This window comes from Triticum aestivum, chromosome 7B, assembly GCF_018294505.1.
Source record: "Triticum aestivum cultivar Chinese Spring chromosome 7B, IWGSC CS RefSeq v2.1, whole genome shotgun sequence".
NCBI lineage: Eukaryota > Viridiplantae > Streptophyta > Magnoliopsida > Poales > Poaceae > Triticum > Triticum aestivum.
This window is the reverse complement of record NC_057813.1, coordinates 737,772,245-737,844,333: the sequence shown is the minus strand read 5'-3', so window position 1 is coordinate 737,844,333 and position 72,089 is coordinate 737,772,245. Positions and strand designations below refer to the sequence as shown.

The window sequence follows — 72,089 nt, the reverse complement described above, 5'->3', positions numbered from 1 at the left end:
GCTCAAGCTTAATCTCTAGAAAAATATAGTGGTACCTGCGCACGCATGCATAACTCATCAATTACATTACTATAAGCTCGCTTGAGTAATAAGAGAAACTGAATATGCACACGACAGTAACACTCACGGGCCGTTGTAAGGAAAGAGTATGGTATCTCTGTTTTGATTTTTGATCAACGATTGTAGCAAGTTGTCCTCGGCCTCTTTGACGTTCTTTTCAACCAGAAATACATCTATGATATTTGTGTTAATGAACCCAATATCATAAATTTCTTGTTTTTTGCACTCGACGATCTTCAATCTGCATAATATATATATTGAGGATAATTAATTATAAATACATGCAATGAAAGAGCCGAGCTATATATAGAGACTTAATGACAGAAATAGTACTTACATGCAGTAGCAGAAGACCATTAATTTATCGAGGGCCTTTTGATTGAAGAACTTGAAGAACTCCTCAAATGGAACAGTCAATAGATCATTTGCAACGAGATCGTGCTCCTCTTTAATATGCAGATACAAAGCATTCTTACCCTCAGACTCTCTGCAGGTTTCCATGTACCAATTATGGAATCTTCGCATCATTGTTGTCACAGATTTTTCATCTTTGACGAGAGGCTTCCCGTACTCGTATCTGTGTCCGTCCACCTCCAAGAAATCAGGAAGTGCATCGTCAGGCAGGTAATCGTCAAGATTGCCATAACCGGCCACCGTCCCCGGAGCATTAGACACATCGAGCGGGGGGCACGATTGCTGTGCTTGTTCGCCGAGCTGGGCAATTTTTTCCCCCTTTGATCGTTCTTTTGACCTTTTAGCACTGACAGTAGTTCCTGGCCGCTGGGCTTGGAGATATGTTTGTTCAGTAAAGCGCTCATAGTTGGTTCTCGGCGGAGACTTTGGTGGTTTCCTTAGGGCGTCGAGAGTGCGCTTTGCTTTCACTGGATCTACCTTCTCCTCCGGAGGTGGATGTCTCTTTGCTTTCACCCCTTCAAAGTACTCCTTCACGTGGGTCCGCACAATCGTATCGTTTTCCTCCTCGGACCTCTCGTACAGTAACTTCTTTAGAGGCTTGAGAGATGATGGACCGTATTTGTATTTCCTCCCGCCTCTGGTTGTGCTGCTAGACGCCGGTGCAGACGGAGCGGCTGCGGCGTCTGTATTCTTTCGTGCTTGCTTACGAGGCGGAGGAGAAGGAGTACGACGCGCCGGAGCAGCCGGGGCGGCGGCGGGTCTCTTCCGCCCTTGCTGGCGAGGCGGAGAAGGAGGATGCTACTGGCTGCTCGGGAGCGCCGGCGCAGGCGGAGAAGGAGGCGGAGTGCCGCCACGCGTGCCCTGATCATCACTCGTCGGAGGAGGAGGCGGTGGAGGAGGCGGAGTGACCTGACTCGTGAGAGCAAGAGGAGGAGGTGGAGGCGTCCAGTTCAAAAGGTTGATGAGCTCCTTCTTCCATAGGCATGGAGTCTTCAGAGCAGAACCCAGCCTAGTCTCCCCTTCACCGGTAGGGTGGTGAAGCACGAGGTCCTCAAATCCCTCCGTTATTTCATCCACCATCACCTTAGCATATCCTTTTGGAATCGACTGGCAGTGATAAGTTGTGCCGGGTCCACTAGGATAAACTTGGCCAACAACCGCCTTGACCTTGAAAGTCATCCATCGCGCCATCATGTGGCAATTTTGAGACTCCGTGATACCATCCACGGGATAGCTGGCAGGAGCCGTCAAGACATGCTCCGGCTGAAGCATCTCGGTGGAAGCCACGCTGCTTCTCAGCTGAGATGGCGGGGTAGCTTCGGGGGAAGCTTCGGCAGGTCGTTTGTTGCGATCTGCTGCTTCTCGTTCCTCTTCTCGATCCTCTAGCCCCATTACCCTTTCGTGCAGCGCCTGCAGTTGGTCCTGCTCCAGTTTCTTCCTCCTCTTGTGGGTTTTGTAACCCCCTGCGTCCGGAAAACCAACCTTCCATGGAATGGAGCCTGGCGTGCCTCGTGTCCGTCCAGGGTGCTCAGGATTCCCAAGGGCCATTGTGAGCTCGTCCTTCTCCCTGTTTGGAAGGAACGTCCCTCGCTGCGCTGCATCGATATAGTGTCGAAGGTTCTTGACTGGTAATTCCAGTTGCTCATCCGTCCACTGGCAAAACCCTGTTACAGGGTCCAAGGTTCCGCCAGACCCGAAGAACCAAGTTCGGCAACGGTCTGGCCATCTCATTGTCTCTGTTCGATCCCTTTTTCAAGCAGATCATTCTCAGCCTTGGACCACTTAGGCCGGGCTTGCAGGTAGCCACCTGACCCCGTGCGATGGTGAAGCGTCTTCTTCGCAGCATTTTTCTTGTTTGTCTCCGACATCTTCTTACTCTTTTCCGATGTCTTGTGGGCCACAAATGCGGGCCAGTGATCTTTGATCTTCTCATATTTGCCGATGAATTCTGGTGTCTTTTTATCTTTGACAAACTGGTTCAGCTCTTTCCTCCACCTCCTCATTAGGGTTGCCATCTTCTTAAGAGCACAAGACTTGATTAATTCCTCTTTAACTGGCTTCTCCGGATCCTCCTCTGGCGGTAGGGTGAAATTTGCCTTCAGCTGAGTCCAAAGATCTTCTTTCTGCATATCATTGACATAAGACACCGGAGCGTCTTCCTCCTTAGGCTTATACCATTGCTGGATGCTGATCGGGATCTTGTCCCTAACAAGAACCCCGCACTGAGAAGAAAATGCCTTCCTTGTCCGGATGGGTTCAATCGGTTCGCCGTCGGGCGCGATTTCTATGATCTCAAACTTTTCATCCGAGCTCAACTTTTTCTTCGGGCCTCGTCTCCTTACCGAAGTTGTGCTCGATCCGGAGGGCTAGAAATTATAAGGAAGAAAGACGAGAGTAATAAATATGTGTACATATACCAAAACAATGGAAGCATCAATTAACTAGTCAGCACGGGCTTAACTAATATATATATATATACCTGGTCGGGCTCGGTTCGGTCACCGGAGCAGTCAGCACGGTCTCCTTCTTGTTCCTCCATTGTGTCACCGGAGCCATCATGAACATAGTCCTGTTCTTGTACCGGCATTAATGGGCCGAAGCCATCATGAACATAGCCCTCTCTTCACCCCGTTCTTCCAGCTGACCAACAATGGTGTCGAGGAGAAATGACGCAACTTCATCCCTTCCATTTGAGATTATGTCCCTCAATATCGCTTCTGCTTCTTCGTCTCGGCAGTGCTCCATAGTTTCTACAAATATTTACAACATGTCAATTATTATTCAAACATGGTACAGATGGATATATATATATATATATATATATATATATATATATATATATATATATATATATTAGTGGCAAACGTAGAACTAGCTAGCTAATCACAATAAGGAATCATGTTAGTGGCCTCGACGCTGCTTCTCTAGGGTTTGGGGTCGCCTCGACACAACGCTTCAAGGGTTTGGGGTGGCCTCGACGACAACGCTCTTTTAACTTGATAAATTTGGGTGGCCTCGAGAGAGTTAATTTGTCGGGTAGGGGCGCGGCGGGAGGGGGTAGGAGAACAACATCATTTTCTCTCTAGGGTTTGGGTGTCCTCGAGAGTTATGGGGAGGGGGTATCGAGAAAGGAAAATAATTAAGGAAAAGGAAGAAAAGAGAAAGAAGGAAGAAGGAAGAAGAAGAAGAAAAAGAAGAAAAAAAAGAGGAGAAGAAGAAAGGAATAGAGGAGAAGAAGAAAAAATAGAATTTTTTTCTTCTATTTTTTCTTCTTTCTCCTCTATTCCTTTCTTCTTCTCCTCTTCTTTTTCTTCTTTTTTCCTCTTCTTATTTATTTCTCCTCTTCTTCCTCTCCTCTTTTTCTCCTTTCTTCCTCTTCTTATTTTCCTTTTTCCTCTCATTCTTTTAGTATTGCTTGTTTTAAAAAAATGTTCAAATAGAAAATTTCGAAAAAAACAAAGGTTTTGCCTAATGCATTGTTCATATGAATATACAAACATTTGCATATTCTACAATAATTAATATCACCAAAAAAATCTATGAACAGAAAAAAACCTAACTTTTCTAAAAATCTATATTTTGCGTATATGAAAACATTAATACACATATGAACAAAAAATACATATATGAACAAAAACATGCTCTGAACACTTTTTGAACATCTACATACACATAGCCATATACATACACATATACATTATATATATATGAACAAAAAAACTAAACTAATAAAAATGAAAAAAAACAGAGCCGCATATATGTATATAGCCACATACATACATATATATATATACATTGAACAAAAAATTAAACTAATAAAAATGAAAAAAAACAGAGCCGGTGCGGCGCGGTGGCGGCGCACGGGGGCGGGCGACGGCGACGGGGCAGGGGCTCGGGCGCGGCGCGCGGGGGGGGGGAGGGGACGGCGACGGGGCAGCCTGGCGGCGACGACGGCGGGCGCGAGCTCGGGGAGGCCGGCGCGGGCTCGGGGAGGCCGGCGACGACGGCGGGCGCGGGCTCGGGGTGGCCGGCGACGACGACGGGCGCGGGCTCGGGGAGGCCGGCGACGGCGATGGCGACGGCGGGGGCGGCGGGCGGCGTCGGGGCAGCCTGGCGGCGACGATGTGCTCGGCGTCATCGGGGGGCAACCGGTGGCGATGAACCCTGCAAAACTGCGAAGTGCTACTTATATACAAGGAGCATTGGTCCCAGTTCGTGACTCGAACCGGGACTAATGCCCCCTTTAGTCCCGGTTGGTGCCACCAACCGGGACCAAAGGCCGCAGCCCAAAGGGCGGGAAGCTGCGGCCTTTAGTCCCGGTTGGTGGCACCAACCGGGACCAATGCCCCCCCCTTTAGTCCCGGTTGGTGCCACCAACTGGGACCAAAGGCCCTTGTGCTGCCCGCGTCGGGGCCAAGTTTAGTCCCACCTCGCTAGTTGAGAGGGGCGCGCAGTGGTTTATAAGCCCAACTGCCGCACCCCTCTCGAGCTCCTCTCCATTGCAGGCTTACGGGCCTAGTTGCTACTGCTTTGCCTGATGGGCCTTCTGGGCCTACTGCGGGCCTGAATCCTGGCCTAAAGTAGGGATTCAAGTCGTATTCAGGCTGTGTGGGCCCAGTAGGTGGCATTTTTTTTGTTTTTTTGTTTTCTTTACTTATTGTTGCTATTTTTATTTTTTTCTAGTTTTTTTGTTTTGTTTTCTGCATTATTTATTTTCTTTTGTTTTTTGCTTTATTTTTTGATTCTTTTTGCTTTTAGTTTTAGGAAAATTATAAACTTTCTGTTAGTGCCATTACTTTTCAAATTTGAAAACACTTTTTTTTTCTTTTCTTTCTTGCTGTATTTATTTTATTTTGTTTCTACTTACAATAAAATACTTATTGTTGTTTTTTTTGTTTTTTTTCTGCATTATTATTTTTTTGTTTTTTGCTTTATTTTTTAATTCTTTCTGCTTTTAGTTTTAGGAAAAATATAAACTTTCTGTTAGTGCCATTACTTTTCAAATTTGAAAACACTTTCTTGTTTTTTTTGCTTTTTTGTTTCTACTTACAACAAAATACTTATTGTTGCTATTTTTAATTATTACGAGGGCCGAACCATAAGACATTAAAGCATTTTAAATGAACTCTGAAAAAGTTGAAAGTTGGCATGGTATCATAAATTGACCCACACATAGCATGTGCATGTACAAAACGGACAATGGTATCGTACTCGTCAGTTACAAAGTTGGCATGGTATCATCATAATAGTTGCGGGAGAAAGTCTTCACTTTTTCTTCGCTTGTGTCATTTGCTTATTGCGCCGTAACCATGGATAATCTTTATTGTTTATCAGGATGCTGGGGTCAGCCTTGACTTTAAAGGGAGGAATTTCATGAAACTTTTCATAATCTTCAGACATGTCTGTCTTGTCCTCCACTCCCACGATGTCCCTTTTTCCTGAAAGAACTATGTGGCGCTTTGGCTCATCGTATGATGTATTCGCTTCCTTATCTTTTCTCTTTCTCGGTCTGGTAGACATGTCCTTCACATAGATAACCTGTGCCACATCATTGGCTAAGACGAACGGTTCGTCAGTGTACCCAAGATTTTTCAGATCCACTGTTGTCATTCCGTACTATGGATCTACATGTACCCCGCCTCCTGACAGATTGACCCATTTGCACTTAAACAAAGGGACCTTAAAATCATGTTCGTAGTCAAGTTCCCATATGTCCACTATGTAACCATAATATGTGGCCTTTCCCCTCTTGGCTGTTGCATCAAAGCGGACACCGCTGTTTTGGTTGGTGCTCTTTTGATCTTGGTCAATCGTGTAAAATGTATTCCCATTTATATCGTATCCTTTCCAAATCGTAACAGTCAAAGATGGTCCCCTGGATAACAAGTACAGCTCATCACAAACAGTGTTGTCACCTCTGATACGTGCTTCCAACCAACTACTGAAAGTCCTGATGTGTTCACATGTAATCCAGTCGTCGCACTGCTCCGGGTGTTTGGAGCGCAGACTGTTCTTGTGTTCATCAACATACGGGGTCACCAAGGTAGAGTTGTGTAGAACTGTGTAGTGTGCTTGAGACCAAGAATATCCGTCCCAAAATATAGATTTCTTCTTCCACATGGGTGTGTGTCCCCCGGCGTCACTCGGAACAGCTAGTCCGCCGGGACCCTTTTCAAAGATTACGTGTAAATCATTGACCATAGCAAGTACGTGATCACCGGTACGCATGGCGGGCTTCTTCCGGTGATCTGCCTCGCCTTTGAAATGCTTGCCTTTCTTTCGACATTGATGGTTGGTCGGAAGAAATCGACGATGGCCCAGGTACACATTCTTCCTGCAGCTTGCCAGGTATATACTATCGGTGTCAAGTAAACAGTGTGTGCATGCGTGGTATCCCTTGTTTGTCTATCCTGAAAGGTTACTGAGAGCGGGCCAATCGTTGATGGTCACGAACAGCAACGCCTTTAGGTTAAATTCCTCCTATTTGTGCTCATCCCACGTACGTACACCGTTTCCATTCCACAGCTGTAAAAGTTCTTCAACTAATGGCCTTAGGTACACATCAATGTCATTGCCGGGTTGCTTAGGGCCTTGGATGAGAACTGGCATCATAATGAACTTCTGCTTCATGCACATCCAAGGAGGAAGGTTATACATACATAGAGTCACGGGCCAGGTGTTGTGATTGCTGCTCTGCTCCCCAAAAGGATTAATGCCATCCGCACTTAAAGCAAACCATATGTTCCTTGGCTCACTTGCAAACTCATCTCAGTACTTTCTCTCGATTTTTCTCCACTGCGACCCGTTAGCGGGTGCTCTCAACTTCCCGTCTTTCTTACGGTCCTTATTGTGCCATCGCATCAACTTGGCATGCTCTCCGTTTCTGAACAGACGTTTCAACCGTGGTATTATAGGAGCATACCACATCACCTTCGCAGGAACCCTCTTCCTGGGGGCTCGCCGTCAACATCACCAGGGTCATCTCGTCTGATCTTATACCGTAATGCACCGCATACCGGGCATGCGTTCAGATCCTTGTACGCACCGCGGAAGAGGATGCAGTCATTAGGGCATGCATGTATCTTCTGCACCTCCAATCCTAGAGGGCATACGACCTTCTTTGTTGCGTATGTACTATCGGGCAATTCGTTATCCTTTGGAAGCTTCTTCTTCAATATTTTCAATAGCTTCTCAAATCCTTTGTCAGGCACATCATTCTCTGCCTTCCACTGCAGCAATTCCAGCATGGTACCGAGCTTTGTGTTGCCATATTCGCAATTGGGGTACAATCCTTTTTTGTGGTCCTCTAACATGCGATCGAATTTTAACTCCTCCTTTTGACTTTCGCATTGCGTCCTTGCATCGACAATGACCCGACGGAGATCATCATCATCGGGCACATCGTCTGGTTCCTCTTGATCTTCAGCAGCTTCGCCCGTTGCAGCATCATCGTGCACATCGTCTGGTTCCTCTTGATGTTCAGTAGCATCACCGTATTCAGGGGGCACATAGTTGTCATCGTACTCTTCTTCTTCGCCGTCTTCCATCATAACCCCTATTTCTCCGTGCCTCGTCCAAAGATTATAGTGTGGCATGAAACCCTTGTAAAGCAGGTGGGTGTGGAGGATTTTCCGGTCAGAGTAAGACTTTATATTCCCACATATAGGGCATGGACAACACATAAAACCATTCTGCTTGTTTGCCTCAGCCACTTCGAGAAAATCATGCACGCCCTTAATGTACTCGGAGGTGTGTCCTGAACCGTACATCCATTGACGGTTCATCTGCGTGCATTATATATAATTAAGTGTGTCAAAAATCATTACAGAACATCATGAATAGATAATTAAGTGACCAAATTAATAGAAGTTCATCATCACATTAAAACCAAAGTACATACATAGTTCTCATCTAACAACATAAAGCTCTGCAGAGCATCTAAATTAATTAAACCATACACTGAAACTATGTAAAACATTTCAATGCGAAAACAAATGCGATCATAATCGCAACCAATGTAACAACTGATCCAACGGCATAATGATACCAAGCCTCAGTTTGAATGACATATTTTCTAATCTTTCTAATCTTCAAGCGCATTGCATCCATCTTGATCTTGTGATCATCGACGACATCCGCAACATGCAACTCCAATATCATCTTCTCCTCCTCAATTTTTCTAATTTTTTCCTTCAACAAATTGTTTTCTTCTTCAACTAAATTTAACCTCTCGACAATAGGGTCGGTTGGATTTTCCGGTTCAACAACCTCCTAGATAAATAAAATCTATGTCACGTTGGTCGGTATAATTGTCATAAACAATAAATGAACCAATAGTTATGAAAAGATAATATATACCACATCTGAATCATAGACAGGACGAGGGCCGACGGGGGCGGATACCAAAACCATCGCACTATATAAGATGCAATAATTAAAGTAAGAAAATTATACAAGTATCTATATAAACATACAAGTAAGAGTTTTTTTTCCTTTCAGAAAGAAGATAAGAACAAGAGGCTCACCACGGTGGTGCCGGCGACGAGATCGGCGCGGGCGATCGACGGCGGTGAAGACGGGGACGGGACGTGACAGGCCGCTAAACCTAGACAAATATTGAGAAAAATGGAGCTTGGAGGTGGAGCTTGGAGAGGAGAAAGCTTAAGTAGTGTGGCTCGGGCATTCCATCGAACACCTCGTGTGCATAGGAGGTGAGCTAGAGCACCACAAAGCTTTCTCCTCGCCGGCCACGAAAAACAGAGCAGTGAGAGTGCTCTGCTCGCGGGGTATATATAGGCAATTAATTGGTCCCGGTTCGTGGCTTGAACCGGGACTAAAGGGAAGCCTTTGGTCCCGGTTCAGGCCACCAACCGGGACAAATGGTGGTGGGCCAGGAGCAAGGCACATTGGTCCCGGTTCGTCCCACCAACCGGGACCAAAAGGTCCAGATGAACCGGGACCAATGGCCCACGTGGCCCGGCCGGCCCCCGGGGCTAACGAACCGGGTCCAATGCCCCCATTGGTCCCGGTTCTGGATTGAACCGGGACTAATGGGCTGACCCGGCCTGGACCATTGCCCCCTTTTCTACTAGTGCACCAATGATGCTAGACGCACCGCCGGAACAAGGGCTAGGCGGGGAGACCTTTATTCCATCTTCAGGGAGCCGCCGCCGTCTCGCCTTCCTGAGTAGGACACAAACCCTAACAAGATTGAAAAAAACGACTAAAAACGGAGCCCTCTCGCCGGCCCTTGCCAGGATCCACTGCGTCTCCGTGGCCCTACGGCCACCGGAGATGAGGCGGACCTGCGCCGGTGCCGGCGAGAGGCACGAACCCTAACTTTCTTTCTTGGAGGAGGAGGCGGAGCTGTAACGTGCCTTACTTGCCATCATGATTCAGCCGAGGAGAAGCACCACATGTATTGTTTTTTATTCCTCGTGCCTTGTGTACACTTCGTCCTTCCGATCGATCTCAGACGAAGCTGATCATGTGCATGTCGGCTTGCTTTGATGGGTCCGCGGTGGAGACTATATCGAAAGCTACAACGAAAACTGATCCTCGGATCAGGTTAGTCGCCCGCCGCCATAGAAAAATTTCCCCCGCTCGCGGATAAATCCTTGAACAGAATAGAGTACGAACTGGGAACAATAATTCGTAAAAAAACCTGATACAACATAGATCTAATTGAAAGTATAGCACCTGATTCAAGCCACCGATGAAACTCTTGCCCCTCAAACCATGTCGATCACCTAACAGGCTCTCAATAAAAGCACGGTGTTAAATTCGCCATATCTCGTAGTAGGGGTCCTAAACTAGGCGTCTTGGAGCGATGGTAACATGGACACATATTTTACCCAGGTTCGGGCCCTCTTGATGGAGGTAAAACCCTACGTCCTGCTTTTGATTGTATTGATATGGGTGTAATATAGGGTACATGTATCTACAATGAGATTGTTCTCATGAATATAAGTTGATCTATTGACTAGCCTGGCCTCGGTTTATATAATGCATTAGAGGCCTAGAGTTTAGGAGAGTCCTCGTCTTGGGCGCCAAGTCTTGTGGAATATTCCTTCTATGCCGCGTGGGCTGTCTGAACTGGCCCAATAGTGAACGGCCATGGGGGTCCTCGGCCCGATCCAGCTGGTTGGGATGCTACGTGGTGAGTACCCCCTAGTCATGGACACCCTCAATCGTCGATGATCAAGCAGGGGCAACAAGGACAAGGTGGGGGTCACTGATGGATCACTAACCAACCTATACTACACAGTTTACGATAAGCATGTAAGTTACAATAGTAGTTATAAAAGCAGACTATGCATCCGATAGGATAAATCAAGTACAATAGTAAAATCTAATGCAAGGATGAGACAATGAAATGGGCGATATCAAAATGATCAAGGGGAGGTTGGCTTGCCTGGAAGCTTCGCTGAAAGGGAAGAAGAGTCGTCGGTGACATAGTCGATCACAGTGGCATCAACATCGGTCTTAGGGTCTACCAGAGAGAAGAGGGAAAGAAACAGTAATTATAATGCAAACGGATGCTACACAGATGCATGACGGGGTAACACGCATGGCTAGGGGTGTTCTGACGCGATGCTACACGATACCGGCGAAGGGGGATAACATCCGGGAAAGTTTTTCCGGGGTTAGGCATTTTCATATAGACAAACCAGAGGGGAAAGGTTTGATGTTCGCTATGCTAGGGACGTGTGGCGGACAAACGAACCAAATTAATTTCTAAGATTTCATGTATAAAACTTTTCATCCGAGGTACTGATTATTTTCTAAGATTTTTCAAAGATTTAAACATTTTCTGAATTTTATATCTAGTCATACACTGTTTAATCTAGTCTGACAGTTTAATTAACTAAACTAGGTGATTAGGATAATTAAGATTAATTAATTTAATTGAACCAAATTAATTAAGTTGACTAATTAATCAATTATATTTTTGTAGTATAATATTTATTTATTTTAATCTTTTTTAATAGACAGGAGAGGGGCCGAGCTACCAGTGGCCCAGGAGGCCACCAGAGCGGGCGAAATGGGTGCGAGCTCCGGGAGGGGTGCACCCAGGCGCCCAACACACGGGGGGGGGGGGGGGGGGGGGGGGGGGACGAGGCCGACCGATCGGGGTGTGGCCGGCGGGCATCGGCGGGGCAAGCTGGGCGGCGGCCCATAGGCAGGAGCGAGGGCCGTAGAGAGGTGAAGCGCGCGCGACGGGCGGTGTAGCTGCGGGGAGCGCGGGACAGCGGGCCAGGAGGCTCCTGCAAGCTGGGGTAGGGGCCGTGCGGGGTACGATGGCCGGTGACCGCAGGTGGCTGCGGCGGCGGCTGGTGAACAATGGCAGGCAACGGGTAGAGCAGGGGCGCGCGAGTGGGGCGGCTGCAGGCAAGCAGCGGTGATGCGCAGCAGGGCAGCGGGCGCCGACGCGAGTGGGCGAGCGGCGGACATCGCAGCAGAAAACAGTGAGGGCGCAGTGCGCGAGTGCACGTGCAGGTGGCTCAGGGTGCGGCGGTCGCGTGTGCTAGCGGTAGCAGTGCCGGCGGAGCAGCAGGTGGCGGCGATAGCCGCAGCAGAACAGCAACAGGCAAGAGCGCGACCACGAGCGCGGTCATAGCGCAAGACGCGCGCTGGGGGTGGCCGACGAACGGGGCCATGGCGGACGGCCAGCACGGCGGGCGAGGGAGGTAGAGCGGAGAAGGGGAGTTACTCACCCACATTGCTAGGAAGAAGGGTGGGAAGGCCTGGGGAGGCCAGCGGGGAGGGAACGAGGAGGCGCGGTGCTTGGCAATCCGACGACGGGCGGCGGGCGGTCCGATGAGGTGGCGAAGGGGCGCTGGCTTGGTGGCGTCAAACGGCGGCGGGGAGCGGGACGATGGCGCGTCGCGGTCGGTTGCGGCACGCCCGATATGGATCGGGGGAGGGGGGGGGGGCAGAGGGACGAGGGAGACGTGGGGGGGGCGAATGGTGTAGGTGGGCTAGGGTTCATTCGGTGGTGGGTGGATAAGGGGGGCGGCTGGCTGGCCCAGGTGGGCCGACTAACTAGCTGGTTGGCCCGGGGAGTCGGGGTGGGGGGTCCTTTCTCTCTTTTGCATTTAATTTTCTATTTAAATTTTTTGTATTGTTTTCTATTAAACTGTAAATTTAAACGAGTTTTTTTAGATATGAGACTTGTCTCATAAATCAAGCACATAATTTTTAGGAGTCACAAAAAGTTCGAGGCAAGAAGGAGTTGTCTCACCATTTTTAGAAATTGGAAAAACCAATTTAAAAAGTTGTTGGACCACTAAATAAATTTCCAAGGGCACCTGGGAATCCAAAAGAGGTTGGTTCCAACATGAAAAATAACCAGAGATTATTTGCCACACTTTGAACATTTTACATTTTATGTTTGAAAACTTTTATTGTTTGCTCCGATTTTAAATTTGAATTTAATGGGGTTTGAATCAACGCGAGTTTATCAATAGTAACCGTGGTGGCGTGGCCTCATTAATAGAGGGTTACTGTAGCTTAATTATTCGGGTGTCACACTACCTAGGCCCTACCTTCGTGTTGTAGCTGCGCGCTACGGCGCTCGAGCGATGCCATCAATGTCTGAACAGGTAGCCGAATATGGTCGGGGGCGGCGGCGGCGGCCGCCTAGACCTTTGCCTTGTGAGACACTTAGCAACCACAAGATATAACGACATGCCAACAATAAACCAAGGAGGAGTCCAAAGAAGGGTGCAAACTAGTGGCGGTTACAGTGCGCACGCGGCAAAACTGGGCATAGCATATGGCAGGAAATGCGGCCCATCAGGTAAAGACGGTACTGCACCCACTCTACTTAGCAACACTGGGCTGTTTTCTCCAAGCTAGTTGCAAAACTGGGCACCTGCTACGAGCATCAAAGGCCAATTTGCCTATAAATGAACATATTGTCACTTCTTAACACATTGAGAGATCACTGGCCATGTAGTATTATCCATGTCCTGCTTAACAAATTCAATCAACACTACTGGTTCACTTCTTAACACCATTAGGAGATCACTGGAAAGTTGTGACATGGAGAGAGGCTCTCACCAGGGGTTTCTAGGCAGCATCACGACAATCTGGACGGTCTCGCCATAGCTGCTATGGTGCAGGTTCACGATGATTGTGGTCAGCCTCCACCTGATCACCATCAAGCTCCCTTCCACACTTTAATACAAGTGTTGTGACTGCAAGGAAAACAAAAATATTAGATGAATGCGCAAGTAGTAAAAAAGACAATGCATCAGGGGGTGCAGGAAACACTATAGGAGCTCCTAATACACTTTTTTTATCCAAAAATACACTCTATGGCCTCCTTTGATTTGTAGGAATTTTATAGGAATGCTATAGGATAGGATTTGCAAAGGAAAAATTCCTTTGAAACCCTTTGGTTTGTAGGAATGGATACCTATTCCTTTGCAGGATAGGAACTAATCCTTCACATTTTGAAGGAAAAAATATTAGCTTAGACTCTATAGAAAAATTCCTACCCTATGTATCAAATGACATCTCTTTATATATAGGAATTGAGATGCATGTCATTTCACTTCATATGATTTTCCTATTCCTATAACATTCCTATCCCATGAAGCAAAGGAGGCCTATATATGTGGCACAGATCATAAACCAACCCATCAAAATCATATTTGCAAATTGCTTTGCTTTGGACACTGACAACACAACATTACAGCCAAAGAGCAGTGCACATCTAACTCATGCGAACGGATCACTGGGAAATAAAATTATATGAATCGAAAGACCAATAGATCAATAGTAGAAATCTAGAACGGCTTAACTACATTATATCCATGCTTTTCTCCGATAGGGAACCTGTCCCTGATGCTACCCTCTATGGCAGGCTCGCTGGAGCCTTGCATTACATGACCCTCACCGGTCCTGAGCTTGCTTACTCCGTTCAGCAAGCTTGCCTCTACATGCATGATCCTAGTTTTCCCTATCTCAACCACATCAAGTGCATCCTCCGATACCTCAAAGGTACTCTCGACCATGGTCTCCTCATCATCAACTCTTCTCCTCATACCCTTACAGCATACTTTGATGCGGACTGGGCAGGTTGCCCCGATACTCGACGGTCTACTTACGAATACTGTGCATTTTTGGGTGATAAGCTAGGCGCCTTGGAGCTGGTCAGCACAAGAGTCAGCGCAGGAGCGTCTCACGCTCCTGGCCACGACCAACACGATCCCGACGCTCATTCATCGCTACGGCTGCTATATGTACCCCCTTGTATCTCTCGGGGATGTATCTGGTGCACCGGGGCAATTGGTGCTACCGGTGCACCGATCGCCCGTTCCACATTCAAAAATGTTCAAAAAAATCCAAAAATTTTAGTGCATTGACACAACATCAATGTACATTGTCACAAAAATTCAAATCAAAATTCGAAACATTGCTTGAGATACAAAATTGACAAATTTGACACTAAATAGTACTCCCTTCGTTCCTAAATGTAAGTCTTTGTAGAGGTTCCACTATAAACCGCATACGGATTTATATAGACGCATTTTAAGTTTAGATTCATTCATTTTGCTCCGTATGTAGTCCATCTAGTGAAATCTCTACAAAGACTTATATATAGGAACGGAGGGAGTACATAACACGAGTTGGGCTTCGATTTTGGCCCATTAGCACATTGACGTCAATTTTGTCATTTTTGTATCTTGAGCATTGTTTTGAATTTTGATTTGAATTTTTATGACAACATGAATTGATGTTGTGTCGATGCATTAATTTTTTCCTGATTTTTTCCAACATTTTTGAATGTAAAGCAGGATCCGGTGCACCGGTAGCACCAATTGCCCCGGTGCACCAGATACGTTCCCTATATCTCTATGTAAGGCAATGAAATAGACCACAACGAGATGTTATGCAATGTTGTACAACATACATGCAACGTTAGCTTACTGAGCATGCATGTAAAGCTCTGCAATGAATACTAGATGTGCAGCCCAATGGTTCATGCCTAATGACGTTCAGTACATGGCCGTTCGATAGAGGTGGGGGAGTGGACGGTGGATGGAGGGGTGGGGTAATGCACCAACGGCACAGGCGGCAACATTAGCATCGATGATTACCAAACCAAACCGGCCCTGGTGCACTCTTTGTAACAAGATCAGTATTAATCCACGTGATCAATGCCTACAAGCTGGACCGATGAAGGCCCATAAGAAGGCCCATTTAAGATCATGACCTCCTCCCATCCGTTTCTAGAGTCATTAAAAGGCGATTAGCGTTGACGGCCGCCTTCTCTTGAACTCTTGGTCCGATCGGAGTCGGAGTAGATTCAGATTAAATTAGGCGACGACGGCGTCGCGAGCGGCAACCACCCAATTCTCCTGCGGTCCTGCTAACTAGCCAAGGTTCATTGATCACCGGTAGTGAGTTGCAGATTAGTCTAGAGACCATGTCCTTCGTCGGGGTATCCGTCATCGCCAACGGTGAGCTCCTCGGCGCTGACACCTCGCCTGCAAGCTGCCCCAGCGCCAGCGGGTACCACTTGCTTGTCGTCCAAGGCCACTCGCGCATGCGCGAGAAATCCAAACATATCTCACTGTTTCACCGTCGGAGGCCACCGCTGGCGAATCGTTTATAACCCCGCGCTCTATGACCTGGGCGAAGACGGGGTCGTAGTACTTTGTCTCTTCCTCGACGAGAAACTAGACACCACTGCAGAGCCCGTGAAGGCGCAGGTCGAGTTTAGCTTCGTTGACGAGACCGACAAGCAAGAGCCGGCACGTATCCGCGCTAGCAAAATACTAGAGCTACGAGGCCAGTGCAATGATGCGTTTAAGTACATTGACAGAGCAGTCTTGGACAAACATCTCAACAACGACAGTTTCACCATCCGGTGCGACATCGTGGTCCTAAATCCAACATGCGACACCGTGTTCATCACGGTTCCGCCGTCCGACATGCAACAGAACTTCACAGACTTTCTCCTGGCAGGGGAGGGCACCGACGTGGTCTTCCATGTGGGCTGCGAGACATTCGCCGCCCATCGGTGTATTCTCGCGGCCCGGTCTACGGTCTTCAGGGCAGCCCTCTTTGGCCCCATGAAGGAAGGCACGTCCACGGCCGCCACCGTGCATATAGACGATGGACGCTACGGTATTCAAGGGCATGCTTGGGTTCATCTACAGCGAGTCATTTCCAGCGATGGACACAAATGAAAATGAGGGCGCCCTGTTGCAGCACTTGCTCATCGCGGCAGACAGGTACAACCTCCCAAGACTCAGGGCGATGTGTGAGAAGAAGCTTTGTGAGCACATCGACGTGAGCACGGTGACCACCATACTAGGGCTTGCCGACGTGTTGCAAGTTCCTCCGGTGTCCGGACAACCTTAGGGCAGTGGTGGCCATGGACGGCTTTGATGATTTGTGCAGGAGCTGCCCCACTCTTATGAAGGGCATGATCCTTGGCGTGCTACCAACAAAGTAGGACTTCACCATATTAGTGTTAGCTCTTCATATATTCCGTCCATTTTTTTCACCTCCCTTATTTACTCCCTTTGTCATTGCAGAAGGAAAAGGAAAAGGGAATGAAGGCTCTTCGACTTTGATCTAGAAGACTATTGGACACAGTAGCCTACGTGTTTTGCAGGGGTGGACGCCTTCGATCACTCATGGATGGCGTCGTCTGCTTTGCAATCAATTGCTTTCTTTAGTTTCATACCTTCGTTGATGGCTACGTTGTAGCATGTGTGCGGATGTTTCGAAGTTTCCTGCAAGAGGGGATCTTCGTATCCTCCAGGATGTTGCTATTTCTTTACGTGCTGCATTTCAGAACTTTGTGCAAACATATAGTGGTTTCCTTAATTAAATTGGGAGAGTAAGCCCCTTTATTTAAGAAAAAGTAGAAGAAAAGTTGTTTTCACTTCGTTTTTACCTCTTCCCGTGTTTGTTAGTTCATTGCATGCGCAATGTAGTTCCAAAGGTATGAGTTCCTTATCCTTACGTAAGTTCCCTGAGCAATGCTACATCAACGTAAGGTTTACAGGAGTTCACAGGGCTAGGGCGATGTGGGCTGTTGTGATTGGCAATTAGGGAACACAGACCCACCCAGATTAGTTAGGGGGGAAAGGTAAATTCGTTGGTTCTTTAAACCACATATGTGCATCCAACATTTCTGCAAGTTCACTCGATAATACCGTCATACAATTTTCTTTCAACGGATTGCTTGAGATGATTAGCTAACGATCGACTGCTGTGAAGTACTAGTTGTGATTTGTTCATGACTCTATTAGTAGTTGTTGTTACATGTGCGATGCTGATGTGCATGTTTTCATATTCATCTAGTATGCTAGATTGTTGCATGCTACTTAGTCACGAGTTATTTAGTGAAATTAATCATGAATTTCCCTAATATTCCAACCAAACTTAGCAATTGATCCTGCCGAAAGATCACGGCAGTCACGGTAATGGACGGTTTCATCTTTTGTGCTAGAGATGGCATGATCCTTGTCCTACTGACCCCGAGGTAGTTTATCTTCATGCATCCATGGGTAGCTAAAATCCAATTAATTATTATACATTTCGCGAAAATATAGATGGTATCAAACATGCAATTTTTTCTTTTATCTTTTTCTAACACGAAAAAGAAGAACTTTTTTAATGGATATATGTGAGTATGATTCTAGAATGAGTGACTGTCTAGCTTGGCAAACTTTGCGGTCATGTGCAAACTATAATTGACAGAGAAAATTAATTCTAACATAGATTCTCTTGTATTAGTTTTATGTGCTCATTGTAAAAAAAAGTGTGATTATTTGCCGAGGACTAAAATTACGGTCAATGGACCTTGTCATGGCACACTACTGGAATCCACATCTTTGCCGTCCGCCATGGTGGACGACAAAGGAAGGGATCACGGACGGCAAACTTCTTTGCAGTCTGCTGGCGGACGGCAAACCGTCTGTCTGAACACGTGCCAGCAAAGGCCTTCTTTGCCGTCCGCTTCCTGGAAACGGACGGCAAAGGGTTGTGCCGTCCGCCGATGGCCAGCAGGCGGCAACGATTGTGGACGGCAGTGAGGTGGGCTGAAAGCCGTTAGGGGTTAACGGCGTGCTTTGCCGTCAGCCTGCGGACCACAAAGAGGCTACGGTCTTTGCCGTCCGCTGACAGACGGCAAAGTGCTCAAACATGCCAGTCCCATGAATCACCGGTATCTGCCATGTGGCATATTTGCCGTCAGCTAGCTGACGGCAAATAGCCTGTACATCCCTGTTTTTAATTTAATTCATTCAATTTAACAACAATTCACAGATACACACAGATATACATATACACACAACAAGCATATCCAACACACAAATTTCATCATATATACATACATAACCAACACATATATAGTTCCATGCATCCTTACATATTACAAAAGTTTCATATTGTTTATCCATCCATCCATATATAACAAGTTCCAACCATGCAAGTTCATTGATACAAAATTAAAGCACAAATGGAAAAGAAGGAGTCCATCCATGCAAGCTTCCGTGAATTAAATCAAATCTGCAAAATGATAAACAAGATGTTAGAAGAAGAAGAAGAAAATGAAGAAGAAGAAGAAGACTATAAGAAGTAAGCATACTTAAGTAAAATGGAGCTAACCTAGAAGAAAATGAAGAAGAAGAAGAAGAAGACTAGAAGAATACTAGATGAATAAGAAGAAGAAGACTATATGCTTATTATGTAAACTTGGTCATTTTGTGCTAATATAAGTAATTTTGGAGTTAACCTATAGGAAACTAAGTATATTAGAGCTAACTTAGAGCTAACTTATGTCATTTTGGAGAAGAAGAAGAAGAAGAAGAAGAAGAAGAAGAAGAAGAAGAACAACAACAACAACAACAACAACAAGAAGATTATAAGCTTATTACGTAAACTTGGTCATTTTGTGTTAACATAAGTAATTTTGGAGTTAACCTATAGGAAACTAAGTATATTAGAGCTAACTTAAAGCTAGCTTATGTCATTTTGGAGAAGAAGAAGAAGAAGAAGAAGAAGAAGAAGAAGAAGAACAAGAAGCAGAAGAAGACTATAAGCTTATTATGTAAACTTGGTCATTTTGTGCTAACATAATTAATTTTGGAGTTAACGTATAGGAAACTAAGTATATTAGAGCTAACTTAAAGCTAACTTATGTCATTTTGAAGAAGAAGAAGAAGAAGAACAAGAAGAAGAAGAAGAAGAAGACTATAAGCTTATTATGTAAAGTTGGTCATTTTGTGCTAACATAAGTAATTTTGGAGTTAACCTATAGGAAACTAAGTATATTAGAGCTAACTTATGTCATTTCGGAGGAAACAAAGCTAAGTATATATAGATCAATTTCGAGATCTGACATATCTGACACAGTTCAGTTCTCATTGTTCTTCTCCTTCTCCTTCCTCAGCCTGATTCGCCAAGAGCGGCGAGGCGGTGGAGGTAGTGGGATGTAGTCTTCTACCACAATTGGCGTGGTCATGTCGCCCAGCTGTGGGATCGCCGGCGCCACCACCAGCGCGAGGTCATTGTCAGGCACCACCACCATCGCGAGGCCATCTTCAGGCAGGACAGGCACGACTATCGCTAGGTCATCCTCAGCCACCACCAACTCCTGCCCATTGCACTACTACAAAAAGGGCTGCTAGTGGCGCACCTGTTTTCGCTACTAATGGTGCACTACAGGTGCGCCAATAGCACCACACCATTAGATTTTTTTTCTAATGGCGCACCTGTGGTGCGCCATTAGTATCTGGTATATATATGGCGCACCGATGGTGCGCCATTAGTATAGACCATGGTGTGCAATTAGTATCTGGTATACTAATGGCGCACCACATAGAAGTGCGCCATTAGTAACAAATTTTTTTCAAAAAAAAAATTCAGAATTTTTTAATTATTTTTTTCAATTTTTTCCAATTTTTTTTCGTTTTTTTCGTAATCTCAGGTCACTATGGCTTAATCTCAGGTCAATATGCTTCTTCTTCTTCTTCTTCTTCTTCTTCTTCTTCTTCTTCTTCTTCTTCTTCTTCTTCTTCTTCTGAATCTTCTTCTTCTTCTTCTTCTTCTTCTTATTAATCTCAATGTAAGACCCTAGTCAGTGCCAAAAATGTTCATGTTATCTTGTACTATGCCCTGAAGATGCCCATGGGCATGGTCATCTGATATAGCCATTTTGTGAAGTTTTTTTTAGTTTGTGGTATTCCTAGTTTATTAATTTTCACATGAGCTATTATATATAAAAGGCACCCATGTAATAGGATTTCAATTTTTGAGTATTTTTTCATTTTCTATAATTTCCTAAGATTGTTGTCAAAATTGCATGGATGACTAACTATACAAAGTGGTAGAAAATTTGACCTTTTTCTTTGTGGCTACTTCCTACATTCCTAATGTGCAAGCCTAAAAGTATTTTTCGGGATTTATAAGACCAAACTAGAGCAGACTTGTAGTTCCAATTTGAATTACTTGATTTAAATCTCTAGAAATTCAATAAACGATTGAAATGTTACAAGAATACTCTGAAATTAATGAGAATTTGGTAGTTGGAGTCCCATGTGGTCTATTTTATGTGAAAATTGAGAGGGCACAATTTAACATCTTAGGCACTTTTTATAAAGATAGCTAAAAGAAGTGATAATCACTGCGACGGACATATATTCATACATATCATAATTCATTCCAAGTGCATGCAAACAACTCGAAATTCATTTCAATTTTAGGATTTATAAAACCTTTCAAATGAAATTTATACTAACCATAATTCTAATAACACGAAATTTCAGCCCTATTCCCGAATCTGAAACTACTCTTCTTTGTCAACCTGCGCGCAACACATGACAATCAGCTCCTTGAACCTAAGGCCATCCCAAAACGCATATCGCCTGTTGATATTTCTGCGCAGTGGCGGTTGTGGTCATCGAGTTGTTGGATGCGAGTGGTGCGGTCCTAGGTTAGGATCTGCATCCATAATGGATTGTTCGGTATGAAGTCCATATGCGCCTCTCCTCCAGTGTCAGCTACCCGAAACCTGCCGACGGCTCGCACAAAGGCGGCCGAGCCGATGATGGGGACAAGCTCCACTAGAAGGCCCCTAACTCACCACCCATCCTGCCGGCAGGCGCGAGTCAAGCGGCTTCAAGATGCCGCAGCGGGCGAGAACCCTGGTGAGGGAGTCTTGGATTAGGGGGTGTCCGGATGGCCGGACTGTGACCTTTGGCCGGACTCCCGGACTATGAAGATACAAGATTGAAGACTCCGTCCCGTGTCCGGATGGAACTTTCCTTGGCGTGGAAGGCAAGCTTGGCGATACGATATAAAGATCTCCTCCCATTGTAACTGACTCTGTGTAACCCTAGCCCTCTCCGGTGTCTATATAAACCGGAGAGGTTTAGTCTATAGGACGAACAACAATCATACCATAGGCTAGATTCTAGGGTTTAGCCTCTCTGATCTCGTGGTAGATCCACTCTTGTACTACCCATATCATCAACATTAATCAAGCAGGAGTAGGGTTTTACCTCCATCGAGAGTGCCCGGACCTGGGTAAAAACATCGTGTCCCTTGTCTCCTGTTACCATCCGCCTAGACGCACAGTTCGGAACCCCCTACCCGAGATCCGCCGGTTTTGACACCGACATTGGTGCTTTCATTGAGAGTTCCTCTGTGTCGTCATCCTTAGGCCCGACGGCTTCTTCGATCATCTACCACGACGCGGTCCAGGGTGAGACCTTTCTCCCTGGACAGATCTTCGTATTCGGCGCCTTCGCACTGCGGGCCAACTCGTTTGGCCATTTGGAGCAGATCGAAAGCTACGCCCCTGGCCATCAGGTCAGGTTTGAAAGCTTAAATTACATGGCGGGGACTTGATCTTCGATGGATTCGAGCCACAGCCGAGCGTGCCGCTCTATCCCGATGGGCATGATCTAACTTTGCCGCCGGACAGCGCCCAGAGTGCCGCTCAGATGTCCGCTCCGATTATTAGCTCGGAGCCGACTGTGCTAGTCAGGGATGGATGGTTGGACGCCACCCCGGGAGCCGCAATCTCTACGGCAATAGAGCCGAATACCAGCCTAGTCCTTTGCAGGGCCCGTGACTCCAAGGTGCCGGACTCCGCTCCGGAATCTGTATATTCCGCACCCCTTCCTATCGAACCCGATTGGGCTCCGATCATGGAGTTCACCGCCGCGGACGTCTTTCAGCACTCGCTCTTTGGCGATATCCTGGATTTACTAAAGTCTCTCTCTTTGTCAGGAGAGCCCTGGCCGGACTATGGTCAGTAGGGTTGGGATGTGGACGACAAAGAAATTCGAAACCCACCCACCACCCATTTTGTAGCCACTGTCGACGATCTAACCGACATGCTCGACTTCGACTCCGAAGACATCGACGGTATGGACGCCGATGAAGGAGACGACCAAGAACCAGCACCTATAGGGAACAGGAAAGTCACCTCGTCATATGACATATACATGGTGGACACCCGCAAAGGAGGGGATGGCGATGAAAAAACGGAGGACGACCCCTCCAAGAAGCAACCCAAGCGCCGACGTCAGCGGCGCCGCTCTAAATCCCGCCAAAGCAAAAACGGCGATTACGGCACCGGAGATAACAACACGTCGGACAGTGCCGAAGACAACCCCCTCCAGCAGGATTCAGTGCAGGAGGACGAAGGAGCCAGCCCTCATGAGAGAGCGGCCGACAGAGAGGTCGAGGACGACAATTATATGCCTCCCTCCGAAGACGAGGCAAGCCTCGATGACAACGAATTCATCGTGGCAGAAGATCCCGTCAAACAAGAGCATTTCAAACGCAGGCTTATGGCCACGGCAAGCAGCCTTAAGAAAAAACAGCAGCAGCTTAGAGCTGACCAAGACTTGCTAGCCGACAGATGGACCGAAGTCCTGGCGGCCGAAGAGTATAAACTCGAACGCCCCTCCAAGAGCTACCCAAAGCGCAGACTGCTACCCCAACTTGAGGAGGAAGCAACTAACCTACATCACCAGTGTACGATGCGCCCGATCGGCCACCCCGTGGCCGCGGCAGAGAGGCCTTCAGGCCCTCGACCCAAGCCGCACCCTGGCACCGCTCAAAACATACCAAAGTACGGGGAGGCGCAACGGACCTACGAGACATATTGGAGAATAAGGCAAGGGAAACAAGATCGATCTACGGATCGCATGGGCACCCCGCTTCACGTGACTCTAGCCGTCACGCCGGACATGATAAATACGGCCAGGCCGAATACAACAGACCAAGCTCATCCGAGCTGCGTCGTGATATAGCCCAATACAGGGGCGCCGCACACCCACTATGCTTCACAGACGAAGTAATGGATCATCAAATCCCCGTGGGCTTTAAACCCGTAAACATCGAATAACGACGGCACAACAGATCCTGCGTTATGGATCGAGGATTTTCTCCTACATATCCACATGGCCCGTGGTGATGATCTACACGCCATCAAATACCACCCACTCAAGCTTAAAGGACCAGCTCGACATTGGCTTAACAGCCTGCCAGCAGAGTCAATTAGTTGCTGGGAGGAACTGGAATCCGCATTCCTTGACAACTTCGAGGGCACTTATGTGCGACCACCAGACGCCGATGACCTAAGCCACATAATCCAGCAGCCACAGGAATCAGCCAGACAATTCTAGACACGGTTCCTAACCAAGAAAAATCAAATAGTCGACTGTCCGGACGCCGAGGCCCTTGCAGCCTTCAGGCACAACATCCGAGATGAATGGCTTGCGCGGCACCTAGGACAGGAAAAGCCGAAATCTATGGCAGCCCTCATGACACTCATGACCCGATTTTATGCGGGAGAAGACAGCTGGCTAGCTCGTAGGAATAACATAACCAAGAGCCCTGGCAATTCGGATACCAAGGACAACAATGGCAGGTCACGTCGCAACAAGCACAAGCGCCGCATTAACGGCGACAATACTAAAGATACAACAGTCAATGCCGGATTCAGAGGCTCTGAACCCGGTCAGCGGAAGAAGCCATTCAAAAGAAACCCTCCGGGCCCATCCAGCTTAGACCGGATACTCGATCGCTCGTGCCAGATACACGGCACCCCCGAACAGCCAGCCAACTACACCAACAGGGATTGTTGGGTGTTCAAGCAGGCAGGCAAGTTAAGTGCCGAAACCAGAGACAAGGGGCTGCAGAGCGATGATGAGGAGGAGCCCCGGCCGCCGAACAACAGAGGATAGAAGGGATTCCCCCGCAAGTGCGGACGGTGAACATGATATACACAACCCACATCCCCAAAAGGGAGCGGAAGCGTGCTCTCAAGGACATTTACGCGTTGGAGCCAGTCGCCCCAAAGTTCAACCCATGGTCCTCCTGCCCGATCACTTTTGATCGAAGGGACCACCCCACTAGCATCCGTCACGGCAGATTCGCCGCATTGGTCCTAGACCCAATTATCGAGGGATTTCACCTCACCAGAGTCCTAATGGACGGCGGCAGCAGCCTGAACCTGCTTTATCAGGATGCAGTGCGAAAAATGGGTATCGATCCCTCAAGGATTAAACCCACAAAGACAACCTTTAAAGGCGTCATACCAGGTGTAGAAGCCAGCTGTACAGGCACGGTTACACTCAAAGTGGTCTTCGGATCCCCGGATAATTTCCGAAGCGAAGAGTTAATCTTTGACATAGTCCTATTCCGCAGTGGCTATCACGCCCTGCTCGGACAAACATCATTTGCAAAATTCAATGCGGTGCCGCACTACGCATATCTCAAGCTCAAGATGCCAGGACCTCGCGGAGTCATCACAGTAAATGGAAACACCGAACGCTCCCTCTGAACGGAGGAGCACACGGCGGCCCTGGCGGCGGAAGTACAGGGTAGCCTTTCAAGGCAATTCTCCAATCCAGGTGTCAAACGTACGGACAACGTCAAGCGAGCCCGAAGTAACCTACAACAAATCCGGCTGGTACGTTCCGAGCAAGCATAGCAGTGCGGCCCCAACCCCAACCCTCGCCAGATGGTGATATCGGTATCACGCGTACATAACTACGCCTTAGAGATACCATGGGCATAAGGGGAGGGGCACAACTACGGCACGCCCAGAATGCGGCTCAACCGCACTAAGGGGCTCCCTGTTCCGCTGTTTCCTTTTTATACACTTTCAGGACCCAAATATTCGGAAGGCCTGTCCGGCAATACACTCGCCGAACACACGATGCAACAGCCAGGGAGAGAACAAGCCGCGTCAAATGTCCAGCTGGTCTCTATAACGAGCTTAATACATGTTTTACTTAAAGTCCCGCAGCTTGCCCCTGGAGGGGGACATGTCAAATAATCCCATCTCTTGCTTATTGCACTACTTGTATCGTTCTGCTTTCATAGCAGCCCTTTTTTAATAAACAATACATATCTCTTATCTATTATTGTACTCATCTATTTTTTTATATACAAATATGTTCAGTCATGACATTCTGCAACCGTACACTTTGGTACGGCCAATACACCAGGGGTCTTAAGCACCCCATAACATGGTGTGAGAAGACTGAACACTCTCATGAGTGCGGCACCCTGAACTTATAGCACTATATGCATCGGCTCCGAATCATGTCTTTGGTCAATAGTTGGGTTTGCCCGGCTCCCATATTTTGGTACCTTACGTTCCGCAATGTTGGCTAAGGTAGCATTGGGACAACTACTGCGATTCTGCCCCAGTTGAGCTGGGTTAACACCTCAGTAGGGAAAGCTAAAACTGACCGTCATGATAGAGCGAGAGACCGGTCGCTGTTCGTGAGGTTTTTCGAGTCCTTAAAGACTTATGCCGCTTAGAGCGAGGAGCCGGACTTATCCGGCCTAGGCGTGGATAGCGCCCCGAACTCGGTCTTCCGAATACTAGGGGCTTCGCCAAAATTTAAAATTATAGAATTCTATGGCTAAGTGAGAGTGATAAAGCATTATAAGTCCGATGGCCTGGTTCGTTGTGCTGAGCGCCTCCCTAGATGGACCCAAGAGTGGGAACAAGAGCGCTCAGGTTTATCCCGAACAACCCAGAACTCGTGGCATGGGGGCAGAAGCCGATGACTTGCATCTCTCAGATTTGATAAAAGGCCGCACAGAAGGTAATATTTTAAATTAACAAAGCGTTGCTTAACGCATATGAACAAAGTTTTCAGCGTACAGGATAACAGATGCGAGTCTACTCAAAAAGTAAATCTTTGGAGCATTCGTCCGCCATAGGGCGGGCACCCTTCAGGACGCCCTTATAATACATCTCGGGCGTGCGATACTCCTTGCCCGGCCGTGGCGCGTCCGTCAAAAGCTTCTCAGCGTCCAGCTTGCCCCAGTGCACTTTAGCACAGGCAAGGGCCCGACGGGCACCTTCGATACAGACGGAGCGCTTGATGACTTCAATCCATGGACACGCGTCCACCAGCCGCCGCACCAGACCGAAGTAACTCCCAGGCATGGCTTCTCTAGGCCACAGCCGAACTATGAGGCCCTTCAGGGCCTGTTCGGCCACCTTGTGGAGTTCGACCAGCTGCTTCAGCTGGTCGCTTAGGGGCACCGGATGTCCGGCCTCAGCATATTGAGACCAGAACACCTTTTCCGTCGAGCTCCCCTCTTCGGCTCAGCAGAATGCGGCAGCATCAGACACACTACGGGACAGATCGGCAAACGCTCCTCGAGAGCTCCGAATTCGGGTAAGTAACAGATAATTTACTTTTATATTCTTGCTTTGCATTAAGAATGCCTTACCCGCCGCTATCTTCTTCATCGCCTCGATCTCCTGAAGGGCCTTTTGGGCTTCGGCCTTAGCGGTCTTGGCACTCTCAAGAGCCAAGGCGAGCTCGGACTCTCGAGTCTTCGAGTCACGCTCCAAACTCTCGTGTTTTTCCACGAGAGCCTGGAGCTGTTGCCGCACCTCCGCCACCTGCGCCTCCTGCTTCTCTCGCTCGATGCGCTCCAGGGCCGCACTGTTTTCGGCCTTGGAGACCGCCTCCTTCAGGGATGCCACCTCGGCTGTGTCCCCTGCAACATTTACGTTGGTCCTGTCATTATTTGCAACCAAGTATTTCTATATACATTTACATGCGGTATTACATACCCTCCTTGTCCTCGAGCTGCTTCTTGGCACGGCCGAGCTCGTTCTCGGACCGCTCGAGGTTCTCCTTCAAAACTTTGACCTCCGCAGTCAGTGCGGCAGAGGTCAGCAGCGCAGCCTGCATTCTCATATTGACATAACTTTGTTAGACTCCTGCGTATATCTTTTTAGATCCTCATCTCGGCTTTTCTTTCCAAACACCGAACTGATCATCAGGGGCTACTGTCTATGCGGTAACATTTTTATATGTTTTTGAACACATACCTCAAAGCCTGTTAACAGACTTGTACAGGCTTCTGTCAGCCCGCTCTTGGCGGACTGAACCTTCTGAATCACCACACTCATAACAGTGCGGTGTTCCTCGTCGATGGAGGTGCCGTTAAGAACCTCTAGCAAATTGTCCAGTGCCTCCGGATGGATGGAGGTCGCCGGCGTCGTAGGCTTTCCCTTCTTATGAAGGCGCCGCCTGTTGGACTCTGGAACCATTGATGGTTCCGGAGCAGCGTCCGGCCCGGGGCCGAACTTGGATCCCTCCGAGGCTTTACCCCCTTTGGGCCTGGGGTCCGGGAGGTCGCATCGCGGCGCCTCCAGGACCACCTCCTCCTGGTTTAGTCCCTTTTGGGACTCCACCTCGGCGTCGTCCGTAGGGAGAGGGGAGGAGGCCGTCGGAAGTGAAGCGCTATTCACATCCGTCGAATCCAAGGAGCCGCTAGTCGAATCGTCGAGTTGGGCCTTGGGCGGACTACATGATCACATTCGGCGTCAGAAAATGTGAAATAATGGAGGGGTGTCATAAGTTATTCGGATGACCGAATGCTCACGATTTTGCCAGGGGCATGACCCTGGATGGCCATTCCTCCCCGCCATCTTCGACGTCGGAGGTGTAGTCCGGAAGGAGGGTTCTCCCCTTCTTGGACCCTCCGGCCTCCCCAGTTGGGGTGGCTTTCCTTTTCTTTCCTTCCCCCGTTGGAGGGGGAGAGGCTTCTTCTTCTTCCTCCTCCTCCTCGTCCTCAGAGGCGGAGGGTGCTTCAGGGTTGTCGGGCGATGAATCTGACACCACCAGGCGCCGGGAACTATTTCGAGTCCCCATGGCCTTCTTCTTGGCCTTCTTCTCCGGCACCACGTGAGGTGCTGGAACCAGCAGCTTCATCAAGCGAGCGTCCGCTGGGTCTTCGGGCAAGGGAGTCGGACAGTTGATCTGTCCGGCCTTTTTCTGCCAGTCCTGTTAAGGAGATGGGAGTTTAGATCCCGCATAGAATCAAATCTATGAAAAACAAATACCCCGTAAAGGGAAAATTAAGCTCACCGCGCTGGCTTGGCGCTCGGCGCAGAATCCGCGATCCTCGGTGACGGGAGGGGAGACCTCGGAGCTCTTGAATAGCACCTTCCAGGCAGCCCCATGCTTTGTGTCGAAGAGCCGGGACAGAGTCTGGTGCTGGGCCGGGTCAAACTCCCACAAGCTAAAAGCCCGTCATTGACACGGGAGAATCCGGCGGAAGAGCATGACCTGGACTATGTTGATGAGTTTAACCTTCTTGTCGATCAGGTCTTTGATGCAGGTTTGAAGTCCGGTCAATTCCGCCGAACTACCCCACGACAGGCCGTCTCTTTCCAAGATGTGAGCCGTGTGGGGATACCAGATCGGAATTCGGGGGCCGCTGCCCATTCAGGGTCACGCGGCTCGGTGATATAGAACCACCCCGATTGCCACCCTTTGATGATCTCTACGAAGGCGCCCTCGAGCCATGTAACGTTGGCTATCTTGCCCACCATGGCGCCTCCGCACTCCGCTTGGCGGCCGCCCACGACCTTCGGCTTGACGCTGAAGATCTTCAACCATAGGCCAAAGTGAGGCTGGATTCGAAGGAAGGCCTTGCACACGATGATAAACGCCGAGATGTTGAGGATGAAGTTCGGGGCCAGATCATGGAAGTCCAGGCCGTAGTAGAACATGAGCCCCCGGACGAACAGGTGAAGAGGAAAACCCAGTCCGTGGAGGAAATGGGGGAGAAATACGACCCTCTCATGGGGCCTAGGGGTGGGGATGAGTTGTCCCTCATCTGGAAGTCGGTGCGTGATGGCATCAGACAAGTATCTGGCCTTCCTCAGTTTTTTGATTTGCCCCTCCATGACGGAGGAGGCCATCCATCTACCTCCCGCTCCGGACATGACTGGAGAAGGTTGAGGTGGGAAGTGCGGGCTTAGGCGTTGGAGCTCGAGCGCGCAGGGACGAATAAGCAAAGGAGGAAGAAGGCGTGAATGGAAAGGGTGGATTCTTATCCCCTTATATGGGCGGCCGAAACTACGAGCCCCCACCGGCCTAATAAAACTCGCTTATCTCCCAAGCGCCGCGGTTAATGGCGCGGTTGGGTTACCCACGCCCGTATTGATGAGAATCCCGGAATAAGGGGACACGATCTCTGCTTTGACAAGACGTGCCAAGGAAACCACCTCGCTAAACGCGCTGAGGTGGAACCGTAAAATGATTCTAATAAAAGCCTGGTCATGGCGTGATGTCACACTGCGGAATACGTCAGCAGATTAGATTGGTGCAGATATTATTCTCTCTACGGTGGCATGTGGAACTTATTTTGCAAAGCCGGACACTATCCTTGTATTCAATATCTTCTATAAAGTATTCGGAGGAGGAACCCGCCTTGCAATGCTGAAGACAACTTGCACGCTGGACTCGTCGTCATTGAAGCCTGGTTCAGGGGCTACTGAGGGAGTCCTGGATTAGGGGGTGTCCGGATGGCCGGACTATGACCTTTGGCCGGACTCCCGGACTATGAAGATACAAGATTGAAGACTCCGTCCCGTGTCCGGATGGAACTTTCCTTGGCATGGAAGGCAAGCTTGGCGATACGATATGAAGATCTCCTCCCATTGTAACCGACTCTGTGTAACCCTAGCCCTCTCCGGTGTCTATATAAACCGGAGAGGTTTAGTCCGTAGGACGAACAACAATCATACCATAGGCTAGCTTCTAGGGTTTAGCCTCTCTGATCTCGTGGTAGATCCACTCTTGTACTACCCATATCATCAATATTAATCAAGCAGGAGTAGGGTTTTACCTCCATCGAGAGGGCCCGAACCTGGGTAAAAACATCGTGTCCCTTGTCTCCTATTACCATCCGCCTAGACGCACAGTTCGGGACCCCCTACCCGAGATCCGCCGGTTTTGACACCGACACCTGGCTTCATCAAAAGCGATGTTGTGCGGCCAAACCATGGAGGCGGAAAGGGATGTGAGAGAGGAGGGCTAGGATTTGTACTGCAGCGACAGCGAGGACGGATAAGGTTGTGGAAGCAAGCTGCGAAATGAGATAGGTTGGGGGCTACATATATGGCACACGATGGGTGAGATGGATGGGTTGCGGCGTTAAGCCACCATTAGGGCTCATTTTGTTTTGGGGATGGTTAGCCCTGGGCAGTAGACCCCCAGATGGGTTTTCCCTGCGCACTTGGGATCCCAACGACCACTACGAGAAATCACCCGTTCCTATTTGGTGACGACGGTGGGGAGAAATCCCAATATTTCAACAAGCTGAAAAAGAAGAAAGAGGTGGTCCTGGGGTGGGAGGAGGTGGAGGTGCTGCTTTCGATCCGTGACGAAGGAGATCGACAAGCGTTGCGCCGCCGCCTCAAGGGTTTTCTCCCAGACCCCTACAGGTGTGGATTGTTTCTCCGGGGAAACAACACGGATGGGGGAGGAAAGTCCGTGGCAGAGAGTGACCAAATGCGTCGTGGGCTTTCCTCCGGCTGAATTGCCCCATGGGTGGCGCCCCCTGGTTTTGGACGGGGATCCTGGAGGGATACCGGATAACCAAACAAGCCCTTAATGGGCGCCGATGACATGTGTGTGAAAGCACGAGTAGTCACTGCATGGGAAACAGCCGGCGACGCAAATTCAGTTTTGCATACATGTGGGTCCCACATGTCTCCCAGATTGTGTAGAAAACATCCGGTGACTCGAAATCAATGATGCATGCGGCCATAACGATAGGTCACAGGCATCAGTCACATACTTTGTTGGAAACAGTCGACGACGCGAATGCATGCAACCATACATGTAGGAACCACACGTCAGTACCGGCGAAGTAACGGTCAATGGCTTTGACCCGACAGCAAGCCCCACTTTGACCTGATGTGAGGCAGAGATGAGTAGAAGATTGGAGAATTGAGCAATGTTAGATGGCTTGTACAAAACTGAGAACAACTAAAAAAGCGGGGGGAAAAATAGAAATCACATTTCTAAATGTTTAATCCATGTGCTTTGCTATTACATTGATTATCAAAATCATGCATGAAAGACCGTGTAAAATCAAACGCACCTTATATTTTGAGAAGAGGAATATTTTTCATTTAGAGGACAGTGACCACTCCGTGATATGGGCTTCGGCCGTAAATCACCGATGGGCCTTTGCATTCAAAGTCTCCGGATTCACAGGCCATCTTCTATTACTGAAGGATCATACGTTTAGTGCAATGAAACATACCTTTTCAATCAAACTTTAGATTCAGAAGAAACATGAGTTATACTTGTAAAGGACCGAGCTTGGGTGATTTAACTGCACTTGTCTTTTGGGTGTATGACATGTGGGCCATCCACCTGTTGGGCTCACCTCTTATGGACTCAAAGGCAGGTGCAATTAGTCTCCGAAGCTGCGTCCAGTTGTACATCTTGTAACTTTGCACTACATATCTTACCACTATCCACTTTTGTTTTAACAACATGAACTGTATTGAACTATGGACATTAATTGATGTGCAGATCCAAGATTAGTAGTGTTACTAACATTGAGTGACACTCAGACGTATGCAGGAGTTGCACAAATTCCTTCTTCTATTCATCATCTACTTAACTTTTTTTTACAGTTACACAGGATTGCTAGCACTAATTTCATTTGTACTAGAATTAAGATGGATGGATCATGGATGATAGTGATAGTAGTAAAGCTAGAAGATGTGGAGCGTGTGGATGTTGAGGAGCGCGACCCTGGTCTGCACCAGGCTCCGGAACACCTTCTCGCTCCCGGCCTCCAGCTCCTCGATGCACTCCTCCAGCTCCTCCAGCCTCTCCGCCACGGCCGCCACCGCCATCCCCTCCTCCCCACACCCGGCCGGCGCCGACGACTTCTTCTTGCTCTTCTTCACGAGGCACACCAGCGCCGCCGTGCCCTTGCACGAGCACGACTCCGCCTCCACGGACCCGGACATGGCCGCCACGGCCCCGAACAGCGCGGCAGACGCCGACGCCGTCGCCGCGGCCGACTCCATCAGCAGCCCCGTCACCTCCACCTCCGCCGCGCTGCCTTGGCCACCTCCGAGGATGCTCAGGCGCGAGGGACGGCTGGCACACTCTTTGGCCGCGGCGGCGAGGCGGGCGAGCTCCTTGCCGGCCCTGCGCTGCGCCCGCACGGCCGATGCCAGGCGTGCACCGTCGCGACGGCGCACGGCGGCCAGCGCCTCGGCCACGTCCTGCTTGAGCGCAACCACGGCCTCCTGGAAACAGCCGTGCGCGTCGGCGAGGCGGAGGAAGGAGTCGAGGAGGCGGTCCACGCTGCCGCCGGCGCCGGAGAGCGCGTCCTGGGCCTCGGGCAGGTCGAGCAGGTCGCCGACGGCGGTGTGGAGCGCATCAACGTGCGCGAGCCCCGCTGTGACGGAGGAGAACAACGCCGCTGGGCCCTGCTGCGCCCAGGCGCGCACGGCGCGGATGTGGGTGTGGAGGTGCGCCAAGATCGGGTGCGAGCGGCATGGCAGGCTCACGGACCGCCCGTGGTACGACGAGGAGGGAGCGCGCGCCTTGGGAGACCTCGAGGGGCTGAGAGGGAAGGAGATGGAGCGCACGAAGGCGCGCGCCATGGCTTCCGGTGGAGCTAGCGCTTTGACGATGGCTGGTGTTGGCAGCTGCGTGCGTGCGTGAGAGACCAGTGTGTGTCTGTGTCTGTGCGGCGTTGCTGGGTTATAAAGATGGAGACGGTGATTGCAGCTGAGCACTTTCGAGCATCAGTTGAGCTGGACGTGGGCTGATGTCTGACAGTGACACCGGCGCTTGCACGTGTGCGTCTGTGGTCGAGGTACAGCGCGTGGTGAGGGAGTGAGGTGGTTAGGACAACTCCACCGCGCGACCCATCCTGTCCGGCCCTGTCCGTTTAGGGCAAAAGGGACAAATGAGGCGGCCCAACGCACGACGGCCCGGACCCATCCTGTCCGTTTTGTGTCCGGGCCAACCCATTTCGAGCGCAAACTTGCGCCGGGTTTGGGTCGCGGCGGACACCAAACGGACGCGCGCCTCGTCCACGTCGGGGCCGCGTGGCAGGCGGCCACCTACCTCCCACCGGCCAACATCAACGCGCACGAGCAGGCGGCCCCACCTGTCATCCGCACGTCGAACGGTCGCCGTCCTTCTTTAAGTGGGAAGCGTGGACGGGTCGTCGTCCACACCGCCCCACGCCACCGCGCGGCCTCCTCTAAACCCGGCAGCCCCTGCTCCCAAACCCTAGCCAAGAAACTCGCCGGCCGCCCGCCCTCAACCATGGGTCTCTGGAACTACGGCCGGAAAGGCAAGCACGACGGCGAGGCAGGTTCCTCGTCGGGGTGCCGCCGCGGCTCGGTGAAGAAAGAGGAGCCCGCGTCGCCATCGCCACCACGCCGGGCCCCCGTGCCGCCCGCCTTCTCCATCGCGCCCACGTCCGCCGGCGAGCGCGACCGGCATTACATTCGCGCGTCGGTGTGCCGCCGTTATTGGGAGACGAGGACGCCGCTCCCAGCGACGTCCATCTCCTCAATAACTGGCATCTCTCCGCCGACTGGGTCGCCATCCCACCGGTCCCGATGAGCGGCCGTGCGCACGACGAGGAGATTGAGCGCCGCCGCCGCCGCCTCCCCGATGACCTCTTCTACGACGCCAGGTACGCCCCCGACTCCGGCCTCTGGGACACCTGGTTTCGTGACGAGCAGGACACCAGGCGCGCGTCGTTCTTCGCCGGCACCTCGACGGGGACGTGGCGGCCACGACAGGAGCGCGCAGCGCCTGCTCCCCAAGAGCGCGGGCGTAGGCGGGTGCGCGGCGTCACGCCCACGCCGTCGCCTTCGCCGTCTCCTTCGCCACCACCACCACCTCGCATGACGGAGGAGGAGGAAGCCCGTCTCGTTCCGCGCGTCATGGAGGACTCCATGCGCACGCACGACGGCCGCCAGTGGGAGGGCCTCGAGGAGATGCTGGCCCGCTTTGCCGCCGGCGAGGTCGCCATCCCCGAGCTCGAGATGGTGGCGAAGGAGGAGGAGGAGGTGGAGGAGCCGCCGGTGGCCGCGTTCCACCCGCCCCTGGTTGGCCAGGGGTGGGGCTGGTCGTGCACGGTAGAAGAGATGGCCGACGCCGTGGGCGTGAACTGGCGCCCCACGCCGCCGCGGTCACCGGAGCGGGAGGCGTCGCCGCGGGAGGAGGTGGTGCAGGCACCTCCCGCCGTCCAGCCAGCCCTCGTCTACCACGCACCGCCGGCCCATCTCTGGACGCCGCCGGCCTACGTCGACCTGGTCAGCGACGACGATGACACCGGCGGTCAGTGAGCGGCGTCGGCACGGCATCGACGGGCGCGGCAGGAGCAGAAGCGCGCGGGAGGCGTTTTTCTTTTTTGTTTTATGTTAATTACGAACTGGGCCGTTAAGTGGACTCACAAACTGGGTCGTTTTGTGGCCGTAACCCCTATATATATGTTTTATGTTCTTTTAACTAAGTTTTTTTTAACTTTTTTTAGTCATTTCATTTAGTTTTTGAACTTTTTTTATTCACGTCCACCCCGGACAGGTTTTGGGGTGCGGCCGCGCGTTGGGCGCACCCACGACCCATCGGATAAATGCGGACATGGGCCGCCACATTGCCGTCCCAAACGGACAAAATCTGGCTAAATCGGACGTCCGTTTGGGGTCGCGCGGTGGAGTTGGCCTTATGTCAGACAACACAAGTGGAGCCAGGATCGTTCTTGGTTTCTGGCCTCTGTTTTTATTCCTTCTTTTTTGCGATTGCAGATGAAACGCCTGAACAAAATCAAGTTTATGATCGAGAATCAGCAAAACAAGGCTACCCCCTGCATGGTGAGTAAATTACACAAAAGTACCACAATTGGGACATTGGAAGCAGATTGGTACCAAGTTTGGTAATTTTTACGTGTCAGTACCAAGTCTGGGGCTAGACGTTACAAAAAGGTCTAAATCGCGTATAAACACGTATTGACGGTGTATCTGACCGGCGGGGCCCGCATGTCAGCTGTCGATGTGGCATTTTTTGCAGACCCCCCCCACCTCCTTCGTCCTCACGCACGGCGGCGGTCGATCTGGATTGAGGGGAGGAGCCCCTCGAGCCCGAGCTCCTTCGCCTCCCGTAACCCCCGCCCCGCCCCGGCCTCCTCCTCGCCTCGCCGCCGGCCGGCCACCGGAGCAGGACGTCCCTAACCAGCGCACCCCCCACTCCCTCGATCTCCCTCATTCCCCCCTGCGCGCAGTCAGCCACACGCACGCGCTGACGAACAGGGGAGGGGCGCCCCTGTTCGATCCCCTCCTCCTGCACGCCCGCGCCCGATGCAAGCCGCCAGCCCCGCAGGACGTCCTCGCCCCTCCTCGCTCCCTCGGATTCGCCGCCGCCCGGGACGCCACCTCGCCGGTCTGCCTCCACATCATCGTCGTCCCCGTCGGCCTCCCCGCGCCCCACCGCCCATCCCCTACGGACGCCGTGAGCACCTCCCGCTCGTCCTCTTTCCTCTGTCCCTCACCCACGCAGCGCTCCGCCGAACCCCCCGCGACCGAGCTCGTGCTCGCGCTCGCCCCGCTCCTGCCGCGACTGCCGTCCAGTTCTGCTACCTGCCGAGTGCCGCGCCTGCAAACACCTGGTCGCGGCTGCTCGCACTTGAGCGCGCCCCGCACGGCCTCGCCGCTCGCCTGCGCACGCGCGTGCCCTGTCGTGCCACCACTGGCCTCCTGCTGCTGCTGCTGCTGCCACGCGCCGCCGTCATTTGCCCCACGTTGCGCCGCTACTGCTCGTTCGCTGCCACCGCCCTTGCGCAGCGCCCCCCCCCCCCCCCCCCACCACCGGTCCGGCCGCGCCTGGCCGCGCCGGGGGCCGCGCCGAGGCCGCCCCTTTCCTCCCCAGCGGCGCCGACCGTTCGCTGTGGTGGCCGCCGCCAGTCCTCGCCCCTCCTTGTGCGGGGGGTTTCTGCAAAAAAAATGCCACGTCGGCAGCTGACATGCGGGCCCTGCCGGTCAGATACACCGTCAATACGCGTTTATACGCGATTTAGACCTTTTTGTAACGTCTAGCCCCAGACTTGGTACTGACACGTAAAAATTACCAAACTTGGTACCAATCTGCTTCCAATGCCCCAATTGTGGTACTTCTGTGTAATTTACTCCTGCATGGCCGAGCTGGGAGGAGATGGAGCTTGCAGAGCAGCGTGCCATGGCTTCGGGTCGATCCATCGCTTTGACCATAGTTGGTGTGGTTTTCTCCGTGTGCTGTTTGTTTTTATTCTCAACCGAGATTTTCACCTGTCAAAAGCTGGCCTTTTCATCACCCGCTCAAAATTATAAATAACGTCCATTTTTTTGAATTTATTTGATTTTCTTTTCCGGAAAAGACTCGCCCAAGCTCGAGAACGGCTTTGACCTAACCCGGCCTTCCGGAGTTTCTTTTTTCCGGTCCGCACGATCAAGTAGCCGCATGCAAAGGACACAGAAATTCAAATAGACGCATCCAACACTAGTTCAAATTTAGAAAAGTTCAAATATTTACATCATAACATTGTTGTCCCTTTCACTGTCCATTGATACTCAATCAGATCTTCCTTGAGCTGCTCAAATAGGCCAAAAATTGAGATGGGGGTGCATGTTGGGTCTGAAATTTCTCCGATTGCTCCATAGAAATGCTGGCGGACAACATGGGGTCTGCGGTTTGAGTTGGTCTTAGGCTAGTCATAGTGGAGAGTAACTTAGACTAGTAACATATATATGTTACTAGTCTATGTTACTACCTTCATAGTGGATAGTGTCATAGGTGTAGTAACATAGTTGCCTTCATTTATTACTTTGTAGACTCTTTATGCATTGGAAAGCGCTATGTAATGGTGACATATTATGTTACTCTATTTACCTCTCTTCTCATTAACGACTTGCCACATCACCATTTTTGCTTATGTGGCATCTATGTTATTATCTATGTTACACCCACTATGACCAATGACCAGCCTTATAAAAAGGCGTGATCCGCGAGGCGAAGAGGAGGGTGGCAACCTGCAACTTCTCGGTGGGTGTGGAGATGCTTCCCGAGTCCCTCGTGCTCCGTGCTATATATCACTTCAGTGTGCAGGCGCAGCCATTGTTGATTTTGCTGCGTGCGCTGCCACCTGTGAGACGGCAACCATCGATCGATCAGATACGATGCTGGGATCATAATTTAGTTCGCATGGATGACAAAAGTTGACAATCAAAGGTAATATTATATATTAAAATGGGGCCTGATTTGTTTATCCATCGCTACTAGTTGTGCTAGCTACCAGAGAGAATCTTGCCGACCAGCCACTCGTGCGGGTTGTCCCAACTTGATCCCAAACACAGGCTCGGGTCAACTTGATTCCACTCGTGCGGCAGCCAACAAATGATAGATTGGTTGATAAACATAATAAAGAATCGATTTGAGGGAAGAGAAGGTACGTGTACACTGCCGAACCAAGCAAAGCATTACGTGGAAAATATCGTGCTCCGGTGCCTCAGGTGCCACGGTGAAATGGGCTCTTGTGAGTCGTTGGATCTGAGATCAAACAGCTCTCAGGAGCTCTGAAACCTTTCACACACACACAAAAAAAACATCCTAGGAGTCTGAAAGTTGGGCATAGGTCCAGCAGCTCCTTCATGTCATCCAATACATGATCCAACGTCCCAGGAGCCCGTATCATGGGAGCACACTCGCTCAAGCATTATGATGTATAATCAATTTTCCTGTGGCAGTTTTTTGCCGGTGGCAACTGTTGTTGATCTAGGTTTTTTTTTTAAAACTATCATGTTTTTTGTAGCATTTTCGGAAACTATAGCGCAGATTGAAAAAAAAGGCAAAACTATGACCCTGTCGGACTGGAGTTGGCCGAAAAGGCAGTTTTCGGCCAGGCTATGACCGAAGTAGGCTTTTCGGCCGCGCTTGGGCCGAAGACGTGCGTAGCTGGACCGAAAAGTCTGTGTTGGCGGGAGGCCGGCCGAAAATAGTAGCTTCGGCTACCAGGCGGCCGAAGCGGGCCATTTTCGGCCAACCAGCGACCGAAGTAGGCCTTTTCGGCCAGGCTTCGACCGAAGCTGTTTTCGGCCACGTATCGGCCGAAAAGGTACGGATAAACACCGTCTCGCTGCCTATGTTCTTCGTTTCTGTTTCCTTTTCTCTCTCTTAGTTCTTCTCTGTACCCCCGCGCCGATCTCCTCCATTTGCCATCCATTTGCGCGTCGGCGAGGCGGAGGAAAGAGTCCAGGAGGCGATCGACGCTGCCGCCGGCGCCGGAGAGCGCTGCCTGGGCCTCGGGCAGGTCGAGGAGGTCGCCCAGCGCGGCCTGGAGCGCGTCGACGTGCGCGAGTCCCACGGCCACGGAGGCAACCAACGCCGACGGGCCCTGCTGCGCCCAGGCGCGCACGGCGCGGATGTGGGTGTGGAGGTGCGCCAGGATCGGGTGCGAGCGGCACGGCAGGCTCACGGACCGCCCGTGGTACGACGACGATGGAGCGCGCGCATTGGGTGTCCTCGACGGGCTGAGCGGGAAGGAGATGGAGCGTGCGAAGGCGCGCGCCATGGCTTGCGGTGGTTGGTGTTGGCAGCCGCTTGCGTGCGTGAGAGGCCACAGGGTGTGTCTGTGCGGCGTTGCTGGCTTATAAAGATCTCTGGAGTATCAGTTGAGCTGGACATGGTTTGTTGTCTGACAGTGACACGCGCGTGCACGTTGTGTCAGACAAGTTGCACTGTTGCACCGTAATGCAAGGATCCTTCTTGGTTTCTGGCCTCTGTTTTAATTCTTTATTTTTTTGTGATTGCAGATCAATCGCCTGAACAAAATCAGGTTTCATGAACGAGATTCAGCAGAGCAAAGGCTACAACCAACACGCAAGAAATTGTATCCAGCAAATTCAATCAAGATTCAAACTCTTCTACATGGAAGCTATTTTTCTACTTCCTCAAACTGGAGTTACTTGTCATGAAAATCGATAAAAACGATCCATCTAGAACTAAAATATATTTAGATGCATCCATTTCTCCGACGACAAGTAATTCTGGACGGAGAACGTATATTTATCCTTTTTTCACGAAATTGAGGAAGTCATCTCTTTATAGACGAGTGTTTTCTCCGTGGCCCTCGGCTTACCCCTGGTAAGCCGGTCCTTAGTAAGCCGTGTGGTATAAGCCGGAAAAAACACACGGCTTATATATAAACTGAGTGCAAATCGACATAAGCCGAGTGCATTGGGCACACGGTTTAAAAGTTTTTTCCTATAGTGTATCCAATACTTGAAGAACTGTCGGGTCTAAAAATTAATTTTGAAATAAGTGAGCTCTTTTGTTTATGTAAAATCAAAAAGAAGGATAGTAAGGGCCTGTTTGGGACTGCTCCGCTTCACCAAAATCAGTTTTGCTCCGCTAAATTCACTTTGGAGCAGTTTCATCCAGAAATTGTAGCACTATCAAAGAAATGTTTGACTTCCATCTAGCTCAGCTTCAAGAATGGGAAATTTGGTGAAAAGGGAAATATTTGATTGGTTGAGGGGGAAGGGGGGGGGGGAGCGAAAATCAGATTTCCGATTGAGATGCAAAACATGAAGCCTAAGCACGGGCTATCACTACTAGGGAAAACCTAGTAGTAGCGCGGGTTTAGTGGCCACTAGTAGCGCGGGTAATCGCGCTATTAATAAGGCGCTACAGCTATTACTTATCAGTAGTGCGTACGACATGCGCTACTGCTAAGACTCATAGCCGCAACGTTTGTTCTATAACGCGCTGCTGCTAATCTAGCTAGTAGCAGCGTGTTTCCTGTCAATCGCTACAAGTATTCTTTTTTCTTTTTTTATTTTGTGTGTATTTATACGTCGTTATACAAATTTTGGTACAATACTAATTATGAGGTTTTTATCATTATGTCCATAACAGTGTGTCAAATAAATGTGGATTAGGTTCAAGTGGAGGCAATATATGGTGCGTATCAAAAGTATACTACTAATCCAAACTTGATCTAGTTTGGACTAATAGTACTTTCGATGTGCACCACATGTTGCCTCCACTTGAATCTAATCCGCCAACACAAGCTATGTAATCATCATCATAGTCATTACCACCAACAATAGTTATTTAATCATCATAGTCATAGTGTAGCACATCATCATCTTCAAACTCATTTTAGCTAGCTAATCACTATCAACACTAGCTGCGGTAGCTATCTAATCACCACCAACACTAGTTAATAATAATCATCATAGTCATTACCACCAACACTAGCTATATAATCATCATAGTCATAGTATAGCACATCATCATCTTCAAACTCATTTCTAGCTAGCTAATTAATCACTCCTGCTGTTATCTCTCAGGTAAAATAACATAAAACATGTGCTCTCCTGCTTCATCAAGTTGGATCATGCAGATGAACTTGTCTCCTAATCGTGGGTTGCGCTTCTGATTGCTGCCCCCTAGTAGTTTTCTGCGATCGTTCACAATTTTGCTCTAGTCTTTAACTATTAAGCATTTCTCGCTATTAGAAATCATGTATGCACTAAAGTGCATTGTAGGATATCTTGGCCGTAAGCTAACAATTCTCATGCGACCTTTAGTGTCCATCCAATGAGGCACAACAATCATGGGGAGTCCCTGTTGAAGAACATCATATAGTAACATACTTAGCAATGAAGTTTAGCTTAAAAAATAATGTATGCAAAAGATGCACTGAGGATAAATAGTAAAAATCTTACCATCTTACCTAAATAGATGTGATCGTAATTAAGTACGAACACTATTGGTCGTATGTTTTGAGTACTAAGATTTTCAAGTCCAAAGAAATAATGTGTCTTGACAGTATGAAGATCCTCAAGCCATGAAACATAATGACTTATCTCCTCGCACTTTAGTTCAGCCCCGGGACAGTAGTATAGGTCCTGTCTATCAGGCGCCGGACATGTTTGCTTGATTGGAAATAAGCTGTCAATAGAAATTAGTTGTCAACTATTTTTGAATAAACAATATCAAAGACATAAATATAGTTGAGAAACTCACATAATGGTATAACTAGAGGCGTCTGCACATTAACCGAGATGTCGATATTACCTTCAATATCATCTTCCGGACGAATATCAAAGGTGATAACCATATCAGGTTCAAATTCATAAGTCCTGCATAGTGCTTGGCAAGTTTTGCATTCAAAATAGGTGTAGGTGTCTGCATTGTATAATTTGGCGTGGAAAATACAACCATGCTCGGTCTTCAAGTAAACTCTCTTTACCATCATAGTAGTTTTCATAGGACTGAAACCTATCTTATCCAAGATAAAAACTCTTGTATGGCAGGGGATACGCTAGCAGAATAGTAAAAAAAATTAAATTATAAGTTGAAGCAAATGAAGCAGATGTAATGTTTAATTACGAAAAAATACTTGTCGTTGTGACTTACTGTATCCACTTCGAAGTTCTCGTCCAGCTTGATGCTGAAGCGCCTATCATCATCTAGGAAGATTTGTCGCACAGGCCGCGCTCGTCTTCGCAGTATCTGCAAATACCAAAAACCTTTTCATCGTCAGTCATTTCCTATGTTCATAGTTGAAACATTAATTGAAAATTGATCGAAGAAAACTACCAGGATACTCAACACACAAATATGGGGCACTCGATATTTCCTACGTATTCTGGCTAAAATAGGACATATCGAGCGCCTGAAATTTGCCGGAACGGAAATGAATCTACACTCCGGCAAAACATAGGCCACTCGGAGGTGTAACCTACAAACATGACCGACACTTGGGCAAGCACATATCCTATTTGAGCAACAGAAGATATACATTTCAATATATCTTATAGGACTCATATTGACATGAGCATTCAATAAGCAAAACCAAATATTAAAATAAATAAATATTCAAATTAGCATGCATTCAATAAGCAAAAGTAAATCATCTCTTGCATCAGTACATCGTCAAATATTATCACTAATACATCCCGAATGGTATCATACATATAACATCACTTTTACAACTAAAACCCTAGCGAACGACGGGTATCGGCACGAGCGGTGGACACCCAAAGAGAAGGAAACATCATAAGATCATAGCTCCAGTGAGACCCCTGGAGAACCTGCCAGGTATTGGAGAACATGTGCTCCAGTGCAAACAAGTAGCGACGGACGTGCGCGTCCTCCTCGCTAACAGTGACGTACCACCTATGCGGGGTCCTCAAGCCTCTCGACCATCACTGGCCCACGCGACCGCCACCAAAGAAGGTTCGGGTCAACGACGGGCTGAATCCTCACCAAGCTGCGCCCCCCGGTAGGTAGTGCCTCCCAGTACCAGCCCGGCAGGGCCCAGTCCCGGACATGGCCCATCTAGTCAAGCAGGCATCCTCCACCGAGTCGACGACGAGGATGCGGGATAGGCATCGTCGACGTTGATGCGAGAAAAATTGCTTTAACTAAAAAAATAACAACAAATATGACATCTTCAACTAGTTCTATTAATTCAACTAGTTCTTACTAAAAATAAACTTAATATAAATTAAAATAAACTAGTACCTAATTAGTACCTAGTTCTTACTAACTAATTTGTACCTAGGAACTACTTTCCTAATTACCATCTAATTTGATAAACCTAGGGTGTGGAAAGTGGTAGCAGATATTCTAATTATCCAACTTAAAAGTGAAATAAGTGGTCAAATTTTACTCGTTTTATGATTCATCTTAGAAATTTGATTCGTTTCCACTCTTACATGAACCCTAACTAATTTGAACGGCATCCGCATTCGATTTGTTTCCACCCTTACATGACCCCTAACTAATTTGATGCAACTAAAATTTGAAGAACCCTAGGCAGAGGTAGGGGAGAGGGAAGAGCAGGCGTGCTCACCTCGGATGCCTGCGGAGAGGGAGGGACAGGCGGCGTCGAGGTCGGGGTCGGGGCTCGGACGCGCGGCGAAGGGCGGCGTCGAGGTCGGGGTCGAGGGCAGTGTCCGGGGCGGCCTCGATGTCGGGGGCGGGGTCGGCGTCGAATCCAGCGTCGGGGGCGGCGTCGAGGGTGTGCGGAGAGCGCGCGGCGGCCGACGGGCGATGGCGGCGGCAAGAGCGGAGGAGTTGGATTTCGTGGAAGTGGCCGTGGGGAAGAACAAACCCCGTGGTTAAGTCAGAAGTAGCAGTAGCGCGTTACAGAAAGCGCGCTACTCACACGTTAGGTACAACGCGTTCTAGGATATGCGCTACTGCTACTCCTTTCTGTTTTTCCCCTTTTTCAGTTACTTTTCTTTATAATTTTTTTTTTCCTTTCACCTTCTTCTGTTTCTTTCATTTTCATTTACTTTTCTATTTGCTTTCCATTTAATTTTACATCCTTTAGCGGTAGCGCGTTTCACCGTAAATGCGCTGCTACAAAGAAAGTAGCCGTAGCGCGGTTCTATATAGATCGCTACTACTATGTGTAGCCTATCGGCTAAGCCGTGGGAATTTTAGTAGCAGTGTGCTCAGAACTAGGTGCACTACTGCTAGGAATTTATCTGTAGCGCGGTATGAAAGAGCGCGCTACTGCTACTTAGCACCAGCGTGCGTTTTTGACCCGCGATACTGCTAAAGTTCTATGTATAAGGTTTTCCCTAGTAGTGTATAAACAATAGTTGCCAAATTATCCAGATTCAAACTTCTTTATTTGTTCATGGTTGACTTGCTCATTCTAATGAAATTCAATTTTTGTTTGTTTTCCCTTTTATTTTATTTTTGGGAACATGTAGCTTTTTACGACACTCATCATTTTGCGCTGAATTGAGGATGGCTATCTTTCAAGACCTTTATCAAAAAACTATATCTTTCAAGACACTACGAGTTTTCCACAGTCAAAAACATTTTAATCAAGGACACCACCAACTCTCTTGCCTTTCCCCATTGTACAATAGTGAGGGGCCAGAGGGAGGTGGCCTCGTTTCCCCCGTGATAATTGATGAACAAGGGATGGGAAAACCCGGCAAACATTAAGGAGAGAATTCCTTATTTGGCCCTTTCTTTAATTTTGTTTCGCTTTTTGGCCCAAAATTCTTCTTTCTTCCCTTTTTGACACTCAAACTTCATTTTGTTCCCTATGTGACACTTCCGTCGGTTTTGGCCACTAACGGTGTTAAGTCTGAACTAAAGAGACTGTTTTACCCCTAGTGTAGTTTGTGATCAGATTATTTACATACAAACACATGGATGATGTGATATGTTTTGTGGTGTTGAATAAACTAGATGATTTCCCGCGCGTTGCTGCGGAAATTTTTGTGACGGTAAAAATTAAATTCACATATTATTCTTATGTATAGCAATCAGGTTTGTAGGTAATCTTGTCTGATATGCATGCATCTCTTAGCTAGATAGCGTCCGTTAGATACGTACCTAGGTTAATTAGAGCAAAAAACTAATCATGTTTGCCTGTTGCGTACATGCGCATACCAGCGATGACATGCACACACGCGTAACGGCACTGGCACGCACGCACGCGGAGCGTTCTCCGCTGGTGAGGCTGCCCGAAGACGTCGAGCGGGAGATCCTGGCGCGCGCCCCTGGCTTTGCCGACCTCTTGCGGTGCGCCGCCGCTGGCCAATGCAACTCCCTCTTCCGAAGCGGCGCCACGGTGCGGAAGGTCCGCGGGTTCCGAGCATCGTCAACGCGCCAGGGTAGGTCTTCAGGCCCGGCCGTCACCTGCTCAGCTCCTTCATCCCGGGCGCCGACACTGGTGGAAAAACAGGCTTCCGTCCAGCCCCATAAGTCGCGAAGCTGTAGGAACCGCGACTAATGGGACCTTTAGTCGCGGTTCTGGAGGTGAACCGCGACCAAAGGCCTGGGCCCAGGGCGCTCGGTGGCCAGCTGGCGCACGTGAGGGTCTTTAGTCGCGGTTGGCCAGGACAACCGCGACTAAAGGCCTTCGGGCACCTTTAGTCACGATTTGCCAGGCCAACCGCAACTAAAGCCCCTCCCCTATATATACCCATCCAGCAGCCAACACTTAGCCATTTGGAGCCATTCTCTTCACAAGTGGGTGTAGGTTTGCTTTTGGTTCCTCTTATGCACATAAGGTGTTTGATGAAATGCCCCAAGAGCATGAAACAAACATGACATGAAGTGTTGGAGCCACACTCCTCGATCGCGGTTAGCAACTTGATGAACCTTTGATGTGTCATTGATAAAATATGCATGTGTGCAGTTCATTGTTTAATTTATATTGTTTGTAGCTAGTTAGTTTAACAAATGCATGATGGTTAATTATATATTTTATATTATAATAATGCAGATGAATCGGCAATGGATATACGGTAACCGACTCTCCGGTGAGTTCACTACGGGTTTGAAAGATTTCCTCGTAGTGGCTAATGCGAACAAGCAGGGGGGTTTTGTTATCTGTCCATGTGTTATCTGTAAGAATCAGAAGGGTTACTCTTCCTCAAGAGATGTTCACATGCATCTGCTTCGGCACGGTTTCATGCCAAGCTATAATTGTTGGACCAAGCATGGAGAAAGAGGGGTTATAATGGAAGAAGATGAAGAAGGGGATGATTTCATCGATGAAAGCTATCTTGCTCATTTCGGTGATACTTTCATGGAGGATGCTGAAGGTGAAGGGGAAGGTGAAGAAGAGGCACGTGATGATCCCGTTGATGATCTTGGTCGGACCATTGCTGATGCACGGAGACGCTGCGAAACTGAAAAGGAGAGGGAGAATTTGGATCGCATGTTAGAGGATCACAGAAAGGCGCTGTACCCCGGATGCGATGATGGTCTGAAAAAGCTGGGCTGCACACTGGATTTGCTGAAATGGAAGGCAGAGGCAGGTGTAGCTGACTCGGCATTTGAAAACTTGCTGAAAATGTTGAAGAATATGTTTCCAAAGGATAACGAGTTGCCCGCCAGTACGTACGAAGCAAAGAAGGTTGTCTGCCCTCTAGGTTTAGAGGTTCTGAAGATACATGCATGCATCAACGACTGCATCCTCTACCGCGGTGAATACGAGAATTTGAATGAATGCCCGGTATGCACTGCATTGCGTTATAAGATCAGAGGCGATGACCCTGGTGACGATGTTGAGGGCCAGAAACCCAGGAAGAGGGTTCCCGCCAAGGTGATGTGGTATGCTCCTATAATACCACGGTTGAAACGTCTGTTCAGGAACAAAGATCATGCCAAGTTGTTGCGATGGCACAAAGAGGACCGTAAGTCGGACGGGGAGTTGAGACACACCGCAGATGGAACGCAATGGAGAAAGATCGACAGATGGTTCAAAGATTTTGCAGCTGACGCAAGGAACATAAGATTTGCTCTAAGTACGGATGGCATGAATCCTTTTGGCGAGCAGAGCTCCAGCCATAGCACCTGGCCCGTGACTCTATGCATCTACAACCTTCCTCCTTGGTTGTGCATGAAGCGGAAGTTCATTATGATGCCAGTGCTCATCCAAGGTCCGAAGCAACCCGGCAACGACATCGATATGTACCTAAGGCCATTAGTTGATGAACTTTTACAGCTGTGGGGTGGTGTCCGTGTGTGGGATGAGCACAAACAAGAGGAATTTGACCTACGAGCGTTGCTTTTCGTAACCATCAACGATTGGTCTGCTCTTAGTAACCTTTCGGGACTGTCAAATAAGGGATACAATGCATGCACGCACTGCTTACATGAGACTGAAAGTGTACATTTGCCAAATTGTAAGAAGAACGTGTACCTTGGGCATCGTCGATTTCTTCCGAAAATTCATCCAGTAAGAAAGAAATGCAAGCATTACAACGGCAAGGCAGATCAACATTGTTCTTTCAGGGAAAAGAAACATCGTGGGAGTGGAGGACAAGACAGACATGTCAGAAGATTATAATATGTTTGCTGAAATTCCGCCCTTCAAAGTGAACACCGACCCAAGCATTAAGTTAAATGATGAGGATGCTCCATGGATACGGCACAATCGTAAGCAAGCAGGGACACAAGGGAAGAAATGATGTGTAATAATTTATTGTACCAAACTTTGTTGAATGGATCATGTGAATTATATTACCCGTGATGTAGTCCATGACGCTCTGCAGAGTCCGGCCGTACCACCATAGCCGACGACCGGCCTCTGGTATATTATTTTGAATTGAATTAGTTTTATTTTTCTGAATTTTTTGATATATTATTTGTATTTTTAACATTTTGAATTGAATTAGTTTTATTTTTCTGAATTTTTTGATATATTATTTGTATTTTTAACATTTTGAATTGAATTAGTTTTATTTTCTTAATTTTTGATATATTATTTGTATTTTTAGAATTTTGAATTGAATTAGTTTTATTTTTCTGAATTTTTTGATATATTATTTGTATTTTTAGAATTTTGAATTGAATTAGTTTTATTTTTCTAAATTTTTTGATATATTATTTGTATTTTTAACATTTTGAATTGAATTAGTTTTTTTTCTGAATTTTTTGATATATTATTTGTATTTTTAACATATTGAATTGAATTAGTTCTATTTTTCTTAATTTTTTGATATATTATTTGTATTTTTAACATATTGAATTGAATTAGTTTTATTTTTCTTAATTTTTTGATATATTATTTGTATTTTTAGAATTTTGAATTGAATTAGTTTTATTTTTCTGAATTTTTTGATATATTATTTGTATTTTTAAGATTTTGAAAAAGAAAAAGTATTTGAAAAATACCTTTAGTCGCGGTTGGCCTGCCCAACCGCGACTAAAGGTGGTTGCGCGCGGGAACGAAAAACCCGCCAAAAAAGTCCTTTAGTCGCGGGTCGCCTCCCCAACCGCGACTAAAGGTTACCCTTTAGTCGCGGGTCGCCTCCCCAACCGCGACTAAAGGCCCTTTAGTCGCGGGTCGCCTCCCCAACCGCGACTAAAGGGGGGGGGGCTATAAATACAACCGCCCGACCCGTCGCCTTCATTTCTCCGCTCGTTCTCTGCCGCGCCGAAGGCCTGCCGCCCTCGCCCTCGACGCCGCCCGCCGTCGACCTCGCCCTCGACGCCGCCCGCCGTCGCCCGCGCCCTCGACGCCGCCCGCCGTCGCCCGCCGCCCCCTCTCGCCCACGTACGGCGCCCGCCGCCCCCTTTCGCCCTAGTACGCCGCCCGCCGGCCTCCCTCGCCCACCGCGCCGCCTCGCTGCGCCCTCAACGCCGGCGGCCGGCCTCGCCGCCCTCAACACCGGCGTTGATCGAGAGAGAGAGAGAGCAGAGAGAGAGCAGAGAGAGAGAGAGCAGAGAGCAGAGAGAAAGAGCGATGATCGAGAGAGAGAGAGAGAGAGAGAGCAGAGAGAGAGAGAGCAGAGAGCAGAGAGAGAGAGAGAGAGAGAGCAGAGAGAGAGAGAGAGAGAGAGAGAGAATTTTTTAACTAGTTAATTAACAAAAAAAACGGTAAAATTTGATAATTAACAAAAACGGTAAATAACTTAGTTTAACAAAAACGGTAAATAACTTAAAACTTGATAATTAACAAAAAAACCCGTAAAATTTGATAATTAACAAAAAAAACGTATATACGGAGAGGGGCGGCGAGGGGGGCGGCGATGCGCGCGGTGTTTTTTTAGGGATCGAGAGGGGACGGCGAGGGTTATAAATGTGTTGTCCTCGCCTCCCCTCTCCGTGACGCCGTCGTCTGCCGCCCCGTCTCGCGCTCTACCGCGACACCCTCTCCCACCCCTTCCTCGCCCCCTCCTTTTGCCACCGCCCTTTCGCCACCGCCACCGCCACCGCCCCCCTTCTTCACTTAATTAATTTGTTTTTACTACATGTTTTCAGGACTGACATAATGGCGGACGATAGAGCTGACCCGATTATGGACAACTATGATCCGGACGGTGAAGCACATATGTTCGGCATCATAAACGGCGATATTCTATATGTGCCGACCGGAGAAGAAGAAGATGATATCTCTTCTTATCTGAACCTTGACGGTGAAGATGAAGGGCGCCGTCAGCAAGATGATGCCGAACAAACGTCGATAAACGACGATCTTCAAATGGAAGTAGCAACCACCTCCGGCGCCGAGGTATATATATACATTGAGCCTCTGGTGATACAAACTAACTGATTTGAATAAATATGTGTGTACTAACGCGCGCGACTCTTTCTTATTTTAGCCCTCGGCCGGATCGTCGAAACAATCGAGTACGTCGTCAAAGCGTGGCGCAACCAAGACGATGAAACAAGGAGAAACATGCACCATCGAGGTTGTCGACAGTGCAACCGGCAGGCCGCTGGAGCCCCGCAAGAACGCCACCAAGTTTGTCAGCCAATGCGGAGCCATTGTTAGAGACAACGTCTCGATCACCGTCCAGGAGTGGAATGAGCCAAAGAAGGCACGAATTGATGGTTTCACTTTTGTCGATAAGAGAACAAAAAAAGATTGCTTCAAGAAGCTTATGGAACATTTCGTTCTACCTCCGGAATACAACAAATTCGATGAGGAGGGTAACAAGATTGAGGAAAACAAGGAGAGGAGGAGGCTAGTCAAACAGTTCGCTCTTCATAAGATGGCCGACGCATTCCGGAAATTCAAGCAAAATCTAGCCCATGACTTTGTCAAGCAGAACAAGACTCCGGATTTCAAAGGACAATATGAGAAACTGAAACATGATTGGCCAGAATTTGTGAAGCAAAAGAAATCGGAGCAGTTCATTCAAATATCGAAAAAAATAAGGAAAATGCGGCTAAGAAGGAGTACAATCATGTTATGGGGCCAGGAGGGTATCGCATTTGGGTGCCTAGGTTGGAGAAGATGGAGAACGAGCTGAGGGCGCGAGGAATCCGTCCAGGTACGGAGGGATGGGACCCAAGGGCCAAAAGCTGGTGGTACGGGCATGGGGGAACGCTGAACCCGGAGACAGGGGAGTGTGTTTACCGGGGCAAATTAATTAAACCCACCCAAGCCCTTATTAACGCAATGAGGGATGCTCAACAGGGGAAGATCAAGTTCAACAGAGAGAACGACGCGCTGACAAAAGCCCTCGGGAATCCTGAACACGGAGGACGTGTACGAGGCATGGGGCACATTCCGTGGAAAATAGGGTTCCCCCAGAACGATGACCCGTACGGTTACAGAAGCCGTAAGAGAAAGATGGATCGGGAAGCAGATGTTGTGGCGCGGTTGGCATCGGAAATGGATGTGATGAAGAAAACCATGAGTGTACTAGTAGCCGAAAGAGATGCAGCTCGGGTGCAGCATGAAGATCATCCAGCGGATCTCGGAAGCCAGCAGCGGAGAAGCAGCGTGGCTTCCACGGAGGCCCCACCGGCTGGTGCAGATGCACCGACGATCGAAATTACTGCACCGGAGCCTCTGGTGGTCGAAATTACTGCACCGGAGCCTCTGGTGGTCGAAATTACTTCACCGGAGCCTCCTCGCTACCCCGTGGACGATATAAAGGAGATGAAAGAATGTCATCTGTATTATCCTATCGGGAACATGTCCATGAAGGTAGCCATCGGCAGTGCTTTACCATGTTTACCTGGAGCACTCCACCACAACAACCCCATTCAAGATGGCTATGCTCGTGTCACGGTGGAGGACATAGTCCAAGGGTTTGAGGACCTGGAGATTGACATTGCTACACCTGAAGGGGAGAAAAGACTTGGAGATGTCAAGCGCCATTTCATTCTATGGCAAAAGAAGTTTATCAAGTTTCCAGGCGAGGCGCCAAGGACAACAAGTCCACCCCCCTACGGTGGTGGTGGTGGCGGTGGCGGTGGCGGTGGTGGTGGTGGTGGTGGCGGTTCACCTACACCTCCGTCACGTCAGCCGACGCCGCCCCCCAGTCCACAACGTCCGGCGGGTGATCAGCCGCCGCCCCCCAGTCCTCGTCCGGCGGGTGATCAGACGCCGCCCCCCAATCCACCTCCGGCAAAGAAGCAGAAGCAGTCCTGGATTATTAACCCGGACCCTTATGTACCTAAGACCACAAAGGTACCGGAGCCATCACTGAAGCCTCTCCCCACAAGGCCTTGGGAACGTAGTGCCGAGGAAGTCGACGCGGCCGCGGCTGCTGATTTGGAGAAATGGAAGGCGGACTGCAAGAAGAAAAGAGAGCCCGAGCCCAAGCCAGTATTTTCTGATGAGCAAAAGAAGTGGGCTAAGTCATTTTTGAGCACACCGTCCCAAGCCGCGAAGAATCTGCCTAACGACTATGCACGTGAACTTCGCAGGCAGGCACTCATGTTCAAGGAGAACAAAGAGCGGGAGAAGGCCGAAAGTAAAAAAAGCGGGAAACAAGTTGCCCAGCTCGGGGAACAAAGTAAACAATCGATTGCCCCGCTTATAGTGGAAGCCTTCTGTCCGGATGCCCCCGAGATCATACAAGCTGCGGCAGCACAGGGATTGACTGTAACGAGTGCCAGAGAACAAGCGGCCAACTTAGGTATTACTCTTCGTGAACTGTTAGGCCTTGATGAGGCGCCAGTGAAGGAGGTAGTAATTACATATGTCAAGAATGGGCCTCTCGTCGAGCCTGCGCAGGAAAAGGATCTACCTCCACAAATGAAAGGTCTGCTGAAATGGTACAAGGGTTACATAAAAAATAAAAACGCCAAAGAATATATTTATGCGGAAGTTAGACATGAGCATCACTTCAAACATTACTATGTACAAATTGAACTGAGTGAATTGTTCCAGCTTTTCAATCTGCGCGAGCTCGATAAATCTATCATCAGTTGCTACGTTCTGTAAGTGATTTATTAATTTCTACCCCATCTCGTTCATATTGCCTGCACTATATATATGTCCTAACTATATTGTTGTGTCCGCTATTATACATGCAGAATGAAGATTAAGGAATGCAGAGTAAGGAACATCCATGATGTTGGGTTCATTGACCCACACATCGTTAATGGACATGTGTTGGAGCGTCACCCCGCCGACGTGGAGGCAGACCTGTGGCAGTTTCTTACAAAGCAGGAACTCAAAAGTGATATTCTATTTCCTTACCATTTTGAGTGAGTGTTTCTGTCTTGAGCACATTCTCTTTTGTTTACTCCATGCATGGTATGTGGCCGGCTAATCGATGAGTTATGCATGACGTACTGTGCATGTATCGTGTCCGCAGGTTCCACTGGATTCTGCTAGTAATTAAAGTTAACACCTCAGAATGTCTCGTCCACGACTCTGTGAATATGGATCCAAAGCTTTGGGGCGGCATGAGAAGAATGCTGCAGAAGTAATTATTTTCATTCATTTGCGCTCTATATCGATCGGCCTATTTCGTTCATTTCCTAATATCAAGTAACTAATTAATAACTCTCTTGTTCATTTAATTTTCTTTGCCTCGTAGGGTTTGGAGACGGTTCGTAGATACAAAGGTCGGTGAATTCAAAAAAGAGCTAGAATTCAAAATGTTAAAGGCTAAGAATGCTGGGGATATTCAGCCACCGGAGACCAATCTATGTGGATACTATGTCTGTGAGATGATCCGGAGATACACCTCTGAGCGGGTTCCGAGTGATACCAATGCTCAGAGGAATAACCTCCGGTGGATGCTTAGTCCAGAAGCTCGCTTCCGACCACTTCAAGAGGAACTAGCTGGATGGTTCAGCAGGGAAGTCCTCCATCCTAAAGGAGAACACTATTACGAGGACGTAGAACTTTATATGCATTAAATCATGTATGGAAACTTGTTCAAAATTGTATATGGTCATCCGATGATATTGAATATATATTGTATATTCCTCTTGAATTCTTTTTGGTTCTAATTTCAAATTTATTTGAAATTGTACATTCATATGCATGTATGTAGTACCGTAGAATATATGAAACTCCTTCAAAATTAAAATAAAGCACAAAAGAAATAAAACAATACAAATTAAACAGAAAACAGGTTTAGGGGGGGGGCTAAAACCCTAAACCTGTGGCGGCCTTTAGTCGCGGTTGGCCAGAAGAACCGCGACTAAAGGTCCTCCGCCCCGACGGCCGCCTGGCGCCCACGTGGACGGGCCGTTAGTCGCGGTTCTTAAGCAGCCGCGACTAAAGGTGGGGGGCTTTAGTCGCGCTTATTTGGTCGCGGTTGCGCAACCGCGACTAATGGCAGTTGCGAACCGCGACCAAAGGCCTTTTTTCCACCAGTGCGACGACGTCTTGCCACTCGCGTTCAACGCGGCGTCTTCGTCGTGGTCTCCAGCAACGTGCTCGTACATACTAGTACTACTAGTAGACGTTCAAGCAAAGGATCGATTAGGGATTAAGGAAGCCAGCTCTGTATTACGGTGCGTGCATCGTCTAGAGCTTGGTTCATCGTTAGTATCGGCGTGCTACTGGTAGAGACATCACAGATAGCACTCTCCATGCGCCACCCCTCCCCCCTTCTCTTTGTGGTGACATACCACCATCAGGGATAAAATTGTAAGTGCACATGGCAGTTAACAGATTTGGATGGAAAAATGGATGAAAATGTCACATAGGGCACAAAATAAAGTTTGAGTGTTAAAAAAGGAAGAAAAAATTTTTTTGGGCCAAAAAGGGAAGCAAATTTTAAGAAAGGGTCAAATAAGGAATTCTTTCAACATTAAGATGTATAGCATGTAAATATGGAGGATCGTCCGCCTTGGCTGCAACCAGCGGCGAGTCTACCGGGGGGCTTCGACACGCTGAAGCCTACCCTCTAGAAAAACGAAATTTTCTTTTACCGGGGGGGCTCCGACAAGTATTTCCGGACAGAGGGAGTACTAAACTAATCTCGTCCCAGCCCTATAGCCCAACTTCTCAGCCTATGTATTCGCGACTAGCGAATAGACAACACCGCACACCCACAGAGAACAGAACAGGCGACTCACAGCAGCGGCAGCCATGCGCTCATGCTCATACTCCAACCCTAGCGCCGCCCGCGGGGGACCAGGGTGCAGCCAGGGGACACGGTTGTGGTAGAGCTCAGCCGTAGCCATAGCTGATTTAGGCGGGGGATGCAGTCTGCAGGAGCTCGCCGGCCTGCCGACATGTGTGGGCTGCATGTTGTGAACGGGAGCGAGCCAGGGACGAGCTGGGCGGCTGCTGGCTGGGTAATTGAACCGGATGCACTGTTAACTAATTTAGTGTTCAATGGAACTATTTGCATATTCGCAAAAAGAATTGAGGAGAAAACATACGAGTATATGCATAGTTTTGCAACTAAGCCTGAACCTATCCCAGCTTGTGCATGTGTAATCCAAACTTCGGTTAAATTTTCATATTTGTCAAAAAATCTAAAAAATTCCAGTAGAAAATACATGTTTCCGGTACTAATCTGAAAAATTGAAGCTTATTCGGACCAAGGGATTATGAGGCAACACTGGTAGAAAAAGAGGCTTCCGTCCAGCCCCATTAGTCGCGAAACTGTAGGAACCGCGACTAATGAAGTCTTTAGTCGCGGTTCGGCAGACGAACCGCGACAAAAGGCCTGGGCCCAGGGCGCTCGGTGGCCAGCTGGTGCACGTGATGGGCTTTAGTCGCGGTTGGCCAGGCCAACCGGTGCCCAAAGGCCTTTAGTCGCGGTTGGCCAGGCCAACCGCGACTAAAGCTCCTCCCCTATATATACCAGTTCAGCACGCTCACTTAGCCATTTGGTGCCACTTCTCTTCACAAGCTTCACAAGGGGGTGTAGGTTTGCTTTTGGTTCCTCTTATGCACACAAGGTGTTTGATGAAATGCCCCAAGAGGGTGAAACAAACATGATATGAAGTGTTGGAGCCACACTTGAGGTTCCTCATTTATTTTTTCCTCCTCGATCGCGGTTAGCAACTTGAACCTTTCATGCATGTGTGTCATTGATAAAATATGCATGTGTGTTGTTCATTGTTTAATTTCTATTGTTTATAGCTAGTTAGTTTAGCAAATGCATGATGGTTAATTATATATTTTATATTATAATAATGCAGATGAATCGGCAATGGATGTACGGTAACCGACTCTCCCGCGAGTTCACTACGGGTTTGAAAGATTTTCTCGTAGTGGCTAATGCGAACAAGCAGAAGGGTTTTGTTATCTGTCCATGTGTTGAATGTAAGAATCAGAAGGGTTACTCTTCCTCAAGAGAAGTTCACCTGCACCTGCTTCGGCACGGTTTCATGCCAAGCTATAATTGTTGGACCAAGCATGGAGAAAGAGGGGTTATAATGGAAGAAGATGAAGAAGGGGATGATTTCATCGATGAAATCTATCTTGCTCATTTCGGTGATACTTTCATGGAGGATGCTGAAGGTGAAGGGGAAGGTGAAGGGGAAGGTGAAGGTGAAGAAGAGGCACGTGATGAGACCGTTGATGATCTTGGTCGGACCATTGCTGATGCACGGAGACGCTGCGAAACTGAAAAGGAGAGGGAGAATTTGGATCGCATGTTAGAGGATCACAGAAAGTCGTTGTACCCCGGATGCGATGATGGTCTGAAAAAGCTGGGCTGCACACTGGATTTGCTGAAATGGAAGGCACAGGCAGGTGTAGCTGACTCGGCATTTGAAAACTTGCTGAAAATGTTGAAGAATATGTTTCCAAAGAATAATGAGTTGCCCGCCAGTACGTACGAAGCAAAGAAGGTTGTCTGCCCTCTAGGTTTAGAGGTTCTGAAGATACATGCATGCATCAACGACTGCATCCTCTACCGCGGTGAATACGAGAATTTGAATGAATGCCCGGTATGCACTACATTGCGTTATAAGATCAGAGGCGATGACCCTGGTGACGATGTTGAGGGCCAGAAACCCAGGAAGAGGGTTCCCGCCAAGGTGATGTGGTATGCTCCTATAATACCATGGTTGAAACGTCTGTTCAGGAACAAAGAGCATGCCAAGTTGTTGCGATGGCACAAAGAGGACCGTAAGTCGGACGGGGAGTTGAGACACACCGCAGATGGAACGCAATGGAGAAAGATCGACAGAGAGTTCAAAGATTTTGCAGCTGACGCAAGGAACATAAGATTTGGTCTAAGTACAGATGGCATGAATCCTTTTGGCGAGCAGAGCTCCAGCCATAGCACCTGGCCCGTGACTCTATGCATCTACAACCTTCCTCCTTGGTTGTGCATGAAGCGGAAGTTCATTATGATGCCAGTGCTCATCCAAGGTCCGAAGCAACCCGGCAACGACATCGATGTGTACCTAAGGCCATTAGTTGATGAACTTTTACAGCTGTGGGGCAGACCTGGTGTCCGTGTGTGGGATGAGCACAAAAAAGAGGAATTTAACCTACGAGCGTTGCTTTTCGTAACCATCAACGATTGGCCTGCTCTTAGTAACCTTTCGGGACTGTCAAATAAGGGATACAATGCATGCACGCACTGCTTACATGAGACTGAAAGTGTACATTTGCCAAATTGTAAGAAGAACGTGTACCTTGGGCATCGTCGATTTCTTCCGAAAATTCATCCAGTAAGAAAGAAAGGCAAGCATTACAACGGCAAGGCAGATCACCGACCGAAGCCTGCGGAACGCACTGGTGCTGAGGTATTTGATATGGTCAAGGATTTGAATGTCATCTTTGGAAAGGGTCCTGGCGGACAATCAGTTCCGAAGGGAGCTGACGGGCACGCAGCCATGTGGAAGAAGAAATCTATATTCTGGGAGCTAGAATATTGGAAAGTCCTAGAAGTCTGCTCTGCAATCGACGTGATGCACGTTACGAAGAATATTTGCGTGAACCTCCTAAGCTTCTTGGGCGTGTATGGGAAGACAAATGATACAAAGGAAGCACGGCAGGACCAGCAACGTTTGAAAGACCCTGATGACCGGCATCCGGAATGGTTTCAAGGTCGTGCCAGCTACGCTCTGACCAAAGAAGAGAAGGTCATCTTTTTTGAATGCCTGAGCAGTATGAAGGTCCCGTCTGGATTCTCGTCCAATATAAAGGGAATAATAAACATGGCGGAGAAAAAGTTCTAAAATCTGAAGTCTCATGACTGCCACGTGATTATGACGCAATTGCTTCCGATTGCTTTGAGGGGGCTGCTGCCGGAAAATGTTCGAGTAGCCATTGTGAAGCTATGTGCATTCCTCAATGCAATCTCTCAGAAGGTAATCAATCCAGAAGATCTACCACGGTTACAGAACGATGTGATCCAATGTCTTGTCAGTTTCGAGTTGGTGTTCCCGCCATCCTTCTTCAATATTATGACGCACCTCTTGGTTCACCTAGTCGAAGAGATTTTCATTCTCGGTCCTGTATTTCTACACAATATGTTCCCCTTCGAGAGGTTCATGGGAGTATTAAAGAAATATGTTCGTAACCGTGCTAGGCCAGAAGGAAGCATCGCCAAGGGCTATGGAAATGAGGAGGTAATTGAGTTTTGTGTTGACTTTGTTCCTGACCTTAAGCCGATTGGTCTTCCTCGATCGCGGCACGAGGGGAGACTAAGTGGAAAAGGCACGATCGGAAGGAAATCAACGATATGTATGGACGGCCATTCTCTGACTGAAGCACACCACACTGTACTGACCAATTCCAGCTTGGTGGCTCCGTACTTTGAGAAACACAAGAATATTTTACGCTCGGACAACCCGGGGAAGCCTGAATCCTGGATTAGGAAGGCCCACATGGAGACTTTCGGCAGTTGGTTGAGAAAACATTTAATGAATGACAATGATGTTGTAGATCATCTGTACATGTTGGCCAAGACACCATCTTCGACTATAACGACTTTTCAAGGGTACGAGATAAATGGGAATACATTTTACACGATCGCCCAAGATAAAAAGAGCACCAACCAAAACAGTGGTGTCCGCTTTGATGCAGCAACCGAGAATGGGCAAAAGGTCACATATTATGGTTACATAGAGGAGATATGGGAACTTGACTATGGACCCTCCTTTAAGGTCCCTTTGTTCCGGTGCAAATGGTTCAAGCTAACAGGAGGTGGGGTAAAGGTGGACCAGCAATACGGAATGACAATGGTGGATTTCAACAATCTTGGTTACCTTGACGAACCATTCGTCCTAGCGAAAGATGTCGCTCAGGTTTTCTATGTGAAGGAGATGAGTAGCAAACCGAGGAAACGGAAAGATAAGAAAACGATCAGTACATCATGCGATGATCCAAAGCACCACATTGTTCTTTCAGGGAAAAGAAACATCGTGGGAGTGGAGGACAAGACAGACATGTCAGAAGATTATAATATGTTTGCTGAAATTCCGCCCTTCAAAGTGAACACCGACCCAAGCATTAAGTTAAATGATGAGGATGCTCCATGGATATGGCACAATCATAAGCAAGCAGGGACACAAGGGAAGAAATGATGTGTAATAATTTATTGTACCAAACTTTGTTGAATGGATCATGTGAATTATATTACCCGTGATGTGTTTGGTGTCCATTTTCGAATGATTCGAGATACCACTGATGATACATGAAATTTGGAGTGATTTAGTCATACTCCTGCCTAGGCGTATAATATGCATACTCGTAGTCTTCATAGCCGCCGCCGTTGTACTGGTAGTCGTCGCCTTCTAAGTTGCCGCCGTCGTCATCGCTGCTGTCGTCGCTGTCGTCGGGCGGCGCTCGTGGCTCGAACTGAGGGTAGCGCAGGGGGGGATATCGCCGGCCGTGATGTAGTCCATGACGCTCTGCAGAGTCCGGCCGTACCACCATAGCCGACGGCCGGCCTCTGGTATATTATTTTGAATTGAATTAGTTTTATTTTTCTTAATTTTTTGATATATTATTTGTATTTTTAGAATTTTGAATTGAATTAGTTTTATTTTTCTGAATTTTTTGATATAATATTTGTGTTTTTAACACATTGAATTGAATTAGTTCTATTTTTCTGAATTTTTTGATATATTATTTGTATTTTTAACATATTGAATTGAATTAGTTTTATTTTTCTTAATTTTTTGATATATTATTTGTATTTTTAAGATTTTGAATTGAATTAGTTTTATTTTTCTGAATTTTTTGATATATTATTTGTATTTTTAACATTTTGAATTGAATTAGTTTTATTTTTCTTAAATTTTTGATATATTATTTGTATTTTTAGAATTTTGAATTGAATTAGTTTTATTTTTCTGAATTTTTTGATATAATATTTGTGTTTTTAACATATTGAATTGAATTAGTTTTATTTTTCTGAATTTTTTGATATATTATTTGTATTTTTAAGATTTTGAAAAAGAAAAAGTATTTTGAAAAATACCTTTAGTCGCGGTTGGCCTGCCCAACCGGGACTAAAGGTCGTTGCGCGCGGGAACGCAAAAACCCGCCAAAAACCCATTTAGTCGCGGTTGGTCTGGCCAACCGCGACTAAAGGTTACCCTTTAGTCGCGGGTCGCCTCCCCAACCGCGACTAAAGGGGGGGCTATAAATACAAGGGCCCGAACCGTCGCCTCCATTTCTCGTCTTCTCTGCCGCGCCGAAGGCCTGCCGCCGTCGCCCTCGCCCTCGACGCCGCCCGCCGTCGCCCTCGCCCTCGACGACGCCCGCCGTCGCCCTCGCCCTCGACGCCGCCCGCCGTCGCCCGCCGCTCCCTCTCGCCCACGTACGGCGCCCGCTGCCCCCTCTCGCCCTCGTACGCCGCCCGCCGGCCTCCCTCGCCCACCGCGCCGCCTCTCGCCCGCCCTCAACGCCGCTGGCCGGCCTCGCTGCCGCGCGCGCACGCGCGCGCCTCTCTACAAAGAGCGAGATCGTGGAGAGAGAGAGAGAATTTTTTCTTTTTTTTCTTTTTTTTGTTCTTTTTAATTTTAACTAGTTAATTAGTTTAACAAAAACGGTAAAATAACTTAAAACTTGATAATTAACAAAAAACCGTAAAATTTGATAATTAACAAAAAAAACGTATATACGGAGAGGGGGCGCCACTGCCACCGCCACCGCCCCCCTTCTTCACTTAATTAATTTGTTTTTACTACATGTTTTCAGGACTGACATAATGGCGGACGATAGAGCTGACCCGATTATGGACAACTATGATCCGGACGGTGAAGCACATATGTTCGGCATCATAAACGGCGATATTCTATATGTGCCGACCGGACAAGAAGAAGATGATATCTCTTCTTATCTGAACCTTGACGGTGAAGATGAAGGGCGCCGTCAGCAAGATGATGCCGAACAAACGTCGATAAACGACGATCTTCAAATGGAAGTAGCAACCACCTCCGGCGCCGAGGTATATATATACATTGAGCCTCTGGTGATACAAACTAACTGATTTGAATAAATATGTGTGTACTAACGCGCGCGACTCTCTTTCTTATTTTAGCCCTCGGCCGGATCGTCGAAACAATCGAGTACGTCGTCAAAGCGTGGCGCAACCAAGACGATGAAACAAGGAGAAACATGCACCATCGAGGTTGTTGACAGTGCAACCGGCAGGCCGCTGGAGCCCCGCAAGAACGCCACCAAGTTTGTCAACCAATGCGGAGCCATTGTTAGAGACAACGTCTCGATCACCGTCCAGGAGTGGAATAAGCCAAAGAAGGCACGAATTGCTGGTTTCACTTTTGTCGATAAGAGAACAAAAAAAGATTGCTTCAAGAAGCTTATGGAACATTTCGTTCTACCTCCGGAATACAACAAATTCGATGAGGAGGGTAACAAGATTGAGGAAAACAAGGAGAGGAGGAGGCTAGTCAAACAGTTCGCTCTTCATAAGATGGCCGACGCATTCCGGAAATTCAAGCAAAATCTAGCCCATGACTTTGTCAAGCAGAACAAGACTCCGGATTTCAAAGGACAATATGAGAAACTGAAACATGATTGGCCAGAATTTGTGAAGCAAAAGAAATCGGAGCAGTTCATTCAAATATCGAAAAAAATAAGGAAAATGCGGCTAAGAAGGAGTACAATCATATTATGGGGCCAGGAGGGTATCGCCTTTGGGAGCCTCGGTGGGAGAAGATGGAGAACGAGCTGAGGGCGCGAGGAATCCGTCCAGGTACGGAGGGATGGGACCCAAGGGCCAAAAGCTGGTGGTACGGGCATGGGGGAACGCTGAACCCGGAGACAGGGGAGTGTGTTTACCGGGGCAAAATAATTAAACCCACCCAAGCCCTTATTGACGCAATGAGGGATGCTCAAGAGGGGAAGATCAAGTTCAACAGAGAGAACGACGCGCTGACAAAAGCCCTCGGGAATCCTGAACACGGAGGACGTGTACGAGGCATGGGGCACATTCCGTGGAAAATAGGGTTCCCCCAGAACGATGACCCGTACGGTTATAGAAGCCGGAAGAGAAAGATGGATCAGGAAGCAGATGTTGTGGCGCGGTTGGCATCGGAAATGGATGTGATGAAGAAAACCGTGAGTGTACTAGTAGCCGAAAGAGATGCAGCTCGGGCGCAGCATCAAGATCATCCAGCGGATCTCAGAAGCCAGCAGCGGAGAAGCAGTGTGGCTTCCACGGAGGCCCCATCGGCTGGTGCAGATGCACCGACGATCGAAATTACTGCACCGGAGCCTCTGGTGGTCGAAATTACTGCACCGGAGCCTCTGGTGGTCGAAATTACTGCACCGGAGCCTCCTCGCTACCCCGTGGACGATATAAAGGAGATGAAAGAATGTCATCTGTATTATCCTATCGGGAACATGTCCATGAAGGTAGCCATCGGCAGTGCTTTACCATGTTTACCTGGAGCACTCCACCACAACAACCCCATTCAAGATGGCTATGCTCGTGTCACGGTGGAGGACATAGTCCAAGGGTTTGAGGACCTGGAGATTGACATTGCTACACCTGAAGGGGAGAAAAGACTTGGAGATGTCAAGCGCCATTTCATTCTATGGCAAAAGAAGTTTATCAAGTTTCCAGGCGAGGCGCCAAGGACAACAAGTCCACCCCCCTACGGTGGTGGTGGTGGTGGCGGTTCACCTACACCTCCGTCACGTCAGCCGACGCCCCCCAGTCCACAACGTCCGGCGGGTGATCAGACGCCGCCCCCCAGTCCTCGTCCGGCGGGTGATCAGACGCCGCCCCCCAATCCACCTCCGGCAAAGAAGCAGAAGCAGTCCTGGATTATTAACCCGGACCCTTATGTACCTAAGACCACAAAGGTACCGTAGCCATCACTGAAGCCCCACAAGGCCTTGGGAACGTAGTGCCGAGGAAACTGCCGCGGCCGCGGCTGCTGATCATGAGAAATGGAAGGCGGACTGCAAGAAGAAAAGAGAGCCCGAGCCCAAGCCAGTATTTTCTGATGAGCAAAAGAAGTGGGCTAAGTCATTTTTGAGCACACCGTCCCAAGCCGCGAAGAATCTGCCTGACGACTATGCACGTGAACTTCGTAGGCAGGCACTCATGTTGAAGGAGAAGAAAGAGCGGGCGGAGAACCAGGAGAACAAAGCCTTGGAGGAGGCCGAGAAAACGGAATTAGAAAGTAAAAAAAGTGGGAAACGAGTTGCCCAGCTCGGGGAACAAAGTAAACAATCGATTGCCCCGCTTATAGTGAAAGCCGCCGGTCCGGATGACCCCAATATCATAGCAGCTGCGGCAGCACATGGATTGACTGTAACGAGTGCCAGAGAACAAGCGGCCAACTTAGGTATTACTCTTCGTGAACTGTTAGGCCTTGATGAGGCGCCAGTGAAGGAGGTAGTAATTACATATGTGAAGAATGGGCCTCTCGTCGAGCCTGCGCAGGAAGAGGATCTACCTCCACAAATGAAAATTCTGCTGAAATGGTACAAGGGTTACATAAAAAATAAAAATGCCAAAGAATATATTTATGCGGAAGTTAGATATGAGCATCACTTAAAACATTACTATGTACAAATTCATCTGAGTGAATTGTTCCAGCTTTTCAATCTGCGCGAGCTCGACAAATCTATCATCAGTTGCTACGTTCTGTAAGTGATTTATTTCTACCCCATCTCGTTCATATTGCCTGCACTATATATATGTCCTAACTATATTGTTGTGTCCGCTATTATACATGCAGAATGAAGATTAAGGAATGCAGAGTAAGGAACATCCATGATGTTGGGTTCATTGACCCACACATCGTTAATGGATATGTGTTGGAGCATCACCCCGCCGACATGGAGGCAGACCTGTGGCAATTTCTTACAAAGCAGGAACTCAAAAGTGATATTCTATTTCCTTACCATTTTGGGTGAGTGTTTCTGTCTTGGGCACATTCTCTTTTGTTTACTCCATGCATGGTATGTGGCCGGCTAATCGATGAGTTATGCATGACGTACTGTGCATGTATCGTGTCCGCAGGTTCCACTGGATTCTGCTAGTAATTAAAGTTGACACCTCAGAATGTCTCGTCCACGACTCTCTGAATAAGGATCCAAAGCTTTGGGGCGGCATGAGAAGAATGCTGCAGAAGTAATTATTTTCATTCATTTGCGCTCTATATCAATCGGCCTATTTCGTTCATTTCCTAATATCAAGTAACTAATAACTCTCTTGTTCATTTAATTTTCTTTGCCTCGTAGGGTTTGGAGACGGTTCGTAGATACAAAGGTCGGTGAATTCAAAAAAGAGCTAGAATTCAAAAGGTCAAAGGCTAAGAATGGTGAGGATATTCAGCCAGCGGGGACCAATCTATGTGCATACTATGTCTGTGAGATGATCCGGAGATACACCTCTGAGCGGCGGGTTCCGAGTGATACCAATGCTCAGAGGAATAACCTCCGGATGATGCTTAGTCCAGAAGCTCGCTTCCGACCACTTCAAGAGGAACTAGCTGGATGGTTCAGGAGGGAAGTCCTCCATCCTAAAGGAGAACACCATTACGAGGACGTAGAACTTTATATGCATTAAATTATGTATGGAAACTTGTTCAAAATTGTATATGGTCATCCGATGATATTGAATATATATTGTATATTCCTCTTGAATTCTTTTTGGTTCTAATTTCAAATTTGTTTGAAATTGTACATTCATATGCATGTATGTAGTACCGTAGAATATGTGAAATTCCTTCAAAATTAAAATAAAGCACAAAAGAAATAAAACAATACGAATTAAACAGAAAACAGGTTTAGGGGGGGGGGGGGGCTAAAACCCTAAACCTGCGGCGGCCTTTAGTCGCGGTTGGCCAGAAGAACCGCGACTAAAGGTCCTCCGCCCCGACGGCCGCCTGGCGCCCACGTGGACGGGCCTTTAGTCGCGGTTCTTAAGCAACCGCGACTAAAGGGGGGGGGGCCTTTAGTCGCGCCTGTTTGGTCGCGGTTGCGCAACCGCGACTAATGGCAGTTGCGAACCGCGACCAAAGGCCCTTTTTCCACCAGTGCAATGATTTGTTTCTTTAAAATGATGTTTAGTTCTCTCAGCGTTAACTTTGAGTTCACCCTCCATTTTGTTCCTAGATTTGCCACTGGCTGCAAGCACATTGTTGTGATGACCTACGAGTTGCACATTGTTGTGATTTGTCCACCCTCCATTTTGTTCCTTGGGCGCAGCGAGGATAGAGATTTCTCACCATCCAAGTTTGCACGTGAGACGACAGCTTCCCCGCCGTATCATGCTCCTCAGACTTGTTGGATTTTTAATGAAAATAGGCACATTAATGATTATGCATGTGCCTTGAGAGATTTGTACTAAAAAATGATATGTTATTTTCAATAATAATTGTATAATACAACCAATCATTATACCTGGTATAAAACTGAAAGCTTTTTGGTTTAACATGGTCTAGGTACTTTAGTAGCATATTATTTTGCGACAATATATAATCTGGTGCCACCTTGGTGTTTATTTCATAGTTAAAATTTTTATTAAATGAAATGGGATAAATATATTGCACCTGTTAAGAAAAACTCTGCTATAAGAGAAGACTGATATGCAAAGAATATTTTTTCTAAAATATTTTTCATGGTTTTGTTAATAATATGGTAGGGGCGGCTCTGCAATGGTTTTATTCTTGAAGAATATAATTTAACCCAAGTTTACGTAAGTGGGGTCACTAATAAGAGGTAATTGGGTTTGTAAATCCATTTGATTATGTACTAAAGAAATATTTGTCAGAAATGGATATTCTATAGTATACTTGTCAAACAAAATATCACTGTAAAGTGGTTTTTTTGAAAAACACGGCACATACTCATATCCTCACAAAATATCACTGTAATATGGATCTGTAATATCAGTGTGCAGGCGCAGCCATTGTTGATTTTGCTGCGTGCGTCGCCACTTGTGAGACGGCAGGCCATCGATCGTTCAGATACGATGCTGGGGTGATAATTTAGTTCGCATGGATGACAAGAGTTGACAATCAAAGGTATATTAATATATTAATGGGGCCTGATTTGTTTATCCATCGCTACTAGTAGTGCTAGCTACCAGAGAGAATCCTGCCGACCAGCCACTCGTGCGGGTTGTCCCAACTTGATTCCAAACACAGGCTCGGGTCGCCAACAAATGATTGATTGCTTGATAGTAACGGTTTGACGGAAGAGAAGGTATGTGTACACTCTGCAGAACCAAGCCAAGCGGAAAATATCCGGTGCTCCGGTGGCACCGGCGCCACGGTGATATAGGCTTTCGGGAGCCGTTGGATCTGGGATCCTACAGATCTCTGGAGCTCTGGAACCTTTCACAAAAAATCATCCTAGGAGTCTGAAAATTGCGCATAGGTCCAGTATATCCAGCAGCTCCTCCAATGTCGTTCAATACCCAGGAGCCCGTATCATGGTAGCACCTGGTACTTACTCATGCATTATGATGTATAATCGATTTCCTTGTGGCAGTTATTTGGTGGAGGCAGCTGGTGCTGATCTAGTACTTTGTACGTATATTACAGATCCATATTCAGAGAGTGAGTGTGCAGTGGCAAGCCCGCGTGGTGAGGTAGTGAGGATCTAACTGTTTGTTATGTCAGACAAGGCATGTGGCACTATTGCATAGTAATGTCACGATCGTTCTTGCTTCCTGGCTTCTGTTTTCTTCATTTCTTTTCTTACAAATTCAGAGCCGATCGCCTCAACAGAATCCGGTTTTCGATCTTGATTCAGCAGAGCAAGGCTTGCACACAGGCTGTAAATGATACCTGATTTCATCAAGATATGGACATTCATTTTTCGAAATGGTTGACTCATTCATGCTAATGAAAGTTGTTTGTGACATTCATTAATTTTGCCGTAAATTGAAAAATATATGTCTTTTTAGACAATACAAGTATTCCACCACGAAATGTGTTTGTAACATTTGAAAGCGTTATGTGGATCAAAGTCGACCCAGAAAAGGAATACCTTGCTCACAAACATTTTCACCAGCCTATTCAGACGTGGGTGTGTATTGCCAGATAAGCTTAATGTTGACTTTAATTTATGCTGCATAATTCGTATAAAATACTAGTTCTGTTTTGGATGATCTAGTTTGACATATACATTTAGTTCTACGTCAAGGGGTTGACTTAACTTTCACATATAATCAAATATTGACATGCTTGAAAGAATTGTCATCAACATTCTACCAATTTAGAAATGAATGAGACACGAGGTTGTTACTATAAAAGTGATGCTTTATATCTATCTATTTCTAGGTGGTGATTCGTGAAATGTACACTTATGTGGGAGGAGTCCCCTCCAACATAATATGTGCCATTCATCTCCCATCCAATGGCTCAGATTTCATTTTTCTATTCTTTCACATGAAGCTCGGACTCTATACTAGTTGCTCCCACTTCAGATAGGTTGCCTCGTTACTGTTTGCCGCAGCAGGTTGCTTGCTCATTTTGTGATAACCACAAGGAACCAATGAACCATCTGTTGATCGCCTGGATGTTCAGACTGTCTGGATACAAGACTGAGTTGGTTCCCGTGGCCGAGGGCACTGTGAAACGGGGCAGCGCCGTATCAAGTTATCGAATGCCAGCAATCCTCACCCTTACATTATGGGAGCTCTGGTAACAAAGGAATCCTATAATCTTTCATCAAGCTATGCATTTGATGGCAGCGGTTCTCTGCGCCATCAATCAGCAAATTCGAGTTGGGGTTTTGTTTCAGTGGAGAGATGTTGGATAAGGATTAGGGTTCTAATAGGGTTGAAAAATATGTGTTAGTGTGTTGGTTTGATGTATTACAATCTCTTCTAGCTAGCCCGTTTAGCCCCTCCTTGAATATATGATATGAATGTTTGTGCATGTTCTAGAAATATCACATGTTTTTTTCAATGATTTGACCCACTTTCTTCCACCCCCTGCTACAATAGATGAGAGGTGAGAGGCAGACAACCTAGTTTCCCAAATGACTGCCCCTCCACCATGTATCCATGTGTCAGACATGTAAATAAGGGTAGGGTTAGGTTGTGTCAGTATGCCATTTTGACGGTGTCGATACCATCACACCGGCATCGTATGCTTCAGCTCCAACCCCATCATGTTTATGGCCTACAAGACACCCCTGGGGATCTAAAGGCCATAGAACCTACAGTTTCCTATGTGATTCGAGGGAAGAGTTTTCTCATCGTCCAACTTTGTAGGTGAGATGTTATTTTTCGTACTCAAAATCAGGCTGACGGCAACGGCAAGTTGACGTCGGATTTTGTTCCATAAACTCGATTTGCCCACGACGGTGCTTTTTATGGTGATAACGGAGGATTATTTCAAGGCCTTGTACAAGAGTGGTTGGATCAGCTACTCTGCTTGGGAGTATAAAATGTGATAGTTTACACCACATATTCTATTGAGATATTTAAGAATAACATATAATGCCTTGACAACATGCACTTGGAATATTCTGTTGAGATATTTAAAGATATTACTTACCGACACTTCATACGCTTTACTCTTGATAGTCTCTAATTTAGTTACACATAAACCTGGTAGTCTCCATAGTGCTTTGCTAGATTGATACACTGCAAAAACACTATATTAAAATATTTAAAGAGTGTGATACTTTTGGTTTTCTTAGATTTAGGGTGCAATCTATTTTAACAAAATATTTACATAAAGGCCTAAATTGAATATAAATAAGACAACTTTTTTGAAAAAATATAGCTGAGTACAAAGAAGACATGTAAAGGAAAATACTAAAACAATACAACAAATATGTACGTTGATGTACACGAGGTTGATTGCATAGTTTGTTCTACTAGTAATAATTAAGGATGTATACTAAAAATTGTGTATTAATAATAACATATATTTAGTAATAAGAAATATTATTGTGAAGTAGAAAAGTTTAATATAAATAGGATAAAACGATTGATTTTATAGTATCCTGGACCGAACATTTTTCATATAGACTAAAGCTGATGCACATTTTGATAAAAACTAAATAATGTTGAAGGAACACATGTTTCTGCATTTGGGCTTTAAAACCTTCAGTGTCTTGTGCTTCATTTCCAGTTATAATCGGATCACCGATATAAAATTCAACTAGAGAAAGAGAACTTTGTTGTATAGACTTAATGCTGGAGGGAACATCTTTTGAACCCGAGCGATGCCAAAATTTGGTCTAACTTTGAGTTAATAGTTATTGGTGGTTCCTTTATATATATATAGAGCCGTCTTGAGGTTGTAAACTTTATCTTCTTTGTCTTTACTCACATAGTCGGGGCTTTGTTCCCCTTATATTTTCTCTTATAATGACCATGGAGTTACGACAGATGTAACTCAAAATATTATGTGCAAGGAACTCATCAGCGCGCTATAGTACAAAAACTACGTTAATTAGTTCGTGCAAATGGTCTCTTTCAAATTGCTTTCCATAATAGGTTTTTCTTTTGTTTTTTATTTGCATTACTCTGATATTTTAAATATTGCAGGGTTTGTTATAGGCGTTGTTGAGGAACTTCCTCCCGCTATGTTTTCATAACTTCAGTATGACAAAGGTAGCTCTTCTTACTCTTCGTATTGCCTTTTTCCCGTTTTCTTTAAGATGATGTACTCTAATCTGATTTGCATACTAATTTACGAAAACAAGCCTTGCTGTCAAGCGCAACAATAATATAATGATTTGGATGTGATGATCGTGTTCTGTTTATGGATATTTTGTGTGTGATGGACCAGTCCTTCTCTAACACTGTGCTTTAGCACTTGTGGACAATGCCGGAGATATATATGGGCATCATGTCTGTTCAAATATCTGCTCAAGGTTTGTTTAATTTGTCTCTATCGTTCACACGACAACCAATCAGATCTATTGAAAAAGTAAACCGAAATTACAAAGCGTCTCAAACATAATAAAAATTACATATAGATTCAGAGACCACCAAACGACCACTATTGCCGCCAGAATGAGAAGCTGACGCGTTGCTCCCTTACCGGATGCGGCTTGACCTTGTCGATGACAACCGGAAAATCTTCATGCACGTGCCACTAAGTGAAGGAAATATGCCCTAGAGGCAATAATAAAGTTGTTATTTTATATTTCCTTATTTCATTATAAATTTTATTATTCATGCTAGAATTGTATTAACCGGAAACTTGATACATGTGTGGATACATAGACAAAACACCATGTCCCTAGTAAGCCTTTACTAGACTAGCTCGTTAATCAAAGATGGTTAAGTTTCCTAACCATAGACATGTGTTGTCATTTGATGATTGGGATCACATCATTAGGAGAATGATGTGATGGACAAGACCCATCCGTTAGCTTAGCGTAATGATCATTTAGTTTTATTGTTATTGCTTTCTTCATGTCAAATACATATTACTTCGACTATGAGATTATGCAACTCCCGGATACCGGAGGAATGCCTTGTGTGCTACGAAACGTCACAACGTAACTGGGTGATTATAAAGATGCTCTATAGGTATCTCCGAAGGTGTTTGTTGGGTTGGCATAGATCGAGATTAGGATTTGTCACTCCGAGTATCAAAGAGGTATATCTGGGCCCTCTCCGTAATACACATCATAAGAAGCCTTGCAAGCAAAGTGACTAATGAGTTAGTTTCAGGATGATGTATTACGAAACAAGTAAAGAGACTTGCCGGTAACAAGATTGAACTAGGTATGAAGATACGGATGATCGAATCTCGGGAAAGTAACATACCGATGAACAAAGGGAATTACGTATGTTGTCATAACGGTTCGACCGATAGAGATCTTTGTAGAATATGTAGGAGCCAATATGGGCATCCAGGTTCCACTGTTGGTTATTGACCGGAGAGGTGTCTCGGTCATGTATACATAGTTCTCGAACCCGCAGGGTCGCACGCTTAATGTTTGTTGACGCTAGAGTAGTATTGAGATATTTGATGAGTGGTAACCAAACGTTGTTCGAAGTCCTGGATGAGATCTCGGGCATCACGAGGAGTATCGGAATGGTAGAGAGGTAAAGATTTTATATATAGGAAGTCATATTTTGGGTTTCGGAAGAAGGTGTAGCTTTTTCGGTATTATACCGGGAAGCTTCCAGAAGGTTTTGAAAGATTCCAGAGGGATCCGGCAGTCCACAAGTGGGTTCACCACGACCCACGGGCTAGCATGGGCTGTAGGGAGGTGGCTTGGCCTTATTGGGCTAGGCGCACCAAGTCCTCAAAAGCCCATGTGGCTAGGAAAGGCAAATAAGGAAGTAGTCCTAGTAGGAATAGGATTGGACTTGGAGTCCAAGTCCTCTCCCCCTTAGCTGTGCCCTAGGACTTGGAGGGGCTGTTTGCCACACCCCTCCACCTATAAATAGAGGGGAGGGGGTGCCCCAAGAGGATACACCAAGCCCTGGGTGCCCCTCTCTCTCCCGTTACTAGATGGCATAACCTCATATCATCTTATATGTTACTAGATCTTAGGATTGAAAACAGTAGCATGGCAGTTCTTGTTATATGTTAATTTTAGTTTCTAAGCCTGGATATTCTGTTTTCCTTGCTCATATTGCTTTAGAAAAATGGCGCCACCACCACCACCACCACCACCATGCCGACTGTGCAAGTCAAGGTGCGCCAGCAGCCTTTCAACTGACACGATGTTGGCATCTATTTCCAGCCGAGTTTTCTTCATGCAGCGGTAAAAAATTACACTCCCTCCGTCCGGGAAAAGTTGTCCAGCGCTTAGTTCATTTTCAAATTTGCAAAAAAACCCTTTCATCTTCAACTCTCCTGCTAATCAGCCCTCGATTGCTTCTTCCTCCTTTCTCCGTCAGCCGCCCAAGCCACCGCCGGCACCCGTCGTAGGGACGAGCGTGTGACGACGGCCACAACCTACGCCGCCGCTGTGAACCACCGCCGCCTATGCCCACCTGCGCCGCCCGAGGCAAGCTGCACCACCGCTGTGAACCAATGCCGCCTGAGGTGAGCTGCGCCGTCCACGTACTCCTCCGCGGCGACCACCTCCACCAGCGGCGGCTCCATGGCTGAATGCGCTGCACTGCCGCCATCCTCTCCCGCCGTCACCCCTTCCACCGCCCAGGGCTGTGCCGCTATCCCCTCCCGCCAGCCAGGGCCTGCGCCGCCGCCAGGACCTGCGCCCGCCTGGGT

At 47.7% G+C, this 72,089-nt stretch overlaps 1 protein-coding gene and 1 pseudogene across 1 annotated transcript; one reads left to right on the top strand and one right to left on the bottom strand.

Moving 5' to 3' along the window:
• Window positions 1-11,878: 11,878 nt before the first annotated feature.
• LOC123158679 (BTB/POZ and MATH domain-containing protein 2-like) lies at window positions 11,879-16,948 on the top strand (annotated as a pseudogene).
• A 15,396-nt stretch (window positions 16,949-32,344) lies between these two features.
• On the bottom strand, window positions 32,345-33,489 carry LOC123161598 (uncharacterized). Its single transcript, XM_044579411.1, has one exon. It carries the CDS (start codon window positions 33,431-33,433, stop codon window positions 32,528-32,530), a length of 906 nt encoding a protein of 301 aa, XP_044435346.1. The 5' UTR covers window positions 33,434-33,489; the 3' UTR covers window positions 32,345-32,527.
• Between the last annotated feature and the right edge of the window lie 38,600 nt (window positions 33,490-72,089).

What these genes read in the sequence shown, in the direction of transcription:
- LOC123161598 (XM_044579411.1), bottom strand. Translation starts at nt 33,433, where the DNA reads ATGGCGCGCGCCTTCGTGCGCTCCATCTCCTTCCCTCTCAGCCCCTCG.